The sequence below is a fragment of the Melospiza melodia genome, chromosome 6 (genome assembly GCF_035770615.1).
Source record: "Melospiza melodia melodia isolate bMelMel2 chromosome 6, bMelMel2.pri, whole genome shotgun sequence".
NCBI lineage: Eukaryota > Metazoa > Chordata > Aves > Passeriformes > Passerellidae > Melospiza > Melospiza melodia.
In genome coordinates this window covers 23,954,133-24,026,221 of record NC_086199.1, presented here as the reverse complement: position 1 = coordinate 24,026,221, position 72,089 = coordinate 23,954,133, and the positions used below count along the sequence as shown (strand labels likewise).

The following is a 72,089-nucleotide window of genomic DNA, read 5'->3' as shown; positions in this document are numbered from 1 at the left end:
GATTTGTTGTTTATTGCTTGCAAAACTCCTGTGGGAAGACAAATCCCATGTCGCCCTGTGCAAGCAGTTCCCTGTGACTGTACATGGTGGTTTGTGATAGCTCCGGATTCAGAGCTATCGTTCTGACTAGTCAAAAGCAGATCAAGCACTCAGGAAAATAAGGACACGGCCATAGGCATAAGGGGCATACTGAGGCCTAATGCTTAGAGGATATACTCAGGGAAGAGAGAAAAGTAATTTCACCTGATCTGCTTTACTGCTTTACTAAAAGACATTCCCATGAACACCACGGGAACCTTTATGGGCAGGAAAGGTTAATTAAATTTCTTTTTCCTTTCAGACCATTCCTCATGAGAGTTCCCTTCCACAAAGCAAATCCTTCTTTTGACCTTAAAAGAAGGATCATATTTGCAGTCAATCAGGAAAGCATGTTTTCTTGCTGTCTGTTCTCCTAGGCAATGGCCTGCAGGTACAGAAAGCTCCAACAGCATAATTCTTTGCCCCTGTTTTGAAGACACCAATATCCAGATCAAGAATAAACACAGCAGGACTAGTAATAAAGGCAATCATTGCACAAGTGGCCCTTCCCTTGTGGAAGCATCCATCACATAACACCAAGAACTCCTTTCTTCATACATAGACTGCTGCTACAGGTGAAACACAAAATTACGTAGGATTGGGGACCTATGGTCTCTTAGTCTTCTTAAATTTGAAGTATTTATCATCACTACCTGGAACTAAACAGCAATGATTTGAAGGCAACAAAGAACCATGTCCACTCTTATCTCTCTTTCTGTCAATCACTAATTTAGATTAATAACTTGACAATTACAAGTATCTTGTTACAGGCAAGAGCTGTGGGTGTTCATCATTGCTAGGAATGAGGTGACTTTTAATCACCTTTTTATGATCAGTTCAAGATCATAACCTCTGAAATATTTGAGAAAGGAATTCAGTCCAGAATTGTAACACACCTAATGTTTTATGCAGGCAAATCTAAGGGATATGATATCTTACTGCTATACCCATGCAGATGACTTACTAGAACTTGGGAAGAGCTAACACATGGCTAGTAATGACACCAGCAAGAAAGATGTCTGTAGTCCAAAGGACTAAATAAAATCTTGTCTGTCTGGTTAATAAGAGAATTACATGAATATAGGCAGTATACAAATAAAACACTTAAAGATCATCTATATATTCATAGCATGAATGCTTCTAGTCCATAACACTACATACAAAAGGCTGAATATCATTGTATGCTACAAGGAAACAACATCTTGGATTCATGCTGCTGCAGACTGTTGCTGCTATGTGGCCACCACTGTATAGTTGTGACTTTTACTCTCTCCCGTACTCCCTTGAGAGGAGCACAGCTAACAACTGGAATCTGTGCAGTGCTGGTTACTGGAACATAATAGTCAGCGAGAGAAAATCCCAGCAGGAGCCACCTGCAAAAAGGAGCCCTTCATGCTGAGGTGTGGTCAGCATTACGCACCAGCTGCCTCTCCTGCCAGCTGCTGAGCTCTGCTTGGTTGGAGAGAATAAAACCAGACCAGCAGCCTGAAGAATCTCTCAGTAGGGAGACAGGAAAGAATACTCTGCACAAAGTATTTTTCAAATATTTTCAAATGCAGGTCTGTTCCTATAATAGCAGCTGGATTGTGACAAACAGGTCAGGGCTCAACAACATATAATTTTTGCATTTTCTGCAAATTCTTTGGGGTTTCTTAAACTAGTCTAACTTCAACCTGGATATTCTTCATATAGAAACATAGAAAATTTAAAGGAGAGGATGATCAGAATTAAGCTATTTAAATGAATATATACATAAGAAAAAAACCCCAATGATATTGCCTGGGATCCTTTTTCTTAGATTAGACAAAAATATGTAAACCCATATAACAGTTTAATCTTAGCCTGGAAGGATAGTGCCCTCTGGTGATTAAAATGCCCTAATATTTGAAAGTATGACCCTTCTAATCAGCTGCATTAGACTACTCAATTGCCAAAGCTTTGATTTTGAAATACATTTGATTAAGAATCTTTCATCTGTAGCAAATATATCTCCTTCTGTGTGATTGAAAAAATTAAAGTAACATTTTCTTACCTAATACAAACAGCTGCTGACTGATTCTGCTGCTTTGCAATTCTTAGTATTCATTAAGGTTCACAAAAACTTTATGAAATAAGAGGAACATACTTACTGGTTGTGCCTCTTAAGAAGAAACAGAGGTTTAACACTAAGTCACTGAACTGCTCCAGGTCCCTGTAAGTTCATCCAGTCAACTACAGGAAAGAAAATAAGGATGTATTCATATTTTTTCCTATTTACAAAAAAACATTCTACATTCATAATAGGTTCTGCTAAATATCTCACTAATTCATTCAGGTACAAGTAAATATGTAAATTTGAGTGGGAAAAAATAGCAAATAGTCATAAACTGAGAAATCTTGTCTATTTCTGACCAAAGTCAATTGATACAGCATTCTGCTCACCCATGACAAAGGAGTTCAGTGCCAAAAGAAAGAGAACATTAGGGACCTCTGTTTCTTCCTGTAGGGACTCCTGCAATTGCCTGCCATTCCATATATTGCTACATCTAATTTTCAAATTATAGCAATATTACAAATGGGTGGGTGTGCTAAATGAGATATGTTTAATATCTTTGCTAGGTTGCAGGGTTGAAGTCTAGAAGAGTCCTGCTTTTTCCTGGTTCCCTATTATCCTTTTCTACCAAGCTGAGAAGATTTTAGTGGCCAGGTTTGTTTTACTAGCAATCACTATGCTTGCAAATATTGGTAAACCTTATGTAACCTTCTCGTAAGGCTGAATACTAAAACATTAGAAAAAGAAAGAACACACACAAGAGGAAAGAAGCTAATGAAATTCTTCTTACCAAGTTGGTATCTTCAGCCTGTAAAGATATTGGAGGGGGAGACTAATTCATCATATTGAGGCTCCCAGATCCTAGGTGCCAGGGGAGCATCTGCTAGGAAGGCTAGTAAGAAAAATGGCATTTGAAGTCTTTTTATACTAAGAAGCAGCAGCAGTTAAGACAAAATTATATGAACGCTGGTATGAACCTGCCTGTGCTCACAAAGAGGGAAACTGACTGATGGAGAAATCCCATAGTCTCGGCCAGATACATTTCTAATCACTAGCCGTGCCTCATACTGAGTATTTCCAGGCATTCAGGCTGAAATTCCTTAGAGATTATTTTTTAATGTTTTTCCATAGCTGTGTGCCCAGAACAAGAACCTTCCTTGAGGAAGAGATTAAAGTAAGCTAATTCTGCCTTGGAAAAGAGTGGAAGCGTGACAGTGAATAACAGGAAGGCCCTGGAGAGCTGAACCATGCTGCCATGGCAATTGAAGGAAGCATTATCCACCTTCCCACACACTGCACCAACAGTGGCATTTGCCCTTAAACTGCTCAAGGACTACACACTGCCTGCCCCAGAAATTTTTGCTCCACGACATGATCAAGTGACCCAGACAACTCCCTGTGTCTAAACTGTGTCACTATTGCCAGTTCTGTGGCAGCATGTGTCAATGGAACAATGAATAAATTGTGAAGAATGCCCCCGAAGCCAGAATACATTCAAGGTTTTAAGTAGCTCCCCTCACAACAACATTTGGGAAATAAAAGCAACAGCAAATGACCACTGACATGAAAGAAGATTCAGTCTCATTTCCCTTTTCAATACAAGTTTATCCAAATATAGGAGTATCTGTCCTATCACATTTTAAGAGCTCTATACTTTATCAATAGTTTCATTTTGAGAATATGAAGATGGGAATAGTAAGAAAGCCAACTTGATCTAAATCTATGGTAGGGAACAAGTTTAAAGTAGCATTCATGTTCTACTTACAGTTTATACAATTTTAAATCCTTATTATTTAGTTATATGACATCTGTACATTGCCTTTCAAAATTTAAGTAGGGATTATGTGTTGGAAGTACACATGGAATGCAGTTTAGAAGTTAAAAATAAGTTGCCAAAAGAAATTTTTGTATTATCCCCTGAGCAGAAAATCATTTAAGTGAAATCTGCTTCCATTTAATCAGCACTTCTTAGAAGTGGTCTTTGTGAAGTAAGACCCAGTTCCACAAATTAGTCTGCAGAAGTATCTTAGATGTTTGCACTTTTTTCTGACAAAATAATTGAGTAAGTTGCTTACGATGTTGAGCTGTCAGGATCATAATGTTAAAAGCTTTAACTAGGCATTTAAATTGTCCATGAGCATTTGAAATTAGCAAAATTTGTCAATGTTTAAAAAATCAAGTATATTTACTGAATTTCTCATTGAAATAACAGCAAATACAGGGGAAAAAATATTTGAAGTTAAAATCAAATCAGCAACATCATATACTAAGCACCAGAGCTACCATAAAGATTTTTATGTTGTCTACCAGTCATTTTGCTCCAGAGAGAGTTGCTACATACGTGGCACTTCTGAAGATTAGACATTTGCTTACATATACAAGTCTTCATTGGTCGTCATTTTGGAGTAGTTTGGGTATATGGAACAGCCATTGCCAGAATCAAGCTAGCTACTCCTAGGAAAAATAATCATCTTCCCTTCCTCCCCCATTTCAAGCATCAGAAACAAAGCACATTCTGTGTAGCTCATATCCTTGCTCCTCTTCCCACACCGTGAGTACAGATAAGATCAGGCTTCAGCCTTCAGCTTTGATACGTAGTGCTATAAAGTCTTCCACTGACCGTGTTATTCCTAGTGTCCAACTTCCCTTTCCAGTTTCCAGTTAGTCATCAGCCCTAGTATATTCTAAACAATTAATAGTGAAAAGCTATCAACTTAAAAAGAAGAGCAACTCCCCAAAACTAAGACTCAAGAGTGCAAAAGAGAATAAGGCTCATATGCCATGACTTCACAATGTACACAACCTACATAACCAAGAGTTATTAACACTTTAAGTAGCATCATTGCATATTTTATTAAGAAATTCTTTGAAATGAGGCTTTTAAGGGGAGGAAGACCAATAAAGGGTGCTTATAGGGACAAGTTTCCTTCCATGGGATCTAAGCTTCGGCAAGATAGGAATAAAGAGCAGAAAGGTACCATACTTAAAGCAATCCAAGTTTGCTCTGAAAGTGATACATCACTGGCAGGGTTGTTTAAAGTTATTGTTTTACTTTTTACATCATCATCATCATTATTTGTGGTGGAATCACCATTCCTGGAAGTGTTTAAAAAAGCTTGGGAATGGGGCACTTGCAGACATGGTTTAGTGGTGAACATGGTAGCTCTGGGTTAATGGTTGGGCACAATGATCTCAGAGGTTTTTTCCAAACCTAGCAATTTTATGGTTATTATTCCACTCAATATAACATTTGAATACATCCCAATTCTTTGGTAATCCAAATGCACAGAAATAATGGGGATAGTTGTCTCTGATTTCAACCATCAAAAGAAAAATCAGACACTTTAGGATTTGCTAAAGTACTAAGTTTCCAACTGACAAGGTAGAATAAAATGAAAAGGCATTTCATGTGAATGGGTTGATTGTCAACTAAAACGTGCAACTTCTAAAAGAGAGGGGTAAATATAATAGCAGGTTGAAATGCTTAGAAGACTGCATTATATGCTCAGTTCTTAAATATTTTATTATCACTGCTCCTACAAAATATATGGATGAAGGACATACTGATTTTTTTTCCCTCCCATTAAAATCCACTTACAGAACAGCTCCATTTTTTTCGTATTTGCTGCCCTATTTAATAATCTTAATTTAACCCCTATGGTTTACCCTTTCTCAGCATATCAAAGATTTCAACAATATGGGACACATTCATTTGGACATGAATAAGATTCCTGGAAAAACTGAAGGCTGGGAATGATCACAGAAATATAGTCTGTCTGATGTGTTCCTTTAAAAATCTCTATGAACTGCTACATAGCATAACTCAATAGCATAGGAGATCAAGGAAGAACTTCCTTCTTCAAAAGTTTTGTGGATTTGGAAGTGGAGGATGGGGAAGGAACTACAGTTAAATTGCAGACTACTCTGGTGTAGTCTCCAAGGGTGTCACAAGATACTAATAATAATTCTGGAAGTTCAAGAAGTTTTGAAATGTTTATAAGCTCTACTTTTGAAAGCTTAGCTGTTGCCTCAGATTTTAGCACCTGTCAACTCAAGCACATTAGAGCAGAAGGCGGCCCTGGTGTAAAAGCAGTGGGGAGTGTGAGCCTCTGGAATATCACAGAGGAGAACCAACTGAAGAAGGTTTCTTTCCCAAACAGGAACTGAACATGTGAAGAGGACACTTAGACATTTATACTGAAATAAAAATAGTGAACAAGTTATGTCTCCACAAGCATAATTGAGTGTGACTAATTTTTAGGTGCTCTCTGAATATTTTGTTAATTTGTGTGTGCTTTGTTTGAATTTACAAATTCTGTTTGTTTTGCCTTTAGGGAGAACGAGCATTGCAGGAAGCAGCACTGCAAAGTCTCCAGACTGGTCCAAGAGCACCCCAGGCTGCTGGCCCAGAAGGAAAACATGACACAGGATGGAGGAGAGAAATGGAGGAATTATAAGAGAAAAAAATTGTAAGGATGATCAACAGCTCAGGACAGAAATGGACAGCATGATGTGGGAGCAGCAAAAGAAGGATGAAAAAGAGGAAAGGAGGAGAAAAATATTTTTTAATTATAACTAATTACTAATGCAACTAGATTTTTTTTCCCCAAAAATGGAAATTTTTGGAGAATTCTTGGAACTGCAAGACTGGTTCTCTCTTTTAAGTGTCTGGCATACAACTCACTTTAGTTCTCTGAATTAATTTTTAAATCCGTATAATCTATCACAATAATTGTTAAAAGACTTTTAGATAGCAAGTATTAATTCAGTATGTTCCACCTGCACATTACCACCAACAGGCTGTCTGTCCACTGTCTTACTACCTTGCACTGCACTCAGAAGAATATTTTTTACCTAGATCACAGTTAGTACACGCCACAATCATCATTCTAGTCTGGAGGTTTTTCATGCCATGGTTAAGTAACCATACTTGAGGTTAAGGTTGTTGAGGTTTTATTAAATTTCACTTTGTTTAGTTTACCTGGCATCAACATTAAGTTGCCTATATCTGTGATGGTTTAAATACCACTAGAGATTTCCAGATCATTTTATTGGATATCAATTTTTTGGATAATTTTACTTAGTTTACCTAGAGGGCTGTGCAGTTTGCATGTTCTTGTTGCAGTTTACTACAACCATTACTACAACAGCAATCAACATGTATTTTAATTCTACTGTTTAAGGGACATCACATAAGCAAAACTAACTAATATTTCCTTTACAGTAATATGTGAACTTTATCTCAAACAAAGCAAAAAATATTAAACACACATTTAAAGGGTAAATCTGCTCCAAGAAATTCTGCAGAAACTATTATTATTAATAATTTAAATTAAAAAATAGTATTTAATTATTTCTGACAGAAAACAGCAAGAAACTTGTGCCAAACTGGTTTTCTTCCACACGACTGCTTCATGATAGACTACTAATATTTACAAATTCTCTTGTCATAAAAAGAGCATATGAGCACTGATTTAATTGCTGAGAGACAGTATGTTCACATATGCTCTGGACCAAAACTGAGCTGTTTTTCAACAGGAGACTGTCACATCAGTTTTCTGTAGCATACACACACACAAAATGCCAAAGTCTACTCTTCTTAATACGAGGCCAGTGGGAAGTTTTAAGATTATTTGTACTTTGCACTGCAACTTTCAATAATCAAAAGAAATCATAAATATATTTTTTAGGCGCTTACTTCTCTTTATGGCACTACTTGAGAGTATATGTATAGAACCAGCCTAGAAAAGCAGATTAATTTTATTTTAAAAGCATGTTATATCCTTGCAAATATCGAAACTCTCCCTGCATAAATGAATCTCAGCAAGTCTATGCAAAAAGACACAGATTGCCAAGAAATCTTCAGAAAGGGTCACTCTGCATGGAGATGTACAAAGTCATTGCTCATCTCCTGCATCCAGAGCTGCTCAGCAGATGCCTAGCAGGAGGCACTAGGCTGCTATTCTTCAGCTGTAGGAAGCACATGAAGAGAGGACCTGCAACTGATAAAAAGTCAAAAAGACTTTTTAGACCTAGCCACACTAGTTCTTCCTAGCAACATGTATCTGCTTATTCCAAACCTGTCCCTCCCTCTTGCTATCCTTTGTGCAGTTTCCTTCCTTCTGTCTCGTACCCCTCCCTTTCTCCACTGCCCCTCAGTCTTTGGCATAGCAGATCACTTACACACTTGGTGAGTAACCAGGGGTTTATTGTGTTTTTTAAGTGAGCAAACACACTCTCTCCACATTCAGGAAATTAATTTGATAATTTGATATGACAGGCTTTATGTCACAGCCTTCCTCTTGCTCTGTCATTTCAGGATGCTCAGACCTCAGCAGCAGTATCTGGCTATTTCCAGCATCCAGGGGAAGCAAGGAAGGAATGGATATTGTCTAGCCCTAGCAGCAGCTATTCCTTGCCTCAGTGACAGCAAAGGTACCTTCTGTATTTGCCAAGTCCTGATTCAAAAACCCAGACTGCTGAAGCTGTCACAAGTATTAGAGAGCAGGGAAATAGTTTTTCCTCCTTCCTGATCCCAAAATCCATTTTCCACCTCTTCCCAACAGCCTGGACCTATAAAAACAGCAAGCAGTATAATCCAGTGGTTTGGGTACCCTTTTTCTGGCAAAAGGTGTTTCCCCATCTGTTCTCTAAAGAAAGAAGTGATGGATGGCTCAAGCCATCTGCACTGCAGGTCTGGGTGCAACAGTTCCAAGCTGAAGGAACCTCAAGGTTCTTCTCTCTCACCCACATACTTTCCTGAAATACAAATTTCTCCATTCTGGTTTTGGGCTCAGAGAATAGGGTCCTCATGTAAATTTGGAGCTCTAAGCACAAAAGGTAAAAATTCACTAGCACACAGCTGAACTTTTCAGGAAGCCTTTGAATGATGCACACAGAAAGGTACATGCAGATAACAGGCTTTACATACATTCTAAGGAATTTCTACTCTTTCCCTATAGGAGAAAGCATACAAGAATGCAGCCAGTTAGGAAATAAACTACCTGGCTATAACATCCACACACTGTTTGCCTTAACCTGGAAGACACAATTGTATCTGTAACAGCAGTGTTTAGACAAAATTTCCTTCTATCACTGGATCTATAAGCTAGGACAGGGTGGAGTTTGGGGGCTCTTTCAAACATTTTCCTTAATTTTCTTTCACTTCAGTTCATAAAGTGGGGACTTATTGAATCACCAAAAGTCATCCCTTGGTCCTAGGAGCAAGGGTCTGTAAGAATATAGTAAGTTTAGTGATATCATTTTTGTTCTCAAGCCAGACACTTTAGCATTGTATTTAATAGAATTTGAGAAATATTTCTGGAGTCCTGTGGAAAATCTTGATGAGATTTGCAAAACTATGCAAAAATTCTGCATTTCTGTTATTTAGTGAAATCTCCTGTTGGAGAACCCTTATACTCAACAGTGGATGATTATTGTACTTACATCTTCAAAGCATTCTGATTTTTTATCCCTTTCATGTGTCTGCCTCCTCTCTCTTCAACACAGAAGACCTCCATACTGTTTAAACTTTTCTTATGAGAAGAGGGGACTCAAATCATATGATGGAACAGACACATTTTAGAAAAAGACATAATGGTAACCTCGGATTTTCTGTTTGCTTCTTTCCTACTATTCCCTAGTACTTCACAGTACAAAAAGCAGCGATGATAAGATCTTTACTGGGTAGTAATAGATGGCAGAAAGCTCCTGACCCATACACAGAAAGTGATAACACAAAAGCTGAGACTTTTTGACAGTCACCTTTCATCTGATTGCTTTGAAAATCTAGTGTCATAGCTAAGTTTTGCCACATCATTACTCAGCTCCCAGGATTATGTATGAGTAGAATGAAATTATTATGTACATGCACAGATCTTTCCTACACACTACTTCCATTCTCCTCTTGTTAAAAATGTCTCTGTCTCTCCCTTTTCCTCCCTATTTGTTAATTTGTTCTTCAAAGCTCTTAGATGATCTAAAGACACTATAGGACAAAAAGGCAAGTTTTCTCACAGATCAGGAGTTGACTAAAAATCAGGCGCAGAAGGACTGGAATAAATGGATGGAGCTTTTTGGTACAAGTAGTTGCATGTCCTCTGAGTAGCGGAAATTTTCTTGCTTGGTTCTAGCTCTTGCCTCAAAAGAATGACCGAACACTTTAAGCCAACAAAACCTTCTGCTGTGCTTCCTTTTTTTTTTCTGTAAGCCCTCTTTAACAGCCTCTTCTGTTAATTTGTCTGATTTTTGTACTCCTTGCTGATGACCTGATGGTATTTTTCTAGTCCTTTGTCTTCCCCCACCTCCCCAGCCTCAACCCAAAAATGAAAAAAACTTATTTCCTTTGTGTTTCTATTACTAATCACAATGGAATAATCATCAAAACTAAATTATCTCTTTTGTCCTGCCTGATGAGTATGCACTTGAACCATTGCTAGTCAGGGGAAGTGTATTCATAGTACAGCAATTTTCTTAGCAACAGCTATATGAAAACAACAACATTCACAGGAGTAGAATTTCCTTATACTTTTACATTTTTTAAATTGTTTACTTCTACCTAACCCTATTATGTCATTTTCTATCACTGACTTTTTAGGAATCACTGAAGTATAATAAGTAATTTGGAGTATCTGTTCAACCCACAATTGAAAATCCTAAAACAGACAATGAAAGAAAGTTGCCTTCTGTAGCACACCAACATTGAATTTCTGCTTCAAAGCCAAGAGGAGTATAACAAAAGGATTATTTGTAGCAGTCAACACTATTAAAGCAGAACATATCAAGATACATAAAGGTCTCAGAAAGCCTTGAAGTTATTTGTTAATGATACAATTTCCACAGTTTGGAACAGAATAACTATATTTTATTGGCAATATTATTCTTAGATTTGCAATGCATGGGACTCTAAACACCTTAACTGACACCACACAATTCTATTCTTGTGTGTTTTTTCCCATCTGGGTATTGCAGGATGGCAACTTCTGGAAAAACCTGCCTCAGGGTTTCCAACTGAAGGTCTCATTTTCAATGCTGATAAGCTTCCTGAATTCTATGAGCCTGGACTAAAATTTCCTGTGCCAGCAGTGTGCCTTGGAACACAAGGAAGAACTTCTTTTCCGTGTGAAGGAATGCACACTGGAGCAGACTGCCCAAAGAGGTTGTGAATTTTCCTCACTGAAAATATTCAAGAACTGTGTGGATACAACCCTGTGTGCCATTTGTTCTGGGATGACCCTGCTTGAGCAGGGAGGTTGAACCTGATGACCCACTGTGGTCCTTCCCACCTTACCCATCCTGTGATTCTGTGAGTTAGTTCTGTGATTTTCCATTATACAACTGGCTTTTTGGGAAAGTGAAAAAAAAAAAAAAAAACAAAAACAAACCACCAGCCAAAAAAAAAATCTAACACTATAACACTATAGGATAACTAGTGTTTCACAATTAAGTTTCCATTAATGTCAACAATGTTATGCTCTTCAAATTACACATTGCTGTCTTTGCCTAATCTGACTAATGCTGTACACACACACAACAATAAACTGGTTTTAATAAACACACATCCACGTGTTTTGTCTCCCACATGATAAAATAGCACTGTCAGTTGCTATGATAAAAAGTCTTTTTCCTTGTTATATTAACTTTTTTCATGTGTGCCTCATTATTTCTTCATGTTGATTACTCAGTGGAAGAGTTGAATTCTATTTAAGGCTATGGAAAAGGTCATGGACAAAAGGGAACTCGAGTGTCTGTTTGCCATTTAAAAAGAAAACTACCACACTTGTGTTAATATTTGCTTTCACTTACAGCAGGTATACTTAGGCTATCTGAATAGCAAATCATGTTGGGCAGTGTGAATGAAAAAGTACTGAAGTTATTGATCTCAGGAGAAAGATGTAGACTTGTAACAACTGATTCTTTTCCAACAGAAATCTCTGAAAATACTTGGGATATTCCTGTTATGATTAAAAGCTGTTCAGCTACCCAAACTTATCAGCTAACCACTGCAGAGAAGAGAAATGGCATTACTTGTATCTGATATCCAGAGAAGTAGAATAAGTAATCAGAACATGCAAGTTAAAAGAAAAGTCTATTAAGATAAATGAAACTGAATGCAAAGTAAAAGTTGCTACCAAAAAAATTATTTCAAAAAAATTAAAGTTACTTGAGCACAGGACATGAATGACTTCTGGGTCTGGTCAGCTGATTGATTACTTTTGGTGGGGGGAATAAAAACATTGTGAGAAGAATTTTGGTTGCAATTCCAGTCTTAATTCACCAGACAGACAGACCTTTTTAAATGCAAATATTACCACTGCTTTCAAGGAATGGCGTCAAACCAGGTTTTCTAAGAGATAATAAAGGTCGGGATTTGAGGTTTCCTGCCTGGATCCATCAATGACATTCCAAAAAACATCATATTTTATATTGTGAAAAATTACTTATTGAGAGGCAATATTTCATAACTTGCAGAAGTGTTTGATTGCTACTTGTGAGAGTTTGCACAGGCTGTAAAAAGGGTTCAGTCAGGTCAGGATCTTCCAAAATAGGCCCTGACAGATACAAGCAATACTTACCTTGCCTGCTCTGCCTTGATATCTGCCTTGGTTGTCAGAAGTAACTAATGCAATATATCCCTCCCAGCATGATATTATCTCTTTCCTCAAAATCATTCATCCTTTTGCCATCTTGCCCTTCTTGTAAGTGGGAGCAAAGAGAGAAATTAAGCACAAGAAGATCAAGTTTGTCCCTGCTTCCAATTAGGAGAAAGGCTGTAAGCAAAATGGAAAGTGCACTGAAGGAATATGCAAAAGACTATACTAAAAATGCAATTATGCTCCAGGTAGAAGAAAAATGGCAGGAAATTGCATCTTGGAAAAGTCGATACAGAATGGTATTTCCTCCCACACAGCTTTGGTAACAATATGCTAATGCTGCATATTTGACAGTAGTCTGCTCTAGCTTCTGAATCTGTGACAGCCAAGGCATGAAACAGCATTTAAAATAGCATTTGCTTATTATTTTTAAAGTATTATCTAAGTTCATAGCTACTATGGTATTAAAAAATGACTCAGATAATCACTAGTCACTGTTCAATCCAAAATTGCAGTTAAGCTGGAGTTACTTATATGAAAATGGAATCCTAGCACATGTTAATTCTGCCTTTAGACGTGTTGTCTAAACAGACATCCTGGAAACAATACTTCATACATGGCAACACATCAGGAATGCTAAGAAGGGTTGCTGTGTCTGAAGATTGCAAGGTATGGTCTTTTGATGGGATTACTGTCAGTGTTATTTTGCCTTTTTAACACAGATTAACTTCTTTTTTGCTTTTATAAGCTTTTAAATATCTATAAATGACAGCTTGGTTCAGCTATTCACTGTAGATTGATATATTCAGTCTAATTACTTCTTTTCCTATGTTATATGAAAGCATTACTCATAAGTTCAAGTTTACTGGATGACTGATCTAAAAATATACCTGCATCTCCAGTCCATTTTACACACTGAATGAACAGATAAACAACATAATTCATTTTCATCAAGGTATTTTTTTAAGAAAATTGCACAGTTGCGTGCACAGAATTAAAAAATTAAGTTGTACTAAGTGATTAAAAAGCAAGTAGATGGTTTTGAACTCTGCAGAGCTTGAGACTGCAGAAAGCAGTTAACAAAAGTTTCAGACCAGAACCACCAACCAGGGAACAGCATGACATGGGGTGCTAGGGGAAAATTAAGAGTTCAGGATTGTGTCAGAGGCTGCTTCTAGTGACTCATTTGGCAAGAAGAGAATTGTTTCTTTGTATTAATCCTCTGTGCCTCTCAGTTCACCTAGAACAGGGAATGTTTTCTGTAACCTGCCCAGAATGCACTCTATTTCCTTTCCCATGGCCTCTCCCAGAAGCACATAATCAAAATGTACCCTGCCCTTTCAGCAGAGTACCCTGGGGAGCAGGGCATGAGTGAGGAGAAAGTATCCACACCCAAAGAGAGCAAATAAAGTGACGGTCACCATGTCCTCTTCCAGAGGAACTCAGATAAAAGCCAAGTTTCTGTATTGCCTCTTACCTTCTCCATTCCCAATAACTTTTGAATTGGCTGCTTTCACAAGGCATACTTTTCACTATACTTATATCCACACAGGCAAAATGTGCAGGCCAAAACCACAGAGAGGGAGAAACATCTTCATACATTAGTCAGTACCTTCTCTTAGTTGACCAATATAACAATGAAGGAGTTTCTGTCGAACATCAGTGGTTTGAAATATTTCAGGATTAAAAATAAGCTATTTCCAAGATTCACTGCACAATACTTTATACAATTCTGCTTCTTTTAATACCTCACAGCTTTTATCATCTGACATTTTTCTTCTTTCCAAAACAAATTTCAGCTTCCTTAGTGTATTGCTGCTTATTTTATTGCTTTCATTTCCATTTTCTCCCTTGCACTAAGATTCCACCACAGAGGTTACATGGCCATTCATATGTTCAGCAGGACTAAATACTTACTGGACAAATCACAAACCATCTTACTGCCCGGGGGTCGAGAAAAGGAGTTTTCACATGTCTGCAAAACCATTCTGGATTGGAATTATTGACCCTGAGAAAGTTCATATCATCATCTTTTCCTGCTTGCTAATTGCACTGCTCATTTCCAATCAGCATGTTTCATCTTGAAATAATTGCACTCAAGAGATGACTTCTACAGTCATGTATTCAATCACAGAAACTTCAATTACTTGCACTCATCACAAACAACTTTGGCCCATTTTTTATGTCACTGAAAAAAAATTCTTAGAACTTTCAGAAGCAAAACACAGAAAAACAGAAAAAACGACCTTTTTGTACTGCAGTACCAAAGCACTGTCACTGTACCACCCTAGGAAGGGAATAGTGTGGCAAGTGTACAATAAAAAATTTAAGTTTCTTTCTTCTTCACCCTAAAATGATTGCTTGCCTCACATATTTAAAAAACAAAGTATATAAATTGCAGTTAGGACTGTGATTTCCCAAGCACAAATCCCAGAGTTTGACAGAGTCCCTCTTTCATATTACAGGTTGCAGGAAGCTCAGATTTACAGCCCTGGGACCACTTCTATTTGTGAAGTTTAAAAGAGAAACCAGCTCTTTCCACCCTCAGCTCTGAGCTTGCCCTCCAAGAACAGTGAATTCCTAGATGGGTTCCTGTTCCTAGAAACAGGAAGAGTTTCAATTGTGAACACTGCCTGACTCAAGAAGAATTTTGAACATTTACAGTGTTACCAACACCCTTCCTTTCTCAACCAATTCTATTTTCATAGAATCATGGAATCATTTAGGTTGGCAAAGACCTTTAAGATCATCAAATCCAACCCTTAACCTGGCACTGCCAAGGCCAACCACTGAACCATATCCATAAGTACCAAAACTGCAGGAGATGGTGACTCCACCACTTACCTGGACAACCTGTTCCAAAGGTTGAAGAATCTTTCAGGGAAGAAATTTTTCCTAATATCCAGCCTAAACTTCCCTTGGTTCAGATATTGAAGGGAGAATGGTAATGTGACACAGCTAGTAATGGTAGATTTACAAAGTTGTAAAAAAATTAAACTTATTAAAAACAAACTTAAAGAAGCACTGAGCTGATATTTTGACTGTCTGATGATGTGCAGACATAGGAAAAAATACATCACCTTTTGAAACTGAGTCTTCACCTCTAGATTTATTAACAATTTCTTTTAAAAGCATCCTACAGAGTATATTATTTATAAACTAGCATCAATATAAAGAAGAGATTGTTTAGGAGATGTAAAAGTAAAGTTACTATTCATTGTAAAAGTAGTAACCAACAATCATCACATTCTTTCAAAGACTGCTGAAAGGTCTGAATGCAAAGAAAATCTTTTCACAACCCTTGTAAAATGGCCACAGAATTCCAAAAATTATTCTTTCAACAGAGATAGAATGTTGTATCTGCGCAAGCCCATGGATACCTGAGGACAGAACCGTTCAGCCTGGTACCTGCATTGCAAGTCAGACTTCCAACCCTTTCTATGGCCTTCAGCTTTCAATACAGTCAATGCACTTAAACATTCAATCTGCTGTTGCAGTGTAATTTTTACGTGTTGACTTTCTTGTTCTCTGTGACATTTACTTTTCCCTTCCTTTATATATTCTTCCTCTGTCAGTCTAAGGCCTCCTTCACATGGCTACCTCTTTCACTATGCCATTAAACCCCCTTTTCCTGTGATTCATTGATTTTAATTCTTTTCAGCTAGTAACTGCATATTTCTATTTTATATGAGCAACTGTCCACAAAACAGATTCCTGATTACATTTTCTGCTGAAAAACAAAGCAGATTCTCCTTTATTCTAATCCATCTTTTCTTTTAATGGAACTGAAAATTGGGCCCTATATTCATATTTTCCCCTGAGATAATACATCCACATCAATATTTCACTATATAGTTGACTTGAATTTCGGGGATTCTTTGTTTAGGTTGGCCACAGTAGATACCAGTGTTCATAATATTTTCAGAGATAGAAGTGGCTGCTAGAAATCAAAATGGTTTCTTTCAATGTCTTGCCAAACAACAAGGGGGCACATTGAAATGGCAGGACAAATGCAAGCAAAGATCTTTTCTGAGGAAATATCCACAATTACTGTAACTTGCCTGATCCAAACAGACCAAAGTAACAAAGATATATGGGTTGATTTTACTGAAGATAAGTCATAATGAAATCTGGTATCTTTGTTTAGAAGGAACACACAAAATCCTATTTCTTCAGAGTATGAGAGAACTCAAAAGGAAACAAAAAGTCTTTTCTGAAATCTTCAGCTTTTTTCCATTGGTCAGTATCTAAGCCTCAACACTGAAATCCAGCATTTCTCTCAGAGGTTCTGTGTTCTGTACAATTCTGTACAAAAATTTTAAGTTTTCTACTTTTCTTTGTCATTCCCCACTTTTTTCACCTATACAGCAAGATTCCTCTGCCTATACAGTCCTACTTTCTGAAGGGTCTGACCATACCACAGCTAAGCAGTGACACATGCAATTTAAGATGGAACTTGCTTCTATTTAAGGAAAAATAGATTTTTCCCATCACAACTGGCAAAAGATAGCATTTGCACATGCTGACTTTAACATCTCTTGCTCAAAACAAAAAATCTCCAGTAACTATTTGGAATTACCATGTTAGATTTGTAAGTGAGGACAACAAAGCTTTTTAGACTTAGTATGAAACAGTGCAAGTAGGGGAGATAAAAAGTTCAGCTGCCTCCTCTACCATTTACTCCAGTAACAAATTCATGACTTAGCTATTATTATTACCTCAGAATGGGACAGCTAACCATAAGTCTTACTGCTTGCACTGCAATAGGAGCATGGACTTTTTGTTGCCACTATGAAGCAATGGGAACATCACTGTTGCACTGTATGTTCTGATTCAAGGATGACAAGATTGATATTTAGAAGTACATGTTAGCCTAGAGACAACCCAGCTCTTCTGGAAAATGTGCATTCCATGTTTGGTACAGCAAAGTTTCTTGCAGTTGTAAGCTATTAAAAATTTGTGTAAAAGCTTCTTTTTAGCAAAATGCATTGAAGTCACTTGAAAAATGCCTGTGGTTTCTGGTAATTATTGCAACCATTAGTAAAACAGATACAAATCCCCACTTATCAGCTCTACAGCAATAGTGGCTGTTTTAGTCATTAAACTGCAAGTCAAATATTTGTCAATTGTTAAGCTACAGATCCTTGACATTTGCCAGGGCCATCCAGGACTCTCTAGTCTTCTTCTACCATCCCTTAGGTTCTAGGAACACTTAAGTTTTTTCAATGTATGTTCTTGGATATAGGGAAGGCAGTCTAACCCTTAAGCTTTCTCAGTTGAGATCATTGGCAAGCACTCTTTCCACCACAAAATGGCCAGATATAATTAATTTTTAAAGCAGCATTCTATTTAAGAAAAAATGGTACACATGCAGTCTGAGTAGGTTATGAAGTTATCAGTTCAAACCAATATCAAGCCAAAACATCCTGTGCCAATGGTAAAATGTTCCATTCATTTCTCCTCCCAGACCTACAGATATCAATCTTTAAGAAGAAAAAGTCAATTTCAGGGAGATATGAAAAGATAATTATTTTTAATTATTATTAATTAAATTAAGTACATATTATTATATCCTGTAGATGTTCAACCTTGTAAACTAGTTTTTCTCTGAGAAGAAGTCAGAATGACAAACTTACCATAACACAGCTAAACTCTTTGACAGATGAGTCACCATGTCATAAAAATTAAGAAATTCAAGTCATGCATTTACTAATCTTTCCAGAATTAAAGAAGCAACAAGAGTGTGAAATAAAAAACTAAAGGTAAATTAATAAATCCAAACTCTTCTAGAATATTTGTTCCCTAATACCAAATACTATCACAGATATGATGCAATTTCAGAAGTTCTGTTGCTTTCAGTTATTATTACAATTTCAGGGGGGTTTTTTAGCTCTTTGGCTTAGAACATGATTTTCACCATGGGTAACATTCTAAACTTTGGAAATATGCAATCTCATAGTTAGAAATCATCAAGTTTTGTTCCCTCTTTAATATCTATACAAGTTTAGTTTTATTTAAAAAAATATATATCTTCCCCAAGTGAAAGAAAATTGGTTTAAGACACAGACACTTAAGAAAAAAAGGTGTTGCAAGGAATCTAGACTAGAGAAAAAATTATTTCCTAGTTTCATGGTTTCTAACTTATTCAGCAGGATTTTCAAGCTTCTCACAGATCCCTGGGCAACGGAAGCTTATGTTATGAATTTGAGGCATGATCTTACACACTACTTACTCACATATTAGAGAAATTAATCTGGCCACACACAAAAACCCAACCACGGCTACAAGCACTAACCAAAAGAAAAAAGATAGGAGATCCAAGCGGGATAGAGATCAGTTGTAAGTGGACATAAATAGTTTTTGGAAATTCAGGTTAGAGAATTGACACCTTCCCATCATGTTTTTAGAACACTTTACCTCAGATAGAAAATGCAATATGTTCACTACCTATTTGGATTTCTACCTAGGAAACATTGGCAGTGAATTCAGAACCCTCTTGATCCCAGGAAGGTCATAGGAGAGCTAGCTGCCTGCTTATGAGACATTCTTGTACCAATAAATTCATTTAACATCTGGTGTAAGCTGAAACCCTCATGGTGCCTCATTGAGCTTCTTCTGCTTCACTGCACTTTTGTTTATAATATTAGGCTATATTTTCAAGTTGCAGCTGTGTCTAGAAACTCCACACAAACTAAAAGGAAACCTAGAAATATAGAATATTGATTTTTATCCCTTTTTTGCCTTTTTTTTTTCTAAAGCTACCAGATTTTATGGGGAAATTATTTAGAAGAAAAACACTGCAATTTCATAGATGTCCTAGAAAAGATGAACAACATGATTTAAAGACATTTCCGCTATAGAGCATGATATATATATTTTGTAGTATTTGTGACTGAATTTCTACAGACCAAAAACATCTTGTCATACCTGTGAAAAGATGACCCTTCCATTTTCCCTTTCTCAACCAGTTGATATCAACTGATATTTTACCAGAACCCTTTAAGGTATGGCAAATGTTCATTTCCATAAAGAAATACATACAAGCAGCAGTCCCAAAAACTGATCAAAGCTTATATTTCTCAACACAGGCTGCCAACAGTGTTTTTCCAACAACCACTGATTTTTCTTTCTGTTTGACTCAGAAGTTTTTATTTTTTTGTTGTTTGCTACTTGTGTTTCATAGCTTTATTGTAAAATTTTGGTTATTATCTGTTGAAGATTTATTTTCACTAAATTGAAGCATTGCTATATTATGGCACAGCAACTTAATGCTGTGAAAACTCAATTTTTGAAAGAGATATGATTCACGTTTGACAACAGTCACAAGTTATTGTTCAAAAAACTCTGGTCAATTTTAAGGCCTTAATTTAAAACCTTTGTTCATATCAATACTTTTATCTACGGTTTTCGTGAGATTTCGTACACTCTCTGTGCTTCTACTTCTTAATTGTCTTGTTTGAATGACAAAAACTTCCTGGACTGTTTTGTTCATCATTCGCTGAACACAACAGAGTATACAAGGTGCCACTATCAATATTAGTATTAGAACACCTAATACGTAAAGACCTATTTTGCAAAGTTGCTTTAGCTAAGGTGCAAAACTCTAATTTTGAAACAATGGAACTTCTGCACCATTACACAGCTGCTTGATACATCCCAGCTGATATAAATGCCTCCACATCTATGGACCTTTTCCAAAGGACTGATGTCCTTGCAGAGACGTTCTCAAGTCTGTTTCAGAAGCAGAGTTATGGAGTTCTGAAGAAATGCACAGGACAAGCTCTTCTACAGGACTGCAGCTTGCTGTCAGCCTGGCACTATTCTGGCATATTGAAGCTGGTGTGTTCCAGCAAAACGCACAAACACATCTCAGAGCTGACACATCAATGCCAAGATCCACTCCCAGCTGGCAGTGTGGACAGGTTGCTCTAGGTTTGGCTTCCTCCCATCCTCTGAGACTATCCCAGACAGCTTCACACCCTAAAGCACACTTGCATGTTCTTGTGCCAAATTCCAGGTTTTCATGCTGCAAAGACATGTCATTTCACAGGTTCTAAATTCATCAGTTCTACCCTGGATTATGGCTGAGTGGGACTGAGGCTCTGCATGAGGCTTGCAAGAGATTTATGGCAACTACTACAAGTAAGCTGTGGTACTTGGCCTCGGCTCCCTAACACACTTCCTGGCTCCATTTCACCTGGAACAGACAGAGGCTCAGATTTCTTCAGCCTTGTAACAAAATGGTAAGAAAATCAACAATATGTCCTACTCTTTCAGAGATGCTCCCCTCATTCCCCACACCAGCTTTCACCTACACCCTCAACATTCATGAAGGACAATAGACTTCATGTTTTGCTGTCCTTTGTATTCCCTCCTTCTTCATCTGTGTTGTGAACTTATCAGCTCTCAGGTAAACCGTTGTGGTTTTGCACTGACCAGTGCAATCCCCTTTACTGCAGTCATCAGCTCAGCTATTCATTCCCTAAAGGAACAAAGATATACTTTTTTTTTGTCCTTTTCTCCATTGATTGGGTTTTTAGCTGTTGAAGCACTCCTAAAGCCACATATAACAAACTGAATTAATTCACCAAAGCCCTTAAGGCACAACCTCAGCATACAAAAGAAACCTGCTCATAAGAAAACAGATTCACCACCTACAAAACAGGCAACAACAAAACAAAAGAATCTATTGTACCAAATAAAAAAACATAGAAAACTCCAGTTACATCCTTCTACTGAGATTAAGTACAGCCACTGGCAAACCAATATTTATAATGCCAGCATGAAAAGTTCATAAAATGTTAGAGTACTCCTTTTACTATGTGGTTTTAAGAGAAAAGTTATCCTTTTCTTTTCACCAGTATCTGGTGTCCCAAAACAAAGGGGGATAAAACCCAAACACTCATGGAAAACAAAACATGCTATCCATCTTAAAAAAAAAAATAAAAGTCATAATAATAAAGCTTGCAATTCAGAGAAAAATATGTTTGGGCAACATGTATTTAGATGAAAACACCTTCAGTGTTAGCCTAGAACAGAAGTCTGAGAAGGTCTCCTCCACCCAGCACCAGCTAACAATGTAAGATTTCCTGGACTCCAGACAAATATCTCTGATTGGTCACAGGGGAAGTGGGGAAGATGTAATCACTCCACCACTCCCAGCACAGCTGACTGAACCTGGCACAGCAGCATTACCGGGGCACTGACTAATTGAAACAAATTAATATTGATTTTATTCCATTTTTCACAGCTCCACTCAAGGTCTTGTTTCCCTAGCTTCTGCAAGTACACAGCTCTGCTTTCTAAATTAATCAGTTTTATAACACTATCCCATATAATACAGGTTCTTAACACTGGTCCCTGTAAAAGACAGAAAGAATAATCACAGAATTGTGTAGATTGGAAAAGATGTCTCAGATCATTGAGCCCAACTTCTTGATGGCACTAAGTGCCACATCCAGTCATTTCTTGAGCACCTCTGGGGATGGTGATTCCACCACCTACCTGGCCAGTCCATTCCAATATGTAACAATTCTTTCCAGGTTGGAATTCCTCCTGATTCCAAACTGTACCTCCCCTGCAACAGCTCGAGGCTAAGTCCTCTCTTCCTGCCCCTAACATGCAACTAAATGCCAGGAGAGGATTAGGGATGGCCAGACAACCAAAACCAGTCTATTTTACTGGCAGGTCAGAGAACGAGTGCTAAAGGACACAAATGGCAATTATATCTAATACCCCAGAAACTTGAACCACAGAGCTCCCCAGCAGCAGCACAGGCACATCATTGCTGAGCAGGCAGAGCAGATAAGCCTACATGCTTGTTCCTACATGGTGCAAGTGAGTGTGCAGTTACCTTTCTACTGGTGCTTTGACAGGAGACCTACCCTCGTCTGACACGAACTGCAGAGCACACAGCCACTGCCAAATGCTTACACAACATTATCAGCCTAGTTACGAACAAAAAGGTCGTTTCTGTTTAACAAAGATAAAACCAAAGCTGTCTTTTAAGCATAAGTGAAGGGGGAAGATGAAACAAATGCACCTTTTCTCTTCATGAAACCAGGAAAATAAAAGACATTTGTAACAACATGATTTATAGATCACTTTTCCTTGCTTTTCTCAGGGGAAGATCAGAAATAGCCATCAATAGACTTATAGGCAGACTAACCCATTTAAATGTTAAATTGCAATCCAATCTGGCATGAGCTAGAACATTAGTGCCTGGCTTTCCTATCTATTGACACCCCACACAGCAAAATCCTCCAATTAAAATGAAATTGCTTTTCTGCTGGTGATGCAGAAGGGAGTTTGGCTGGGGTTGTTTTTTATAACTTGACGCTAACTTTTTCCATTGGCCTGGCCATCCCTGAGGAATTAACTTTTCAGTGATCTGCTTCTTCCCTTTCCATGAAGAGTTTTGTTACAATTGCTGCAGAGGCTTGGAGGAGCAGGTTTCATAATTGCCTTGCATTGCTCAGGTGTCAGATTCCAGTTCAGAAAATCTCAAGGACTTAAGGGTAGGTGTGCCCAATCCAGACACCATTTCAGGGAACGGCAGACTGTTCAACAGGTCTGCCTCTTTTGTGTATTGTTCACAACACCTCATAATGCTTCTCTTCCAGGTACTTTGTACCCTCAGTCACTTGTATGGGTTAAACCTTTCAAGCAGGAGCAGTCTCCTGTAATGCACCGGAGCACGAGGTGCTGCACAGTGACAGAGCTCAAGGCCCATCGCTCCTCGGGAGAGCACAGATCAGTAAAGAGCACAGGGACACATGTTACCCCTCCATGGAAATACGTTGGGATTTTGTGTTGTTAACCACTGCATTGCACCTATCCAAAGCTGGCAGTTCAATTAAATGTATAATTTCAGGTATTCCAGAGAGAAACCTAAATATTTCAGCATAAGTGTCAATGATGCAAAATTGCTTTAGAGATCATCCCTGTACTAATTTTAGAAATTCCTTGCTAGCTAGTGGAGGTCAGGGGGGATAGATTGGATGTGTTTATCAAAGAGGCTGTAGCTTTCAGCACGAGCTTCCTTAGTAATCTATGCTGAAGCCTCAAATCTAACATTTAATAGTGTCTGTAATATTTAGACGACAAGTCATGAATCCTGGCAATGACATACGCAGATAAAAATTAGAAAATATAATAAATAATGACTACAGCATGTGAGCAAAAATCCTGTCACTATGAAGCCAAGAACCTCAGCACATTCCTTAATAGTTTGCTTAAACAGTTTTATCAAATGATCTTTTCTGCTCCCAAGGGCTGTACTAACTCAGCAATAAGTGTGTGTGCATGTTGATGTGATGAAAAACCTACTAGTAAGCCCTAAAAATATGCTCCAGTTTCTTCCCAACACCATCTGTATTGACATGGGATTAGTAGTTTTTTAAACATATTCCAGCCCACATTTTTTCATCAGTTCTCTTAGTTTTTCATATTAAACTTTCCTCCTCCTGCTCTCAGTTTAAGCATCCCCCTACTATCCTTCTGCTTGCTATTTTTCCTGGTGTCACCAGTCTATTAGAGGAAATCTCTCACTTGTGGAAATTCTTCTGTTATCAACTTCCATACTGGTACTTCTCTTCCACCAAAAAACACAATAAATATGGCTATGTTGCATAAATACTTTCCAGCTATGTTGGAAAATCATCTTTAAAGAGAGGCTATGCTAAAAATAAAAATAAATTAAAAAATAAAAATTAATTAAAATTAATTAAAATTAAAATATAAGTAATGTAATTTCAACATTTTTATATTAATAGACAGAAAAAATAAACACTTCCATTTATTTTCCTTCAGTTCAAGAGATTCGTCTCTTCTTGTGTTGGTTGCATTACTTTGAAGTTTTACTTGCACACAGAGATTATTTCTACTCTCTTTCCACTTCCCCCTTGGTATTTTGGCTCCCAAAAATATTAATAAAACTTTGTATAGATAAATGCAAACACCTCTGGCAGGAAACAGGATGTGTAAATGTCCTGAAAGTTAATAAGCTAAAAATAAGACCTTGACACTTTGTCTGGTTATGTGAATGAAATAAACATAGCATTCCATTTTCCATCTCAAAATGGCAAAACAGACACCTACAGAATAAGGGCTACCTGGTTTTTATTGCCCTTAAATGAATCTGCACAGTGGTAAACATTTGGGGGTAGAGATGTGCTTCAAGTGACTTATCCCAAGTTACTATGAAAACAGTGACTATTTTATTGCTGTGCAGATATATTTACTGCAACTACATATGAAAGTTACTGAGAGGGTTAATTCTAATAGAAGAAGGAAAGGTAAGAATTAAAAGGTCATTTTTCTTCTTAAGAGGAAGTACTGAAACTGGGGGCTGGAGTTAGGGGACAAGCAGGGAGAAACCAGTCATGCAGATAAGCAGGGCCAACTGGCTTCCTTTGATGAGGTGGGTGAGGAAGTACTAATTTAAAAACTCAAGGTGAATGACAAAACATCTACAAATAAGTTCAAGATGATGGAGGTGCCAAGTGTGACCTCACCATCTGGAAGTCTTCCAACATCTGAATCAGTGCATGGGGGCCTGTTCAGAACCCTCCTAAAGAGCATTCAACCATCAGAACACACAGATAGCAGCTATATCATGAATACCATGGCTGCAAGACTTGTTCCTTAGAAAGGAGTGTAATACTCTGTGTGTGCATACATTGAAAACCAATGGGAAAACAATGGGCCTTTTTGATTATTTAACTTGACACTGCACTCCATTATATCTGAACCTCATTTATTAAAACAGAAGTCAATGGAATATTTATAAGAATAAAAAGTGTTTCTATTTCATTCCTTGTCAATGCGCTTAACTAGCGCCAGACAAAACATACCATTGTGTTAGCCAAAATGAAACTAATTGGAGAATTAAAATCCTTCCTGTTACTGGAATAGAATTCATTCTAATATACATTATTTGTAAATTAATCAGCATGGATAAGCCATCATTAAAACACCAATCTACTTGACAAAATGACTTTGTAGTTCTCGGCCTGTCACTGAGCCATCTCCCAACTACTGCAATTAGCTCCCAGTAAAACATACTGGCTTCCATTCAACGGCAAAGTTTGGAAATGTCTGACTGTTTACTTTGTGACTGAAAGCACGTTCCCACTTCTAAGGACACAAAGAAGGGCTGATAGAAAGAGGAAAAAGAGTGAAAAGAACATTATCAAAGCAGGTCAGTCAATATAGTACACTTAAAACCTAACCAATTAAATCTCAGTCTGATCAGCACACAGGGAAGATTGCTGTCCTTTTTTCCTGTGGGAACTTGTACATGGGCAACTGCTATAGAAGAGGTATCTTGTAGGTCTTTTCTGGTAATGTTGTTTTACTGACAACATCTAAGAAATGGGATTTTCCCATATAACCCATGTGAGAGAATCAGTTAAAGCTACCAAAATGGTCAGAAATCTGTCCTGTGTGAGGCATCTGAAAGGTAAAAAGCAAACAGTAACTTCTTCAGGGACTTGGCTGAAAAGTGTAAGAGTTACAAGGGCAGAAATAATAACTTACTTTTTTTATTGTAGAAAGATCATCCTAGGTGTAGATGCATTTTTAAAATGGAAGCTGCATAATACTGCATTTACATGACAATTTTACATGGTCATGAATATTTCCTATCTTTGTCAGTTTTTCATAGGATTAGCTAATAAAAAGTCTGCTTCACCCACTAAAGCTTCAGACTGAAAATTCCACAGAACAACTTATATAGCACAGATGAGGTCATGAAACAGTCACTGTTGCTATTATAAGCAGTTTCAGAACTTACTTGAATGTTTTAAGTCATAGTCAAAAATTTGGTGTAAGATTTGGGAGTCATGCACAGATATCTATCCATATCTCTTTCACTGAAAACCCTTTGTGGATATTGAGCAGTAATAAAAATGTTAGATAACAAATCAGATAAGCCCGGGTAGGAAAATAATTGAGTCTAGCGAGTTTAAGAAAAGTGGGCTACATTAGAACCCAATTACAGCTCTTCATTTTATCAGCATTAGTGAAAATCTTGCATACTACACCAAGAATAAGACTTTGGGAACATGGCAGCAGGAGAATGGTCCTGGAGGAACTATTGGTATGAATGATAACACAGCTCACTTTATCTTATATTTGAGAGCTAGTGAAAGGGAAAGCTCAGGCTGAATCACAGAATCAGTCAGGCTGGTATGGACCACCTGGTCCAGCCTCCCTACTCAAGGAATCCCTGCACAATTAAATCTCAGCATTATTGGAGCTAGCACCTCTAGGTGGCATTCCAAGTCACTGTGTGTTGCTCCACTGAGTACAGCAACACACATGAACTCCCACCCTCACTCAGCAGAGGTCATCTGGAAAGCTGAAATTCATGTGCCGAAGATTGAAAGATACTTGCATAGAAAATCTGTTACTCTTAGAGGTAAGATTTAACTTAAATCCCTATATATTTGAAAGACCATTTCACATCTGCTGTTGTACAGCTGTATTTGTAATGAATGGTTTTAAAGAAACTATTTTGTTTCTTTTGTTATTTTGTTGGTGTGTTTTGAACACCAAGTTTTTCTCTTTTATCTGTTTTCTGTTCAAGGTAATATGCTTCTCCAAGCATACAAAAAAATCCCACCATAATGACTGAGCTGTTAAAAACTTTTTTTTTTTTTTCTGTAACAGGAATGCCTATACAGGTATGACACAATATTTTCAAGATCATGACCAGTGCTATATATAGCACATATCCAGTGCTATTTCAGTTTATACATGGATAAGAACCATTAAATCTGAACAATCATTTCATAACAAAACTTGTGAACCAGTTCACTGAAACAGGCCAGAAAACACTGGGTAAGCAACACGCACACTCTGAGATTTTGCTACTGAAGTTGAGGCAGTGGTCACCTCATCATAAACAAAAGCAAATCAAAATTTCCTCAAAACAATTTTAGCAATACAGCTGAAAATTAGAAAAGCAAAAAAGGAGCCAAAAATAAATTTAAATCTTAAGGCCTGATTTGACTAAATTATTATCACAAAAACTATTACCACAACACTATTTATGGCCTAGGCAAAAGCTACAGACCCATTTTGAGAACAACACTATTTATGGCCTAGGCAAAAGCTACAGACCCATTTTGGGAACAGACAAGTTAACCCTTTATACCTTTACTCAGTTTTTAATCAGTACAGTGACACGATCTGAGGTAGATCCCTAAATGTAATGGATGTACTCTAGACTACCACTTCAAGAAGAAATAGAATTTAGTCCACTGTCCAAAAAGCATCAGAAGGCAACCTTAGTTACTACGGGTCTGAGGGGAGTTGTGTAATAATCATATGATAGCACTGAATTTAGACAGGAAGCTCTACAGGGAATGACAATCAGTTTTGGTTTTGTGCATTTGAAGATCATTGCTACATTGACATATGTTTCAGGCCAGAATACTGAGGTGTCACACTTTCCCCTTAAGAAGTTGGGGAGCATTCTCTTGGGATAAGATTACCTTCCTCTTGACGTTAAAACTTGAGTGTTGTGGAAAAAGCAGTTTACCAGTTCAGTTTGGCTTTCCTTCTACATGATACCCCATTAAGATACCCAAAGACTGATAAAGATTTCGTTCCTCTTGTCAAGTCAAGCAGAAAGACCATGCAGTCATGCCAGAAATGCCTCAAGGAAAATTATTTCCTAGCACTAAGTGGCAGCTGCTCCAATTTGTTCCTGGCCTGTATCCACACACCATCCTTCGTTGAGTCAGGAAATATCTACAGTGGCACAGACAAAACTCTCCCTGCAGCCCACCACATCATACCATGCCCAGAGGAATTTCTTAACAACTGGTCTGCACAACCAAGCTGGAGGCAACTTGTACAAAACACATGTGGTGGATTTCTAACCACAGCTGAGAGAGTGGACTCTTCATTTTATATGAAAGATTATCATATGGTGGTGGTACATTTCCTTAATGGAAAAAGTTACATTATATTTCATTACGCAATTTTTGTTTCTACTGTCATCAGCAGCATCTACCACTTGTTATTCCACTTTTTTAGCTGATATGTAATATTGGTTCCCTTCCACACCACATAATTTTTTTTTTACTTGAAGACTTTTCAAGATAGGTAAGGGCTGTTTAAATTGCTTAAATCTTGCTTGAAGAGGATTTCAACTAGGATAAAAATCCCCAGAAACTTTGAAACAGAGAAGGGCTGGGGCAAAGAACAAATAGGAATGGGAATTGTGCAGGATGGCAAGAATTTCCCTAAACACCAAAATTCAGATTTGCAGCTGGACCACCAGAGGCTTATCATGACATTTCAGTCTGTTCTCTTGGAGGTTTGCTCTAAGTGCAACAAGGCTGAAAACATTCAGCACTGCTAATTGCAGGCTGTATACTGACATGAGCAAAGAAAACGTCTAAGGAGTTTCATGTCCACAGGATCATCTGTGCCTCTTTCAGTGTCAGAGTGGTCACAATATTTCATTCACCCCACGTGGTGAGTTAAATTTGGACTATTTTCTGGACTCACGTGCTATCAGCAAACTCAAGAACTGAAGAGCCACTCTAACTCAGGGTACCTAAAACACATTTAAACAATGGCCCTTTTTGCCATTAAGGAGCCGTAGACTTCAGAGAGCAGTAAAAGCTGAGATGTTTCAACAAGTCAGAAAATTTCTGACATTCAAGAAATTTTAAGCCAGCCTCTGTTCTCTTACTCCATTTTCAAACTCTGTTGCTAATAGAGCATCATCCATCTTCCATTCTGCAAACATTAAGTTATTAAACAGAAAGGCATCTAAGACAATTAGTTGCTAATGTTAAAATAAAGAGTTTCCCAATTCTAAACACTGAGGCTGTTTAAACTGACAATGCTCCCAGCTTCCCTGGGTAGATGAAATTATTTGAATCATATTTCCCATATGTTCATGTATATTTCACTAGGCCCACAGATATTTTGTTCTCTAGCTCCCTCAGTCTCATTCCTTGTTCTTGAAGTACTTCAGCTGTGAACCTGAAGATTTTGTTTTACTCTTTGATGGCAGAGGAGAAAAAATTCATTGTATTCAAATTCTGCGGAGCCTTATGATTTTTTTTTCACTTCCCTCCATGTCTACAATATACATTAGACTAATAGTCACAGGATTTCTGTTACATTCAGGTAGCATTAAACTAAATAATGAGAAAACAGATTTGTTTTCCAGCATTGATAGTAAAAGTTAGCATTGGTTTATTTTGCAACTCAAGGAAAAAGGGTTATCAAAAGTTTAGGACTCCTGTCACTACATCTGCTGTGAAAAGCATTATGAAAACAGGTTACTACATAGAGGATAAAAGGAATTCCAAGTGTCATGGCCTACATAGGAGGAACACCCAGGATGTGACTTGCCACTCAAAACTCAGGCATACTTGTGTCTTCAGCTATGTGTGCGTCCTGACAGTCTGAAGTAAAAAAGCAATCCTTTTCCACATTGAAGTATACATAGTCTTCAACCAGAGATGCATGCACAGTTAGAGCAACCAGGACTTTGCCACATCAGTCTCAGAGCTGAAGCTCATTCTGAGACATTCTTAATACTCATCAGCATCAAGAGTGGCAGACCTTACAGGGCTGGGCGAATTCTAAATAATTGTGTTCACTGTTGCATTCTTTAATCCTGCAAGAACTTCATTGGTCTCCTATGGAACCACAGAGAAAGTAGCAGCACAGATTTTGGGGGAGAATTTCTAGGTCATGCTGTATTCCAAAAGCCATGTACTGAATACACAAGGAAGTAGATGGGTTTGATTTTAATCAGCACTGCACTTCAAGCAGGCTCTCATCTAATCCCGTTTGAGGATGCAGTCACACTGAATAAGGGAGCTGCACTGAAGGAAGAACAATGCTGCACAAAAATCTGCTGTACAGATCAGGCCACAGTTGTGAGGTATTTCACAGCAGTACAAAAACTACAAAGAAGTTCAGCCACTGGTACTTTAGAAAGGAAGAAATTCTCTCCAAATTATTTCCTTTCTTCCTTCTCGGGTTGCACTATAATGTAGAAAACTGCCCTTATTTCCAGCAAATAGCAAAATGAGCATTCTTTTCTGTAATGAAAAAAATCACTGTAAAGAGTAGATTTGGGTTCTGTCTGGTGCTCAGATGAATAACGGTGGCATCAATATAAGAGTGGCACCATATGCAGGCCTTGCAGACCTGCTCTCTAAGCTACCCCTCACTATAAAGTCATGAGGCAACTTAAATAAATCCCTCTCAGGTCCTGCTGACACATTGAAGGGAGTCACCAGGACTGTACAGACACCAGCATTTCCTCACACAGCTGACATTCACCATGTCACCATCATGAGGCACCTGGGGCTTGGTCAGACTGCCTGGTGACCACACTCCAGGGAGAAAACAGCTGTGCCAGCCCCTTGCCAGCATGGAGCCCTGTGCCTGGAGATGTGCTCCTGGAGTGCACAGGGGAGCACGTTTGGCCCTTGTCACAGCACCCCAGCAGCTTTCCAGCAAGGAGCTTGTTTTTGTGCTTGAGGCGTCCACAGCAACAGGAGCCCAGGACTCACCTCACAGCAGGAGTGAACCCACCGCTGGGTCTGCTGCAGAAATGGGAGCTCCTGCACTTCCTTGGAGACTGAAGAAACCAAATACCTGTTTCTGACAGGATGCCCTGACAAATGCTCCTTCCATCTGAAACCCAAGCTAGAGCAGGAGACTGAAGGTAGAGCAGGCAGGCTGTGCTGCCCTCACAGGAGGGAGGAGGGCAAGAGGCAAGGACAAGGCCGGGCTGGCAGCAGGGCAGGCGCCTGATCCAACACAGTAAATCAAATGCTTTAGTGACTGTTCACAGAGCTCTGTGGGTTCACAGGTCACTCCCTCCAACAGATATTTCATCTGTAAGTCAAGCCTGAGCCTTTACATCTGCAGCCGCAGTTCAAGAAATCAGCTAATTCAATCACACATTGAGAACTGCTGCCTCACGGTGCAGCAGCTCCTGTCTGCAGCCCAACCTTTGCATACAACAGCTGCTTGGCAAGTGAAATCAAATCCTGCCCTTACCAAAGTCATCATTGGATGATCCTTTAGTAGAAGGTGATTTTACATTGCCTGGTTCTGAGTAGTTTTTTTATTATATCATTTTCTCTGTTTTGAATGAAAATAATAATTTTTTAAAGCTATATATTCAAGCTATTTCCCAAAACACAAGGTCAATATATTCTTACTACTAGTAATGAATCTGAAAATTCATTCCGTGATCACAAGTTACCACTATCACCTTGTTCCTATGGGTTTTTCTTCTTCTAGAGGCAAAATCACCTTTTTTCATTGCTGAGCCCACTCTGCCTACTACTCATGGTATGGAACAGGCCTTGACTTCACACTACTGGATATGCTGACCTTCAACAACACCTCTTTTTTCCCACAGAAAAATCTTCAGTTCTGTTTGACATGGGAAGAACTTAATAAGGTCTCCATAGTCCTCACATACATAAAAACCTTCTATCAAAATTGAGTTCTTGTGACCTAAGCCTTCCAAGCCAACAATAGAGACTCTGATATTTGTGGAACAAAGATTTTCTTCTCCCAATTTGTGTACCTTGAGTGTTGTGTCCAAAGATAAAAGCATTGTTTTATCAAAAGCTGAGTCCACCAAAAGCCATGGCCTTATGCAATATGCATTTACAATAAACACATTCTGTGGTGTATGACATTAAAGACTTGGAAATATTGAAGTATGCATTAGCAATCTGAATAAGATAGGTCAGCTGGATCTGAGCTACATCTGCATCTTGCAAAGGTTACAAGTGAATGTCACCTTAACTACGTCTGCATTGCATTAAAGTAAAAACTCCCAATTACTGAACGAAGAAACAGAAGGGAATCATTCAGATTTAAATGGCTCCTGCAGGGCAGGATTGTCATAAAAACTGGGTCACAAGATCTGTGAGTTGGCCAATGGCAGAATTTAGTCTAAAAATAATAAATGGATAAATGTACCAAAAAAAAAAAACTTTGAATTCTAATTAAAGACTAATTTTGTATACTACCAAAAACTTTGGCAAAAGGCCCAACTGACAAAGCAAGGAGCAGTTAATGAATTTTTAAAAAATCCAAAAAGCAGAAACAAGGACAGGCAGTAAAGTATTGCTTTGGTGGTCAGGGATGGTGTCAGTAAAGACAGAGCCCAGTTGAAGCTCAAGCTGCCCAGGGACATAAAAGGTAAAAGGAAGAGAATCCTGTAAGCAGCCTAGTAGCAAACTGAGGTTCAAAGGAAATGTGAAACTGTTGTTTAACAGGGAAATAAGGTTTTTTTACCTCAGTCTTCAAAACATTTCCAGTCCTCCATACCCACCTGCAGTTTGAGGAATGAGGAAACACACAAGTGAGAGAGTTAAGGACTGTTTGGAGACATTGGGTATATTCATGGCTACAGAGATGGATGGGACACATGGAAGGATGATTAAAACCTGGGGGATATGATTGTGAAGCACATCATTATATGCACATTTGGTGATCCAGGGAAGTCCATGGAAAGGGGCTAAATAGTGCAGCCATCTTTAAGAAAGCTGCAGAGGATCTGAGGAACTAAATGCTGGCCAGCTTCAACTCAGTCTCTAGAAAGACCATGCAGCACAACTCTTGAGGATCCATTTCCAAACAACTGAAGGACAAGCAGGTAGTGAGAAAAATGTGGATTTACAAAGAGCAGATCAGAGTTGATAATCTGCTTTTTCTAATTAAATTACTTGCTATGCGGACACGGAGGCAGCAGTGAATAGGACATGCACACCACAGGGACTCCATGCATCAAAGCCACCAGTTTTATCACTGTAAGAACTTCTCCCACAATGTCTACAAGTCACAAGTACCATACCTCAGCTGCAAAAACACCTGTGGCTGCTCCAGCCCTCCACAATCATTTGCTTCTCTTTCCTGACCCTTTGAACCACCTGCTGCAGGTTTGCCTGTTGTCACAGAATGATAAAGTGGATGAGATTGGAAGGGAACACAGTGGGTCATCCAGTTCCATCTTCCTGGTTAAGCAGGGTTATCCTAGAGCACATGGCACTGGATTTGTGCCCACAGGGTTCTTGAATATCTCTAGTGAGGGAGGCTCCACATCCTTTCTGGGCAACCTGTTACAGTGCTCACCCACCCACACAGTAAAGGGGTTCTTCCTTATGTTCAAGTGGAACTTCCTGTGCTCTACATTCTGCCCATTGCCTCCTGTACTATTGCTCAGCACCACAAAGAGCCCAAACCCAACCTCTTGACACTCTCCCAGGGGTATCAGCTGCTCCCAACCTTGTGTCCTCAGTGATCTTGCTGAGAAGGCAAAGTTAAACAGTACAGGGCCCACCATTGAACCTTTTGGGATGCCAAGGTTAGTGACAGGGCTCCAACTAGTCTAATTTTGCCTCTTCCATGCCATAGGACAGCCCCCAGATGAGTATTCTGTAGAGATGCTTAACTGTACAAGACATAGGACAGTGATTATGTGTGATGGTCCTCTTGTTCTATGAACTAATGATTCTTTATGTATTCCATGGGGTTTTGTTGCCAAAAATGAACCTGGAGTTATCAGACGCATTCAATCAATCCTAAAAATCCTAACTTAAGAAGTCTTCTTCAGGTCATTTTACACCTTCTAATTTTCTTCTTATACTCATTTCAGTTGAGTAAGCATTTTGGGCAAGACTGTGACCAGCCCCTAGACACCACACATCTCATTTCCTTTAGTGAAGCAGAGCCTGTTTTCCTCTTTCCACAGATACAAAAACCAAAAATATGCACACAAATCAGTGTCTGTGTATTCAGTTTCTTCTCATTTTGTATATGTGTTAGAAGATGAGGATGAAAAAACAGGATCATTGTGCTGAATTCCTTCTCTTGTGTTTATTTGTGCACATCTCAAAAGTTTGCCTTTTTAAAAGAATATGCTATGTTATACCTAGGGGAATTTCAGTTTTACATCAGTTTTTAGTAACTCTTTTTATATTATTTCTTAATATTATGCCAAAAATCTTTATGACAGGCTGTTTCCTTTAAAGTGTTGTCATCTTCATCATAAAAGTTCAAACTTAAAAAAGAAAGAAAGAAAGAAAGAAAATATTCCTGTGTTTTTTTAAGTGAATGTGAAATCAAGTGAAATTCTACACTGATTGGGTCCACGCTTTTATGGATGTGTCCTGGTTTCAGATGGGATAAAGTTATATTTCTTCTTAGTAGCTGGTACAATGTTGTGTTCTGCATTTAGTATGAGAATAATGTTTGATAGCACACTGATGTTTTAGATGCTGCTAAGTAGTGCTAAGCCAAAGTCATGGGCATTTCCTAGTGCACAAGAAGCCAGGAGGGAGCCCAGCCAGCACAGCTGATTGAACTGGCCAAAGTGATATTCCATACCATAGAATGTCATGTCCCCAGTATATAAACTGGGGGAAACTGGCCAGGAGCTGCCAATTGGTGCTCAGGGATGGACTGGACATCAGTCAGCAGGAGGTGAACAATTGCATTGTGCATCACTTATTGTTCTTGGGTTTTATTCCTTTCTCTCCTTCTCCTCTTCATGACTATTATCGTTGTTGTTAGTGGTTAAAGGAAGATGTTGCACTGTGAGGCAAGTACCAGCACTTAATGCTAAATAAAGATAGATAAGCCCTCTCATTTGCATTCTGTGTTTTTGTAGGACTACAGGAGCAGGGCAACTTTCATTTAGTTTCTTTTCAATTGTTAAACTCTTCTTAGCTCAAACCATGGGTTCTACCTTTTTCCAGTTCTCCCTCCTATCATGCCAGAGGCAGGGTGGGCAGTGAGCAAGCTGCTGAGTGGTACTCAGTTGCTGACTGGAGTCAAACCACAGCAGGATGCAAAAGAGGAGCAATCTAAAACACTCGATTACACCAGTAAGTAACTGGAACAAGAATCAGACCAGAAGCTTCACGTATCTACTGCCATCTGGAAGTTTGCTCAAGGTAATGCAGTGATGGAAATACTCCCACACACTGGGAAGCTGCAAATCCATATTACTATTTTCTCTGCAGTTGGTCTGCTACTGCAATCCTACAAAAGATGGAATAGCAGCCAGAGTGTGGTGGAAAGGCTTAGCTGTCAGCATTAAATACTGACACTCATCTCAGAGGAGAACGTCTTCTTTTAACCACAGCTCTGATTCTGCAGGAGATTAGCACAAACATTTGATCTGCACACAGAGCAAAGCAACCACTTATTCCATTGGGATCAAAGCTGCAAAATCAAATTATTCCATTCCTTTGTGAAACTGGAGGCAGAAGCTGTAAAAGTATTCTCTGCTTCTTGCAGGGACATGGGAACTGTCAATTGCAATGGGCAACAGTATTTCAAGTATGACATCTTTCTGAAATATAGTTCTATCAGCAAATGAAATGGTTGCATCTAAGATTAAGAAGTTGCAGAAACCTGACTAAAACAGATGTCCTATTTGTTCTGTCCAACTTAATTCCAAGTTATTTCAAGCTCTGCTTTGAATGGCATTATATCACACATTACCAAATATAGCAATTCAAAAAATAAATCCAGACTTATTTATATATGTTACTTAACTAGGACAAAGTATAATTTTTCATACTGATGCAATTGGTCTACTCTGAAGACCAGTCACTTCAAGTATTTAAGATACTCACACATAGGGAACAATTTAGTTTTTTGTTTAATCTGCTTTAAGTCTACTTATTAAGATGGATTAAGTCTTTGAAAGAATCCTGCACATGTGTTTTCTTTTCAGTTAAAATCATCTCTCAAAAATACTCCCTGTGTGTTTATACACGTAGTTTTGCACCATGCCAAAAAGAGCACAGGAAGCAGAGAGATTTTGGTCCACCTCCTGGAGTTTATGGGACTATTTCCATTTCAGCTACAATTATGCTGGATAACAGTTGCCTGTGCCATGACTTGTCTTTAAGTTTGTACATTTTCAACTCCTTTTCAAGTCAAAAAGAGCCCCCTACACAAGATCCTGGATGACCAGCTGCAGGTGAGCCAGCTTGAACAGGCTGGTCAAGAAGGTCCTTTACAGAGGTCCTTTCCAATCTTCACCTTCTTGTGATTCTGTGAAAAGTAGCACATACACTAAAAGGATACTCTACCCTGCAGCAGTTCACATCTAATTACCAAATCCATCCATTTTCTACAGTTACCTATCAGGGTTGTATTCTCCCTTTCCCAAGGAAAATTCTTTCATATTCCTTAGCCAGAAAGAGAATATGAGGTTGGAGGCTGCAGGCATTAGTTTGTGCACCTGTGATCAAAAATATCCTGTCAACACATGACTAACACATAAGTGCAAAGTAAATCAATTTCAGGTATTCACAAAGGAAAGAAAGTAACAGCAGAACATTTATGCACTAAAATTTCAGCATAACCATCTAGTTTATTGTAGTCAGCCAAATTATAAAAATAGCAATCACAGTGTACTTGGCTCAAGTTGCTTTTGATGGGCCAAAAATCAGAAAACAGAATTAAGAATTTTTTGCCATGAACATACTGTATAACCTATTCTGCAAGGGCTGCAGTAGTCTGCTCCACCACCCATTCACAGCACAGCTGTGCTTCTGGGGCCCTTTTGCCTTCCTTGGAAACAGCCACTAACAACTGCTTGCTCTAGGATGCCAAACTGGTTCTCATAATCAAATGAAAGCTCCAGGGTGTCTTGCTAGCATTTCACATTAAATTAGCTTCCTGATTGGAACATAGCAAGGATTTTTCTGCTCTGGTTAGATTGGCAGGGACCTCCAAGGTACTTCATTTCACATGGCTAGCTTGTTCCATCACCTGGGCATTTCACTTAAAATTCTTTGCTGTTGCAGAGAATCCCAGACACTGTCACATGCTTTCAATCTCAGCTGCTTTTTCTGCCACATCACAGAGCAAATTTTATCTTACATTTTTGTGAGAGAAGTTAGATTTTTCAATAGATGGTAAAAATCTTTTGTGGCTGACATCTCATTCACAGAAGAAACAGCAAAACACTGACCCACCTGAGCAAAGTCTCTGTTAGGCAAGTACAGCTGTGGGGACTAAGCTGATGGCTGTTTCCAGCCCCATCTGCACTCCAGTGAGAAAATGCTGGATGCTTTGCAAATGGTTTTAACTCCAAGGAAACTGTGATAAAACTCTCAGTTTCTAAATGACAAAATATACATTCTTCAGAGTTCTGCAGGAAGTTAGCTTTGTCATTTCTGCTTTTACAGGGCCAAAACCAGAGAACATTGTCTGGTTCAATGCCATCATTTAAAGGGTGCCACCACCATTTACCTCCTCCCCTAGCAGATGAGTGGGAGCAAGTCTGAAATGAGAAGTTATATCCCCTCATGCTCAAGCACTGCTCACACCACATCTGGGCTATTTTCCCCCTCAGTGCAGTGTGTAAACCTAGAGTGGAAGGAAACATCACAGCAACTTGTATGGGAGGGTCACATTTCAGTCCTAAGTAGACTGGCAGCATTGCCTGAAACCATGAGCAACAACAGCCCCAGCCTGGTCCTTAAGAGCCAGCTTGGCCAGCTGTTAGTACCTCTCCTTGCAGTTTGTCTCTCACATCTGCTCTTGGACAAACAAGTGTCAGCAGCTGGCTTCCATGCAGACAGCAACTGTGATAGCAAGGAGAGATCTGAGGGTTGTTCACTGCTCTTTTGGCCATTTCACAGCACGCCAGAAAAACACAGCAAGTAGTGTTCTGCCCACCTTCAAACTTCCTGTGAGTTTTCTAGAAAGGTTTGGGTCCTTTGCAAAACAGAGCTAACAAAAGTACACCCAAGGATGAATAAAGACCAGCAGTGCCATAAACTCCTTATAAAAATACTTCATTAGCCAGGTGTGATTTGTTTGCAGATTAGGATAGCTCAGTTTAAACTGTTCATGTTTCAACTAGTAATGCAAGCTACCCTTGATATGCTGACATATCTAGCAAGGAAGAAGCACAATAAAAAAAAAGAAAAAACAATCTCTCTCCCATGGAAGCATTTGCTTCAGGTCACGGAGGATAGGGCCTTAAAACATTCACAATTCAGAGCCAAGACTCAAACATATCTGTGCTGCTACAGCAAACAGCAAAATCCACACCAGCTCATGGTGTGCAGCTGAAAAGGAGCTCACACTTGAATGCTAAAAACATAAAATCCTCTTCTTTGGTACTTATTAAATGCAAGGGCTACTTCGTACCAATCTAGTGCCACCTAAGCTTTTCTGGATCTCTGCCTCACTTCAGCTTTTCACACATGGCTTTGCTCCCTTGCTAAGCTTTTACTAACAACCCTATAAAAGCAATGCAGTTCCATCAGCTATCTGTAGACTATGAACTCTGGTACATGAGTCACTGGCATGTCTCCTGAGGTTGAAAGGTTGGTAACCACAAAGAGGTGAGTTCTAACCCAGAAGGAAGTGCACATTCAGGGAGTTCAGAGGCTGTCCCAATTTTATTTTGGCCCCACTTCAACAACCATTGTGGTTCCAAGTTATCCTGATCACATAATTTATACATTTGCTTTGAAAGTGGTAAATCCCTTGAGCAGTTGTCTGTTCCCAGTATTCAGGAAGTGAAACTATGACAGGGCTGCCATGCCTGGACTTTGTAAGACACAGGTTCCTTTTCTAGTAAGGTATATTGGTCTTTGGCCATTCTCTAGCCAAAAAAACATTCCCTAAATGTGAACAGTTCTAATACATTGAGCTGACTTCAAATCATGAAACAACATACACATTTCTCTTCAAGAAAGCTTGCTCCGCACACATTAGCCAGCAAGCAAAGTCTTACCCTGCTTCATGGCAACTGTACCACACAGCTGGATATCTCCAGGCAGTCATAGAAAAGGATGGAAGGATACACAAAATGGACAATCTGTAGGAACTGGGGACAGCCTCCCTTATTAAAGTATGTGGGGATTATTTTGCTTAATTTTTTCTAAAATCAATTTATGGAGGTTGATTAAATTGTTTATCTTTTAGCATTGCAGTTCTTCATTCAGACAAAAGCTTACAATATTAGGAACAATCTGCTATTTTAAACAAGATTTTAGATTAAATTCAGAGCAGAGCAACAGCTTCATTAATTTTTCCATCTGTTCTGTTCAGGCTTGTTGGCTTTCATGTAACATTTAACTTTTGTATGAACACAAAATGCCAAAAGCTAAACTGAGCTCAATTCTATTGTGCTCCACAATCTGACAGAAGGTAATCTAGTAATTTGCCTCAGATTTGGCTGAATAGGATAGGCTTCTCATCACTGTTCACCAACTATTCTATTTAAGCAAGGAAAAGAGGGAACATTGAGAAATGCAACTTCCCTAACACTGATGGCAGCCATAAGACCACTCATTGATATTGCAGTTCCACACCCCAAGATGTGAAGTTCTAGGTATTTAACAGTATTTGTATTTCTAGGCAACTCCACATGCCTTTAAGCAACTAAACTTCAACTTTTGGCTGACCTTGTTAAATCTGTGTCTAAACCTGGGAGTTATCCCATCCAAGCAAGAGAAGACAGTCCACACTTAACAATCCAGTACTTTTTCCTCAGGAAGAAGAAAGCAAATTGATTAAAGAAAGCAGTTGATTTAAAAAAAAAAAAAAAAAAAAAAAAAAAACAAACCAGAAAATACAAAACTGAGAGTAGCTAAAAAAAAAAAAAAAAAACAAACCCAGACTCTCCAGAAAAAAGAGAGATCTCAAAGATGTATGGCAACAGATTAAGTTACTGTCAAGTATTTCCAGAGGTTCTTAAGACACGACTGCACCAGCCCCAGCCCTGTGAAGCAGGAGCAGCCAAGAGGCCAAGCCAGGGCATTTATCACAACAGCTCAGAGTCAGCAAGAAACCAAAGAGCTGGGACTTGATGTCTTGCTACTGAAAGAACAGAGCACTGTCAAAGATTCTTTCCAGCATACTTAAATATCTATGTGGATGGCAACAATTCTAGTTTTGAGGTCCAGTCAGAAATACTGCAGAGTTTAATACATATTAAACTATCATCCACATTTTAGATTATGGCTTCTATTGCTCTAAATGGCTTGTTTCAAAATAATTAACCACCATTTCTCTTCCTGAACAAAGGGTAGCTCTCACACTTACAAGGTCCAGAAAACTTTTACCTAATCTTTAAGACACAGACAATAGGAGCTTTGTGTTGTGGGATGATTTAAACACATTAATGGCATATACATATTATATATATATACACACACACACATATATATATACATACATATATATATATATATATATATATATATATATATATATATGCCATAGTCCATAATAAATGGACTCGAGTTCAAGACTTAAGGCACTGGAAAGAGAAGAAAAATTTAGATGGTTGTGTAGCATGCACAACCTGTAAAGGTGTGCAGAGAAACAGGCAGCAGGCTAGAACTAAGCACCTTATAGACCAGGCACTCTCAATCACAATGTGCTTTTCTATATGTCCTAACAGCAGACACAAAAACAATAAAAAACAGGAACAGCTGCTATATCGCTGTGAGCTCCACCTGATTTTATGATCCGGGCAAAATTTTAACTTCAGAATCTCCCATGTTGCTCTCTGAGACAAATGTATTTCCTAGATGGCAATGTTTCAGTTTTACACATATTGAGCGAGGAACTTCAGACCAAGAACAGATCTTGTACTGTTCTCAAACCCACAGCCTGCCCAACAACATGAAGAAAGCAGCACCTAGCTGCTTGTTCCCCCACCTCTGATTTGCCATGGATTATTTTCAGTCTTTAACTTGCCAGTCCTTTACAGAACAGTCAGCATTGTTTTATCCCTTGTTCTGCAGGTTAGCTCTTCCAAGTCTTTCTTTCAAAAACATTTGACCAACTCTTTATCTGATTTCCAATCTGCTTCCAGCCAAAATCAAATGTTCAAAGGAATCACAAATAGATCAACTTTGAGCATCATGAATATTGCAGATTGGTAGAAACTCTTCACCAAGAAACCCAGTAATACAGACACTTGCAAGGGCTTCAAATTGTAGCAATTTATCTTTTTTAAACCACTTTCTCCCACAGCACAACCCTAAAAACACATTAATTTAAAATGTTAATCAATTCTCAGTGAACAAATGGCTTCTTTTCCCTAATGTAGCGCACCTGACCTATGCCAACGTGCAAGAGGTATTGGATCAAGTAGATGAAGGAGATGTTACAAATCACCAGGACTGGATGGACCATCACAGACAGATGACTGACAGACCACTGCCCATGTCACTCTCATCCACTAAAAGGGCTGTTGAAGGAATCCTGCAACTTAAAGACTGATGAGTCTGATCTCAATGCCTGGTAAAATTGCAGAGCCTGTAATAAGAGTTATGAGCCTATGGATATATATGGACATTTTGGAAAGAATTTACATGCTGCTTCAGAAGGAAAATCCTCTCTCACTAACCACTTCCAGTCTCTGGAAGAGCTGAATAAGCAGAAGAAAAAAGGTGATAGTTCAGACATACCTGGATCTAAAAAAAGTATTTGGCAATGTTAAATACTTGATAAGCTAATGTTGCTAAGAAATTGGATTAAAAAGAACTATTAAAAGGTGGAACCTGGTTAAAGGGTGTTGTCGACTTACTTCAAAAGTTCCATGACTTCTCAGTGATTCCTCATGTGCTGCTCCTCAGAGCACTTACTCCATCTTCACAGCACAGCCAACAAACTCCAACTCTCTCTTCGCCCAGCTAACCCACTCTTCTGTAGCACTCTTCTTCTTATTGGACTCAGCTGTGGCCTATTAAGGGCAGGCCTGTTCCTAATCTTTGGTGATTAGTACAGCTGCAACTCCTCAGGTGTGAGACTACCTTCTGCACTATCTTTATTTTCTTACATTCTATCCCTCCACAAAAGGGTAGGAAGGAAACCACAAAAAACGCATTCATTATCATGACCTTATGATGAATTTATTTATAAGGCAAACTATCTAACTATCAACTAAACTGGACATATTTAGTGTTACAAAAAAAGTAGTTAGAGTACTTTAATTTAAATTAGTTTAAATTAAAGTACTCTAACTTATTAAATTAAATTAATTTAAATTAACTAATTTAAATTAGTTTAAATTGATTAACTAGTTAAAATTAGTTAACTAATTTAACTACTGGAAGTTAAATTAGTTTGATACTAATTATTAAAAGAACAAAAAAAAAAAAAAGAAGTTATTCTAAATTTTATCACTACTACCTTTATTTCCACAGTTGATTTCAAGAACTGACAGAAACCAGCCCAATAAATACAAAAAGTGAGAGAAAAACATGTATTTTATTTGTTTTGAGGCAAAAGGAGCTCATCTCATTTAGATCAAAGAAATGGAGAGCAAATGATTGAATCAAATTTTTAAGAATTTACAGAAAACAGAAAAACCATCTTCATGTTTATCAGACCAATAAACAACTGAATTTCCTATGAACTCTCTATTCCTTTACACTTGGCACATTTTTTTATTGCCCACTACCACACTTCACATCTTTGTTTGTCAAAATGTCACATTACCTATGTAAACATCTGTTTTATGTGTAAACTTCAACAAGTAAATGGGAAAGCCTACTAATTTATCCACCGCCCCAAAAAAGCAAGTATGAACTAAAGATCAAATTAATTACATCATATTCTATGTAATACTGTTTCAACAAGAACTAAAGCCTGTTGAATTCATAACAAAAAAGATGCAGAAACAAAAAGCAGATGTGCAGTGTCATGCATTAGTGTAATAACATTATAAGGCAATAATAAAAAGGGTAAGTTTTATTTTTAACTATACTCACCAAGACAAAAATCAAGCCTGTTCTCTTAGTTCATTTTGGTAGTGTAGGCCTTCTTCTTTGCTCAAGTTGAAAGTGTTAACTTTTAGCATATTCACCTGTTACTGTGTTTGATAAGAGATACTTTGGTCAAAACAGATGTGGATTTAAATTTTGTGCAACAGTGGAGTTTATATGTTTTTAGTTCAAAATCTTTACATTGAAATAAAGAAAAACTCTGTTCCCAAAGAATCAAATTGGGTAAATGGGAAGAAATACTTGAAATTAAATACCCCTAAGCAATATCTCTGCAGGAAATAGAAGTTCATCAGTCTAAATCAAAAGACTGAGTTAATAATCTTCTTATAGGCTTTTTGTTGTTGCTTTGTTCATTCAGGCTCAGATTGAGTGAACAAAAGTAATCACATGGCAGTCTGGAAAGCCAGACATCACCAAAGATTTCCTTTATTGTTCAATGGGTCTTTGTACTGCAGAGCATAATCAACCCCAACCCTTTCAAACAAGAAACTGAAATCACATCTCAAAGTTGTTGCAAATGATCTCAAAGTAATTATAGTATCACAGTAATCAAAATGACTGTTCTTTTTCCTCTGCTTATAACTTAAATCTAGTACCTCTAATTTTTACAAACTGCAGTTCACATTAAAACATTTGCTGATAACAAAGCTTTTCTTTCAAAACAACACTGCTTTACATCTAGTCAGGCAGCTTGTGCATATCAGAGCACTCTGTCAAGAGAGACATGGAAAAGGGTAAAGGAGAAAAAAGCTGAAATATGGCTGCAGTTTATCTGTGCTTCTAATGCACTGCAGAATTTCAGGCAGCACTTGAGACAGCGAGTTTCTTCAGATGATCCATAAATACTTGTAAGCTGACATCATCAGTAAGAATGGGTGCTCCAGACTCCTATGAAATAAGGGAAAAAAAGAGAACTGATTATACACATTGTGAAGAAAAAGCATTTTAAGACACAATATGTTCCACTGAATAAACATTTTATAAATTTAGCAAGATCCTAGAAGCGTATCATTGCTGAAATTCTGACAAAAAAACCCATCAGACTGTACATTTACATAAATTTTCATACATTTACATGAATTCAAGCATAAACCACAACTACATTCTCTTCCATTAACACACAGAGCAATGACTTGCTGTATAGCAAGATCTTTACACCAGCCATACAAAACTCGAGAACTGCCAAGTATTAATTTACAAACTTCTACATGTAAATAAAATTTCCACAGCACAGTTCCTGCATCCTTCCTGCCTCAGTAGAGCAAAAAGGAGAGAAACAGTAATATGCAAATGACACAACCAACAAATCAGTATATGTCAGTGAAGCTCAGACGTATCAAAATGGTGAAAGAAGGAAACAAATCCCCTAAGGGTCTGATTTGACACCAAGCAAAGGTCATCCGGCTTTCCCAAAGAGAGGTGGGCCTATTCTTTCCTGTGGCTCTCCACCACCTCAGAGAAAGGCCAAAAGCAGCTGAAACTCACGGGCAATCAAATCACAAAACAACCAAAAAAAAACCTTTTGCGTGGATTCTTGCAATTTCACAAATCCAAGAAGTTCAAAACTGTCATGTTTTAATTACTATTTCTAAACAAATTTACCAAATTTAACAAAGTCAAAATAAACAAGCAGTTGGCAACTCTGCAAATATTACACAATAACTCCCTTAAGTCTTTTGAGACCAGTCTACCACTATTTCCATTTACAGATACAGGAAGAATTCCTGTACAGCTCAACAATTCAACCTTTTCAAAGGTACAAAGCATCCATATTTCCAAATAAATCCAGAGCTGTCAGAACTCTTGGAAAATCTTCCAAAACACAGACACAAAAGTCCTAATGAGGATGCTCAAAACTCAAAAGTCCTAATGAGATGCTGTTTTCTGAGACCTGGCCAGAAACAGTTGTCTGTGAATGACCAAGAGACAAATCCAAGTGCAGCAAGATTTCTTGGATCACTAGAATATACAGCCACTCTCAGGGAAGGCACACTAAATTAGCTACCATCTGATAGCAGCAAGATGAGATTAAAGGATACTCTACTTCCAAGCCTGTCAAATGCTAAGTCTGAGCTCTCTTATATAAGAATCATAGAATCATTTAGGTAGAAAAGACCTCTAAGGTCAGTGAGTCCAACCATTAACCCAGCACTGCCAAACCCACTGCTAAACCATGTCCCTAAGTGCCACATCTACACAACTCCTAAACACCTCCAGAGACAGTGACTCTATCACTTCCCTGGGCCTCTCATTCCAAAGCTTGACAACCCTTCCTATGAAGAAATTTTTCCTAATATTCACTTTAAATGTCCTCTGGCATATTGAGGCAATTTTTTCTTTTTGTATTGCTTGTTACCTGTGACAAGAGCCCAACTCCTACCTGGCTCCCGTCAGGTAGCTGTGCAGAGTGATACAGTCTCCCCTGAACCTCCTCTTTTCCAGACTAAGCACCCCCAGCTCCCTCAGCCACTCCTCACAGAACTTGTGCTCCAGAGCCCTCACCAGCTCCATTTCCCTTTCCTGGACACAGTCCAGCAGCTCAATGTCCTCCTTGCAGTGAGGGGGCCTAAACTGTACACAGGACTCAAGGTGTGGCCTCACCAGTGGTGAGCACAGGAGGACAATCCCTTCCCTTGGTCCTGTTGGACACAATATTCTTGATCCAAGCCAGAGTGCCATTGACCTTCTCTGTCACCTGGGCACATACAGGCTCATGTTCAGCAGCTGTCAATCAGCACTCACAGGTCCTTTCTGAAAATTCAACTGCATCTTCAAACACCAACCACATAATGAAGATACACAAAAAGTTTATCATTATTTTCTGAAAATGCTTTCTATACTGTTAAGGCACCTGCCTGCTAAAGGTTAAAGAAAATCTTTACTTAGAATATTAAAAACCAACCAGGCAATTTATCACCTCCTGAATGTTTTCAGTGGTGTGTGGGTGCCCTCTTCTGGTCAGTGTGGACTTTTAGTTGTGCACAAAATAAAACATGAAACAATCCAGGAATGTCATGGAAAAAAAAAGAGCAAGATGCCAATCAGTTTTAAATTTCTCCCAGATATAACATTTCTCATTTCATAATTAGTACTTGATTCAACTTTTTTTCACAAAAAAACCTGCAAATGTTACCATATCAAGTACTAGCATATTACCTTGAGCACACATAGTGCAGTGCCCCTGGGGAGGTTAATACATCATTTCTTATGTTACCTAGAACTGAATTCTTTCAGCATTAAAATGGACAGCTATCTTTTGCAAGAGGTATCAGTCTCACCTGTCCAGCATGAAACATTATACTACAGATCAGCTGAAGATTTCTTTTTTGTATTTACATTTGGAATACTGTTTCATTTGCTTATTAATTAAACAGAAAACAGTTGTCCTGTACTGCTGGAAATGTGGAAACTTCAAAAAATTCCAGGTAATGTTTAAATTTAAAATAAGACCTTCTAAACTACAGCATTTGTGTGTATGTTGAGGGGAAACAAGATGAAGAGAAGCGCTAATGAACTGCTGGTTATATTACCAACTTTGGAAACAAAAGAATTTGGGATTTGTGTTCAAATTGTGCTGGACCTGACTCAGTACAAAATTTTCAAGTTTTTTCACTCTGGACCTCAGTGATGTTCACTGCCAGAAGCTTCATTAGATCCAATTCATCCCTATGAAAATGCAGCCTGATAAAACTTATTTGACAAAGTAACTGCCATAAAATTGCTATAGAGCTTTCTCACTCATGACTTCAATAGTGTACACCATTTAGCAAAATACTCTAACAGCACAGTTAATATGTAGCTTCAAATGTCTGATGCCATTAGATTTGCATGAGAAGATGACACTGCACTAGCACTTACTCACTACAGAAGATAAATGTAGAAGGAGATCACAGAACCATTCAATGCACCATTCAATAATACAAGCTGCTACAGAGTGTTTAACTTCTGAATAAAACTTTCTGCCTAAAGAGAAGATTTGAAAACTGATTTCTGGTCACAGAAATTCTGGAAATTCTGGAAAACGTCAGTACACTGGCACTGGTGTATTTGCCAGTTCTTACAACTACCTTCAACGTTTATCTCCCCTACTGCAAAAAAGTCCCTTAGACTTCACGTGTGGAAAGCACCCTCATTTCCAGTATTTTAAGGTATGGATAGCAATGAGATCTAAAGCTCTGTGATACAGGTGGACAGGAAGATACCAATACAAGGCTGCAACATGCTGACTTAAAGAGAGGGCCACCAGGCAAAGGTCAAGCAGCCTTTCTCACGGCTCAGCCAGGCGGAAGAAGCAATACTGAAGTGTTACTGTTCTGTTCTGCCCTTGAGCAATTTTCATCCACAAGACAGCTCAGCCTGACCAAAGCTACCTAAACCCTCATTGTCACTCATTTATATATGAAAAAACACACCCACCAATATGAAAATATGATAAAGTGGCTGCCCTTCTTACATCTCTCACAGCAGCAACGGGGAACATCCTATTTGACTACACCAGGTATAAAATTATTCTAATTCCAACATGGTGCAGACAAGAATATGATTCTACCTTTCAGGCTGATGGCTTTGCTCCTCTCTCCCTCAAAAGCAGAAACACTGTTTGGTAAGATCTGCATCTCTGCTACTAAGCAGAATTAAACGAAACTTAATTACTGGTAAAGTTAAGCTTAATGAATTGTAAATGGTATACTTAGCTTAAATCAATCATTGTCTAGCCTCAAAATATTTAGTACTAAGGCAGTAAGTGCTCTTATCAGTGACTATTCCAAATCTTTTTATCTGTTGCCTCAACAAAATATCTGCTTTTAACTTTGCAAAACTGTTTCAGTCAAAGTCCTTTGAGGGGCTCTGTCAGGCAAACATCAAACCCATAGTCTTAAGACAACACCATCTAAGAAAGTAGGCTAGACATGAAAGCAGCCTGACAGAAGCTTAAAATAGTAAACCAGATCATTTCTGTCTGAAGAAATAAAGACCATTTTTCTTAACTTTTGTAATTTTGGTCACATCAGACCAAAACTGCATTTCTTTTTCAGTTTCAAAAACTTCACATTATTACTGATATGTACCTTATGTGCCACTTCACTTCCCTTCTGAAATAAGGGGAAAAAAATCATGTATATAAGCTTTGTCAGCAGATTCATACTCACCTGTCCCCACGCATACATGTTGTTATGAGTCTGAGAGGGATTTACTTTTGAAAGCAGGAATCGAGCCTTTAAAAAATAAAGACAAGAAATTGATCTTCTCAAACAGAATTTTCCTGCACTCAGAAAAAAACTGCATATGTATTAAATATGTCATTTCTACTATCCAGAGATACAGACACTGCAAACAGCACCTCTGCAAATAAAGCCACTCACTGATTCCACAGCTCTAATGAAGAACTGCTAAAAACTTTCTGATGCAGCTGAAGGTAAGCTTTTGTGTTTTTCGAGCACTAGCAAAGCATATGTGAATATCAACAAGACATTAATTAATAATTTTTTTTAAAAAGACACAAATAGTAATTCTGGTATTGATTCAAAGACGCCGACTGTCTTTTCTGCCCTACACAGTTTACAATAGAATCTGAGACCAAGACAGTATGATTAAAACAATAATACATAGTAGGATTCACAAATGAGGGAGAAAGCTACTCCTAAATATCTTGTCCTGTAAAAGCTTTAAGAGTCAGAACATTGGTTTGCAATTACGTATATTTTAGCAGAGAAATTGATGTTTACTACCAAAGATATCTCACAAAATTACTAACATATCATTTCCAAGATTATATAACATACACTTCACCATACCTGGCTTCCTCCATGCTCTGTATCAATGTATCTGGGCATTGGAAATCTGGAATGGAGAATTTCTTGGGCATCGTCTACTGGAGCTTGTAGCAAGTGGTGGAAATTTTCATATTCTGGCATATCTTGATACCCCGACTTACGCCACTGTGCTATGGTCTGGGGACAGGGAAACAAAGAAGTTTAGAACTGATTCACCAAACTTTCTTAGAGGATACACAGGTCTTTTCAGAGGAGAATGTGCCATTGCTGGCCTCTTTTCTATCACTCATCCCTTTCTGTCCTATAGTACAGAAGTTATTTTTTAAATGCCAAGATGTGCAGGTAACATGCTACTAGATTTTTTTTTCAAACTCTTAACAATTTGTGGTCCATCTGTACTTCCTCTTTTTTGGTCATCTTTTACAAGTCAAGTATTTTGTTTGGAGGAGGTCAAAGATATTATTTACACTTCTCTAATATGCATGTCTATGACACATAAGAAATAAGTATTTATACTGATACCTTTCAGAGTCTGTAGCACAAGCTCCCCACCCTCTGGGAGAGAGGCTGGCTGCTCCAGGTCAGCTCACTGACACAGGCAGCTGCTGGGAAAGCCCTGGAGGGACCCCCAGCAGGGGCTCCTCCCTCCTCTGCTTGGCAGCTCTTTTAAACTGAGGGTCTCATTCCTGGCTCCTGCCTGAGCTACAGGCCTGGACCAGGCCATGCACCTACTGATCCGGACTCCCACTCAGGGACTGGACTTCGTGGCCAGAACTTGGAGCTGCCTCATCCCCATCAACTTGTCTGGTGATCTGGACTGAAGGCTGAGTCTGGCTACAGCCCACGGCTGCTCTGCTTGCCTTGCTCAGGTACACTGGGGACAGGTCCTCAGTGACAAGACCCTGCCTGCCTTGCAGGCAGAGATGCTCAGCCCCTGTTCCCCTTCCCTCAGGGAGCAGCCCACCACTGCTGCTTGCTGACAGCACCTTACAACAATAAGATAATATTCTGCTACTTAAGAAGTGTTGAAGTTTAGTAAATATTTTTATCAGTGTAGCTACAAGGACACGATCCAGAATAGTATTTTTCAAATTCTCAGCTATGAACCATTTACACTTGCAAAGAAGTAAAAAGCAGCAGCTCAGTTCCTCCAGGGAGGCAGAGCAGTAACAATTCACAAGCACTTTATTACTAAGAAATGTCTATCTACCAAACTGCCAGGAGCAGTTCCATTCATCCAGGACAGTACAGACAAAGGGTAACTATAAACTTGGTGTTCTGACTACCCATCCCTGAAGAACCAATTTAAAGGTTTAAAATAAATGAGTGAAAAGCAGGGAGGAGGGAGAGGAAGAGTATAACACTCTCTAAAGTAGGAAAAATATTGATCTAAAAAAATACTCTGCATATTGAAGCTCATTCATCTCAAACTCTTCATAAGAAACAGGACCAAGATGTCACGTCATGTCAGGTATGTGCATATAGACACGTTAAACTACCAAACCAAAAACACAAACTAGGCTTCTGCTGTCAGCCATGCAAATAAGAGAGTCAAGCACTGGAGGTGCATGAGAATGGAGCCTGACTTCCAGTGATTTCCATAATATATCACTCCTACAGAAAAAAAGTATTTATGTAAGAAATTACAATCTTACCTCTCCATGATAAATAAGGATTTGGAAAAAGGTGTCCATAAGGAGAATGCGATCTGGTAAAATGCTGCTGCTATCCAGAAGAACAGGCTAAGATTTAAAAATAAATTTAAGAATTATCAACTGAGGCAGAATTGACCAATCAAATGGCATTGCCAGATTTTTTAATCAGTAACTTAGGAACTTTTTCAGTCACTTACTAAAGCTCCATATTTGCTCCTTTTCATGTTATACATCTGCAACCCACACAATTTCATTCTGAAGTTATCCTGCCTGATTCTATGCCTGATACTTCAGGAAAGTAATAAAAAATGTATTCAAGAGCTGAAACCCCTTTCATTATTATGCACTTTACTAGTCTTTCATGCACCTCTGTATTTACCCACACAATGCCATTAATTTGAATTGTATTTCAATGCATAAAGATTCAGCAGTTCAAGTGTAAGGTTTTGTTTGGGGATTTTTTATATCTTGTTTTCACAGCATATTAGTACTATGCATATATATCCCCCATACTGTATATAGTAAATACTCATGGTTAATGAAATCTAATATTTAAGGTTTTCAGTCACCTTTTTAAGGGTAGTGACACGGTTATCAGTGCTACATGATTTAACTGAATCAAAATTACTAGAGATAAGAAAAATGTTAACTATTCCAAGAATCAAGAAAAAAATGTTATTCATTCTACACTGAGACATGAGCTCCTGTTTAATCATATTTATCCTTCAATCACCAATGGAACTATTTGTTTTTCATACATGGGAGACTTGCAAGCTGCTCTTCACAAACCACCTTATTATTTTTATTTGAGCTCCACTTCTGAAAGTCTTTTTTTTATATCCTCGTGAATAATCTAAAAGAAAAAAATCCTAAAAAAGTTAGAAATACAATCTGCCAAGATCCTCAACTACTATGTTTGTTTTCACTGCCTCGCTCTCTTTTATGTAACAGACTACTTTTGTTATCTGCTGACACAAACAAGTGCCTGACACTTTTTTCAGAAGCTTCTTGGAATACTAGCTTTTTATTTTAAGCTTATACAGAATGTGCCATGACAAGGTCAGCTGGAAGGTTCTGTACTAAATCTACACATAATGGGAACCATGTCAACATTAGAAACTTTGGATTAAGGCACTAAAATTGAGGAAAATTTTTTACATTAAAAAAAACCTCAACTTTTCTTTCAGGTAACAGTGAAAGTACATTTTTAAATAAAATTATTTTTGTTTATATTTACATTCTGGCTCCACAAAGCCAAACAAAGCTCTCAAAAACTAACAAAAAAGTACCATCCTTAAGTTTAAAAAATAATCTCTTTACAAAGTGACTTTTATTCTCAAGACTGCTACATCAAAATTCAGAGATATGCCTTGTTCATAGCTGCTTTAAATCAAATGAATGTTATTTCTCATACAATAAATTTTAAACCAATACATTTTATAAAATGTAACAGTGAAGACCGCAATCAGCTCTTTCTCAACAAAGCACCTTTTAACCCACAATGGAGTTATTTTACTGATACCTCTGGAGGTCCATTGAAAGAGTAGGCATAAAGAATTGGCTGAACCATGATAAGTGACTGGGTTAGATCTTGACGCATAAAATGATGACGATAGTAGGAGCTCTCGTCCGGACTGTTGTTAAAAACTTGTAAGAAAGGAGATCTTCTCAAGTGAAACATGAACTGCAAAACAAGAACCACTGTTTTGAACTCTGACAGATCAAAAGGATAGTTGAACAAGGAGAGAAATATTTTCCACAAACTGCATGAGACCAATGCCACAAGAAAACTGAATCCCAGCTCCTTTAACATTTTGAATCTCTATAGGCACCTTTGCTAGTTTTTACACACTCCCATGACAGTAAGAGAGGTATCAGAATGGGTAAACCTACAAAGCAGCTTTGAAATGCTCCCTTCACTATAAGTTCCACCATTCCTATGAGGGAGGTTGCTTTTCTACACCTAAGTAAGTTACAGCACATAAACAGAAAAAGGAACATTAACCACAGCAAAGTCAAACTTTGCTAGTAAAAGCATATGCTTTCACTGCTGAAACAAATTCTCCACCTGCTGATTCAATCTCTACACAACACTTAACACCTACAGACAGATTAGTGCATAACTGAAACAGAAATATCATGGCAGTGCGTGAAGTGTCCAAAAGTAAAGTATCTGGAGCTATCAGAAGGGAGAAATTTATCAGAACAGATTATTCACAAAGAAACTGTTTGAAGTTCAATATAGTCAAGGTCAAGTTCACAGAGAAGTGTCTGTTTTCTGGTCAGTATCATAAATCATATGGGAGAGAAACAATAAAGCAAATCCATTTATCCTCCTCATGTTTTCTGAATTTCTTATTAGAGCAGCCCTTTTAGAAGTGTCATTATATGAATTACAAATTCAGGTGAGATAAGGATTTCATTGTAGGAGAAACAAAAAATATACATAGTTAGACATTTAACTGTAAGGGCAGAGGACAAAAAAGGACACAGGAGCACAGACAACAGAAATTATTTTCTTAATGCCACATGCCAGACAGTAGTAAGGGGCAAGGAGTCTGTTCATCCTGTTATGCCTTATTGTACTCAGTGCTACAAGGACTCCTTCTTCACTGAGCATTCTCTTCCATCTCTATAGACAAACCTTCCTATAGACAAACTCACCTGTGGATAAAGTGAAAATGTTTCTGAAAATCTGAAAGAGCTTGGATCATCCTTGTGATATTCTCCAAATTTCTGACACTGGAGTAAACAAGAAAGAAAATCTATATTAAGAAATATACTTGTATGGTCATGCCATTACTGTAAGTTTGGTTTTAACAGGCACGTGACTTGAGGTGTTTGCAACTTTGAAAACAAACAGAAACCTAGCAAAAACACTGACACAAGTTCTCTTTTTAACAAGCAGTGATTTGCTTATATAAGAGGCTTTAAGAACTTTGTGTGTTGGTTGTTTTTCCCTCTAAAATCACTAAGCAGACCTGGACAATTAAACCAACCAGAAGAAAATTAATTACTTAAAAATCAAAATTAAAATACATTTTTAAAAACAAACAGAAAATGGAACTTTAAAAAAATCCATATAGTTTTCTAGATACTTTGCCTTTTTTTTGCTAAAAATATTTACTCTACAATATCATGACAGACAACAGAAAGTAGAGAAAACTTTAATTTCTGCTAATCATATGCCAAAATTTTTCTTAATTTTTGGCAATTATAATATGTTGACAAAACATAAATAAATGAAAATACATGAAAAATAAACTGAAAATACACCTGCTCTTTTTAAAATTTTAAATAGAAAATCTTAGTTAATTCTGTATAACCTCATGTGGAAATTAAGCATTCAGCTCATTTTTTACTTTTATTTTCAAGTAAACTACCACTGAACAGTATGTGCCTGCAAGAAACCCATCTGAGTCATTCAGTACAGCTCGTTTTACCAGTCGTATAAGCTGTCTGTCCAGCCACCTCAGCACGTCAGGGCCCTCCTCTGTCTCTGCCCTGTACACTGCCAATCTGGCCATGAGAATTGCAGCAGCTTCCTGATCAAAAGATGCAGCAATGTTTTGAATCTGGGTCTGTGCATCTGCCCAGCTGGAAAATAAAAAGACAAGGATTTGCATCACAGTGAAAGGAAAAAGCCAACCCCAAAACATCCCTTCAAAATTAAGGCAAAGAAACCTTAACAGTTAGCAGTTCAACAAACTCATGCTGAAGCTTCAAAAAATTTACCAGGCAGATAGAATGAGCAGCCTCCCAGTTAACATTCTTTAGTTAGAAATGTTCCTTATTTGTACAGATACCATGCAACCAGTGAAATAAAATATAATGTCACTAATAGAACAGGTACCATATTTTTTTAAAAATTAATGATGAAAGATTGTTACAGAAAACACCATGGACTAATCTAATCACACACTCCCACATAAGCAATTTCCTTGTGCATTTTACCAGTTCTTTTTAATTTACAGAGTAAACTACTAATTAGACCTTTCATCAGCCACCAGAATTCTACAAATACAACTAATTAAGTTAACAACATAGTCTTTTCAACAATTAGGGCAATGCTTTTTTCAATAAGCTGAATTTTCCATCGAATTAACCAAGTAATGATCTCCTTCAGCTTAGAGTAAATAAATGTCACTGGACACTGAAAAATGTATCCAAAATACTAAACATCATTTCCTAAAATTGTGAAGTATATTGATTCAAGGATACTGTAGGTAAAGGTTATACATGGAATACCAGGTATTTACAGCCCTCTGAACTGCAGTTAGCATTCTCCAGCTAAGTTATGAAGTGATTTTTACCATTCTCTAACCCCAAACATATCCTTAGTTTAGGCCACAGAATTTCATTCACATCTTCCCCTTTGTCTAAAATCACTTGGCTTTCCTCAGAGCACTCCTACAATAACATTATACAGCCACTGTAACCTCTCAGAGAAAAAACAGTCCACAGGACAAGAGAGGAAACTGTCTCCAACAAGAGACTGCTGAAAAAATCTACAAAGTAAAAGGCATATACATAGATATACACCCTGACTTTTCAAAAATTATTCACCACAAGTAAAACATACTTTCTGGCAACTGTGGTCACTCTGATACGTCTCTGTCCACTGGAATGCTGGTACTGAGTCACAAACTGGATTGCACCACGTCCTCCTTGAGGAATGGGAGCATTGTGCTAAGTACAAAAGGAAAAGAAAATAAAAGAGAATCTCAAGATTTTACAGTATGATTTGAAAATGTATAACTAATTACTAGAAATTCTTTCCAATAGACAGCCCAAGTTATATTAATGCATCATCTGGTGCTTTTGTTACATTGAGTGCCTTTACTACATACAGATCATCAACTTGGAGATTTTTTTAGGGATGTTAGAAGCAGTTGCTGGCTTCACCAGATATCCTAAAAGCAACCAATGCTCTCTCCTTACATATGCCCTTACAGAGATAATGTTCTCCAAGGGGTATTACAATTCCTGGTTTCACCACATTCTATTTGAACACCATATGACTCACTGGAATTACAGGATAGAAAACTGATACTAATCTAAAATGTTGATCAGTGGATCTCCAACAGCACTGTCAAAACAAAGATTGGAATCCAGGTGTAGACTGAAATTTCAAAACTCTGCTCAGTGAAAATACAGGCTAACATTCTATATAAACAGTTCAAAAGAGAAGGAGAGTTGAAATCAACTACTACACTAAATAATTAGGCCAGTTTTAGAGCTACCAATAAAATGAGCCCAACATAAACATACAAGAAGTAAAATCAAAGCCTGGCTAATATAAGTTCAAGTTCTCAAACCTTTGCAAAAATAACAAGCTATGAAATACAGCATACTAAATATATAAAAACTACAGTCGGCTCAGTTCCTAAGCTGCTTCTTGGAATAAGAAATGGTGTGAGAATGACTACCACACTTGCTCCTCATATTTTCATCCTCTTTTTTCCTCAGGGAAACAGGAAATCAGACTATTTGTCCTTCATGCATTTCAATGAAACCAATCTTTGCTTGCAAATACTGAGCAATAAATTAAAATGTAACAGGATGTAGTAATTACCTTGCAACTAAAACATCAGAGAAATACTGAAAAGCACTTTTAAATACACAGATTACAGCATTTCTACATAAGGCAATTAAAATACATTCAATAAGTAAAACACTGAAAGAAAAAATTTGAGTTAGATTATGAATTCTAATCAAAATTTGTAGAGTTCTTTAGTGCTCATTATCACAAACACAAAGATTAGCTCGTCATTAGGCAGTTATTGTCCACCTCTAAACTTCAACAACACAAAATGGCAACATCATTTTTATCCCTGCTACTGTGCTTGGGGGAATCACATAAAAATATTTTATATGACTGTCAAATCTTGTAAGATTACTGTGTTTGGTAGACAAGTATACAAATATTTATTACCTGGTTTACCACCTCAAAGTACAGTGCAAGTGTTGTAGTAGGATTAAGACCACAAATCTTCCATTGACAAGTGCCTCCTGTTCCAATCTCCTGCAGAAAGATTTTGTAATACTTTTATAAACCAGAAGTATTTCCTGGTTTGTGAAATACAGCATCTAGCCATTACAGGGAACTGTTCGCAACTACTCTCACAAGCTTTCTCCCTGCTCACTCTGTCACCCTCTCAAATAAACACTCCTGCAAAGCAACTGCAGTGCTGGATATAATTAAATTGGAATAATTTTAGAAAAAAGAGATTGTAGATATTTTTTTAAGTAATTAATACATTAGAAAGATCAGAAGCTGGCATTAGAAAAAGACTGAAAAAGCAAGTTAGAAACAGGAAAATACCAGACTTTGCTTAAGCAGAGGTAAAAAGCACATGCAAGTGGAATGATTATTCTAAGGCACAGTAGTAAAACTTTAAGTAATAGCTTACACACTGTATTTTACTTAGTTACACAGTCTCCAGTAACTAACAACGTAGTCCAACTGACAATTGATAGCAACGTATTTCAACTGACAATTCCTTTTTGGCATCAAAGCAACATAAATATCCAGCAAAACCAATTAAAGTAATCCATCATCCATAATGGACACAGGGAAACCAAATAAAAGTTCTAAGGAAAGCTATGCTGGCAATATTGTTATTGTGCCTGTACTCACTTGAAAGCATTTTGGCTAGAGGACTTGTCCAGTTACCACTGAAATGAGCTGCAGGCACTCATTTTTTCATATTCAAATTTGAATTCAGATAATTTCAACCAAAATGGGGTTTGGAATAAAAATTAATCATTATATAACTGCAAAGCCAACAGACAATCTCACAAGTGAATCTCTACTACCTCCTATGAAGTAGATATGTGACTTAAATAAGGATATGTACCTTTATTTTATTTTTTAATTTTTTCATTCTATTGCAATATATTCAATGAAATGAAAAAAATCTGTACCAGATCACCAAGAAAAAAACTGTTGGTTATATTGAATTTTTTACATTCACAAAGCTGCGGCTATAAATACAAGGAAAATTTAAGGAATAAAAGTGCTTGATTAAAGGCCATTTGTGAGCATTTTCATAGTGGGAAGTGCTCTACTATGCAGATTCTTAGGAACAAAAGTGAAACTTCTGAAATGTAAGACATTTTGGTCACTTGCAGAAACTGTTTTTTTATTGGTAATCAAAAGTTAGTAATATTAAATTATAAGAAAATACATTAACATTTAAGTCTAATATAATTTAAAAGTTTTACTTCAGGAGCCTGCAATAGCTGGATCTTTCAATCAATTAATTAAATGTGCATTTGGTGAAACAGCTAAAGAAATGGTAAGACAGAGTTCAGATAAAAGTGTTGTGTTCAGATAAAAGAGTTCAGTCTTGTGTCCTCCTGTTCTGTCATTTCCTTCTAAAAAACGTATTTTTATGGTTCACTATGGATAAAAGCACACAGCTCTGATTTTAACAATAAAGCATGCTAACTCATTTTCTACTTGGTTTCTGCTACATCATCATATAACTTTTGTATAATAATTTTAAAGTAACTAAATCTAAACAATCTAAACAAGTGGACAAATCTAAACAAGTAACAAGGGATCTGCAAGGTCTAGTACAATTGAATCTGACCTACTAATGAATGTAAGCTTGCATGTATTTAATTTAAAATTGGTCAAAAGTGACCATTTTGTTCCATTTATGGAAGTTTCAGCCTCTCTTCAAATCCTCTCTTCAAATCTTAAATCCTGTGTTTCCATAAAAGGACATTACCTTTATTTTCAGCAAAGTTTACTTACATTTTCTGAGACACAAGGTCCTTTAGAGTTGAGAGAGACACAGGGTCCAATTGCTCCAGAAATCTTTACTTCTCTTGAAGTCTTCAAATTTCAAATAGAAATATACATTAACATGCTATGCTAAAGAATTCAGTCTCATTTTATTGTTAGATAATTAAAACCTCAAGGCATACTGCATTACTGATACCTTTGGGAAAGGTTATAATAATGCTTGATACATCTGGAGACACTTTTCACATGCTCAGTTTCTACACTTAATTATGTTTATTTGCTATACTAATTAGTATATCTTAACAGCATGAACATAAATTAAAACATGGATAAAAGCTGCTTGATTTATAAACACAGGAGCCTAGAAAGTATACAGGGTAATGCCTCCTTCCTAATGAAAGGATTAAAATATTCAAAGGTAAGATTTAAACTGAATACTTTGTACTGTAAGATAAGCCTACACACACCTGTTAAAGAATTTCTACTCTATGTCCTAAACATATTTAGCTAAATTAGTTATTTATGTTCTTCCAATGTCACTTTCCTCTTGGAAGTAATCTGTATATCCCTCTAGAATTGGGGCTTCCTTTTTACATTTTCTGGAATCTTTCAACAAAATTCACATCAATAAGTGTACAAAAAAAAAGAGGGTTCAAGTATTTGTCCTATTACTAAAAATTTAAACAGAATTTTACCAAAAATTAAAATAGTCTCATGTTCTACAATATGAGACTGGAACATTTTTCAAGAAACATCAAGGAAGGCAGTGCTTGAACCTACAGGATATTCAGCTCTAAGCTTATCACAATGGTGAAGGCAAAAAACGTTGTTAAAATGCAGAATGGATTCTGGTAAGGATGGAAAGTGAAAGAAAATTTGTCCTGGAGTACACAGAGAAACTGACTTACCTAAAACCAAGAAACCACTGATATCAAAATCTATACATTCACATTGAATGCAAGGTGAGAAGAACTACCATTATACCTAACTCACATTAACAGAATCCCAGAACTACAAAAATATAGCTAGGACTATGGACAGCTATGTACAGCCCACACTTAATAGATCTGTTTAGCATGCTTCTAAAAATTCCTTAAAAAGGCAGATTCCAGTTTGTAGCCATCCTATTGCATTTTTTCACTAACAGACTGCATTTTGGTATGCTTACCTTTATTTCTAATGTGCCACCAAATCCCATCTTAAATTGTCCTTGCATGTCTTTAGTGAACACTCTCTGAAAAGTTTGTTTGAATAATGATGTATTGAAAGAGTCTCCCATTACCATGTAGCCTCTAGACAACATAACAAACAAACAAAACCCATGAGTTAAATTAGATTATTTACATAGTTCATTTTTATTAAAGAAACTAAAGACAATTCACTGTGAGACATTTTTACCTTCTTAAAATAGGCTGATGTTAAATTAGTATTTTGCTACAATGTTAAAGATGAAAGTTTGAAGTGAGCTCCTTGCCCTATGCATCTTAAGGTCATTATAATATGTAACAAAATCTTTCACTGGAAAAACACTGCAGTGGACTTTCAAAACTAAGGATGCCTCAAGATCCTGACATACCAAGTCTTTACTCCTGATAGTTATTATTCCATACTATAGCATTTTGTGTAGTTCATTCATTACTTCAGGGTTAAAACTATGCTCAAGAAGCATGAGTGATTTTTATGCTTCGCCACATTCTGTGGATGTAACTGCAACAGTTACCACTTGTCATGAAATATACTCTGCCATTAGGAAATATTAATGGGAGATATTTTCAGTCATCAAAAAATGTTAATTAAAACATTTTAGTAAAATACGTCAATAGGTCAAACATTACACTCAAAAGAAGTTTCCAGGTGGATACTAAAAAATAGAAGAAAACAGACATAGATAGAATCAGAAATTCCTCCTGTATGTGGGATGTTGCCAAAACCAAAATAGAAGAGTTGTAGGAGAAATAAACAAACTACAGATTAAGGCTACAAAAATAGGGTGAGTCAGAAGAGCAGACAGAAAGAGCAAAACAGTATAAACAAAAACACAACTCGAGTTTGTTTGATGCAGAAAAGGAACAGGAGTCAAATATGCAGGTAAAATCAAATTTAAACATAAATATCCTGAACAGTGAAAGCTCCCAAGCTAAGGCTATACACACAGCTCCAAAGAGAAGGAGTGATTAGCATGGCCAAGCTGGCCTGAAACTCAGGAGCTGTACCTGACAGCCATCTAAACCACTAGCTGAATCTATATATACAATACATATATAGATTATATATATACAATATATAAAAGAATGGCATAAGTAAGACAGAAAGAATAATAGAAGGTTTTATACCACCCCGAAGAATAAGAAAAATAAGGACACGTCCTTATCTTTACCGGAACCTTCCACTTACACAGATACACACAGAAAAACAGAAACACAGATATGTTTTAAACACGTGTATCTGATAAAATGTTTGTTTAAAAGATATCCATATTATTCAAGCCTCAAAAAGATCACATTAAAAGAAAACAGCAAACCTGCTTCTGATTAAACCAAAAATTGTGGCGAAAAATCTGCCAGAGCCCAAGATATTCTAAAATTCCAGTACAAACGTAGCCAACAGAGTTTGTCTGTTTACACTTTTTTAAATAGCAGAATTGTTTGCAAGCGCTTCCTGTTCAACAATTTTAAACTGCATCTTTATATCCTACCAAAAAAACCAAACAGACACATACCCAGTGTAGTTGGGACAACACTTCATCTCCAGTAGACCAGTCTGATCCAATGCACATGCATAGATGTCAATAACATGACCATTTGTTGCAGCTCGATTAGCCAGGGCTTCAAAATGCTAAATACAAGATGAAAATACAGTTCATAGCAATTTACAATGTGAACTCTCCTCATCTTCACATTAAATCCTAAAGTCCCAAAATTTTTCTAAAACATTATCAGATTCTATTCACATAAAAGCATATTTTTCCTAAAGTTAGTAAGACTGGAATTTTCAATACTTTGGGTTTTTTTCCTGATCAGCTGAGAGCTTGACTACCACTAAAGACAAAAATGGTTGCTATTTAAACTAGAAAATTTGATCATCTTCCTTTAAACACTGTGTTTAGTGCTAGATCCAGCACAGAACTGAATTTACTATTCTAATCTCAAGTGTCTACAATGAGAGATGCCTGCAACTGAGCTAATTGTTTAAGCTCCCATTATAATCAGTCAAGATGACTTCAACAAGTTTTGGATGCAGTTCACCAACCCAAATGTACATTTTAAATTAACTTAGATATGACTAAACTCTACAGCCTAATCCTTCCCCAACTCTTATAGGTAACTTCAAGAGACAGTTTTGAGTACCTGTCTTAGAAGCACCAGCCTTACAACACTAGATACACCATTTGGTCACATAATTTTTTTAATTAAACCAGAGAAACATTCCAAAGAACTTTAATGTGAGCTAAACAAGTCCTAACTCAATATCCTAATATTTCTGAAGAAATTCTTGAGACATACCACTGTTCAGAGCCCAGTGAACAAAACCATACAATTTCCACCTCTTTATACACTTGCTATTACTAATAGCATTTTGCAGTGCCCACCAATTTAAATGTTTACTTTATAGGAATATGTATGAGATCCCATGACCATCTCTTACCTTAGTACCCTTTTTAACATATTTTGCATTGTCTTTCTCGATGTCATGCCATGATCTTATAGGTAACTTCAATTCATCCCCTACAACCATGCCAGGTCCCTGCGTCGCTGGTCCTCCAATGAACATCATTATGCGTGCACCAGTATTAGGGAAAGTGCACTGCAGGAAATAAAAGACAAAGAAAACCTTTGGGTTCTGCTACAAACTGAACAAAAGAATTAGATACGTGGATATTTATCACACTGATAAGATTGTAACAATAACAGCATTTTTCCCTCCCAGAAGTTAAATCTGCCAGTAATTCAAAGTCTCATTTTTGCCTTATTAAAAATATGTAAATGTCTATGAAATTATAAGCATGTAAAGGATGAGATTCACCAGAATCATCCTACAAAACTCATACACATCAATTAGAAATGTTTTTACATATTGATTGTGGAAGCTTTTCTGCAAGAAAATTATCTAGCTGTAGTTTAGCCTAGCTGCAGCTAAAGCTTTTACCTCCAGGAGCCCAACAGCTATAGACAAGGCCACTCCAGAGGAACGCAGGGGCCGCTTTCCTTGTGGAACAGGCCAAGGATCCCGCTGCAGCTCACCCAAAAGATCAGTAAGATTCATGTCAATCTTCTGCACTGGTTGCAAAAATCTGGAAACAAGTACATGGAAGTAGTTTAGATTTAAGTTATTAAATAAAAATTTTATCAATTGCTCACTAGCAATATATTAGACATATATTTGCGATGTCTAATTCTAGATTCTGGTCTGAATTCAGATCAGTGTCTCAGCTTCATCAAAATAAAGCAGTTTGGAATTACTACATACACACTCAGTTTAAGAAGTTGAGCAAAGAGTTTGCAAAACTGAAACTTGCAGACTTACAGATACCACCATTATCCAGAAAGAATCTTAACTAGTCAAAAGAACAGAACAGACGATGACCAATGAATTCCAAAAAGAAACATGTTTCCCTGCTTCAGCAACAATTAAAGTTCAGAAGAAAAATTAACACCGTAAGATCTCTTTCATGCTGCTGCAAGTAGTTTACATATGCAGCTAATTTTTAGAGGGCAGAGACAGCAAAACTGTCTTTCATAAAGTTCTTCTGCCACAGTGAAATACAAAGGAAAATCAAACACCAGCCTGCAATTTCCAAATGAGAGACCAAATGGGAGGGAAGAAGAATAGAAGAGGGAGAAAAAAGGAAGGCACAACTGGCTATCTGCATAAGGGGCACTAAAGCATCTATTAACACTTTCCAGCACACCAGTCAACAGAAGAATCATTATTATTATTTATGTATCTATAACGTGCCTCTCAGAGCACTTCCAAAAATCACCCAGATAATATATTACTATTACCCATTGAGTCAATACTTCCCAGTACAAACTGTAGGAAAGAACAGTCTACTAGTAAATTTGTGCCTGACCAAGAAGTTTGGCTGTCAGTTTATTGTTTTATTGATCATAAAACCTACGTTTTCCAGTATGTCAGTGGGGTCAAGGTATGTGTTTTAAGATGTTTAAAGTAGATTACCTGTTAGAAGGTGGTGGCTGCTGCACCTGAGGACCCCGACCGACTTGTGCAACAGCTACTTTTGTAAGCCCCAGCATTTCCTGTCACCAAATAAATAAGATTTTATTACAAAATTTGTTTGTGGACTATTTCACCATTAGCACCTTAATGATTTCTTTTTGCTTGCTTCTGTTCATTACCTGAAGCTGTTTTGCAGAGAGGTCCTTTGTTCCTCTGAAGACATAACTTTTGGAAATTCCTTCACAGCCAAGCTCATGAACTTGCACCATTCGGCCAAAGGTAATGAGACCTACTAATGCTGTGGGTGGCAGGAGACTCAGGGACATTTGCATGGATTCCTTCAGAGCTTGCAAGTCTTCATCTTCCATGCATGTATCCACAACATAAAGAAATATCAATGGCATCTGAGGACCACGCTTTGAGAAACAAAATTAGAACCATATGAAAAACAAGTCTTGCAATATTTAAAGGATCAAAAATGAACAAGTAAGGCAAATCTTACAAATGTTGTAATTTTAGTCATACTAGTAATGTCAATGTTTCATCTAACTTAACTCTCAATTGGTAATCAGGATCCAGAACAAAACCCCCACCAAAGTGAATTCTGTACAAAAAGGAAATGCTTACAACAGAAGAAAAGAAAAAATCATTTCAGGATATCAAGTAATTTTGAAGCATGAGCCAATTATATACATCTTTTAAAATACAATGACCTTTTACTGCTCCAAGTAAACATAACAGTCATAAAACTATTCACAACTATAAAAGATTCTAGCCTGATGACAGTCCGTGGCATTTCACCACCTGATTTTATTCTAGAGATCATCAGTACTTTCTATTCTATCTAAAATAATTTTGCTGTAGTATGAGCAAACATTCAATTTACTTTGCATTACAGCAGTCAGCAAAAACTACAGATTCTGCTCAGTATTCACCCTTCCTTTCATTAAAATTTGTCACACTTCAGTGAGGATTCAGATTATGATTTGCTTCACTGAGATCTTACAAATTTTAATCCTCAAAAATTAATTTAGAGGTTGAAAATTTGAAATCACAAATGTTTGCAATTTAGAGGTTTAGGCCCATTTTTTAGTTCTATTCAAGTAACCTCTATCCTGAAAAAGGATCAATTTTAAAATTCAAACACCTGAATTGAGTATGTATTAGCTGTTGTCTCTAAACCAGACAGCACTAGAATTAACTACTCATCATTCAAATACAAACTTAAATTCAAATGGTTAATGAGAGGTAATGAACAGTAAAATCTGAATTGAAATGACTTCAGCAAGCAACAGAGGTAAGCAGCCTCCTGACACAAATTAAATTCATTGTAAAGAAACAGACCTAATAGAAGTATCAACTTTAGAGAAGAACTCTCTTTTTCTTTTGAAACCAATCTTATAAGCCACCCTAGGGCTCTTATAAAGTCTTTTCCAACTGATGGCATCAGTGTTCAATAAGCACATAAATACAGTCACTAAAATAGAGTGAAGAAGCAAAATGGAAAATTATTCTTTTTGTATATTGCAAGGTGCTGGATGTTCAATATTCTATTTAATGGTTTTACCTGTACTACATATTCAATGCTGGAGAATTGAGGCAAAAGTTCAGCTGGCTGATTCATTTCAGATATGCCAGCGTAAGTAGGAGGAAACTGCAAATAAAAACACAGAAATTAAATGTAAATAAAAGGTTGTAATTTCTACAAAGGAAAAAAACCAAACATTTTTCAACAGATATTCACTATTGCTATTATGGAAAAAATCTCAATGCAATGTCTGAAGATAAAATTGCACACTCCTGCTCTTGCTGTCAATTTCAGTTTGCAACTGTAATTTGAAAAATCAAGGTTTTCATTTCACCTCATAAAAAAATTTTCTATATATTGCATTTTTTATTTTTCTTACCTGGTTTCTCTGGTAACAAAAGTTGCAAGCCCAGAGTTTCGCTCGATAATCCACTTGGCTATAAAAATACAACAGGGAAAGTTTATATAGCATGAACAACTCATTTTCCTCCACTGGCCCTAGAATACATGTCTTTAAAACTTGAAAAACACATTGACTTTTAAAAAGGTTCTTTCAAATATACTTTCTCCTAAATACCCACATTACAAACAGAAAGTTAAGTGGGGCCTTACACAGATGCATCAGGCAAAGTATCGTGTTTAGGGAGAAAGAATGGTCTTCAGGAAAAAATGCAAATAAGAAATTTAAAAATACAGACTCAGCACCTATATTAGAGCCTTTGTCCATGGTTTTCACATATCTTCTAAACTCTCCCTACCTTTGAATTTTTCATCTTTTTCTGCCTCTATCTAATAGCTGTCAGAGTGTGGGACTAGCCTGAATATACATTATGCCCTAAAAAAAGCAGGTTCCAACATGACAGCTATCTCTGAAACAAAAACAACGTTGCTTTCAAATGATGAGTCTACTTCTTTTGTCTACATTTTTATTAGTATTCAGAAAGATAAAAAAATGCAAATTTTATCTTCACACCACAGATAGATGTTTTAAAGTCCTAATCACATCTCAAGGGAAAATCACCTTAGTAGTTCTCAATGTACACTTTTTGCTATTACATTTTCTCCTGCCTACAAGAGCAAAAACATTTTTAAAATATCATTGAATCTTCAGGTAAGTCCCAGCATGCTCTACACAAAACACAGATCTATTGCTATCTAATTGTCTTTATAGAGGCTGCAAATTACCTAGCCCAAAGTGCCACACAGGCTTCTAAAGTCTCCTCAGACTGAGCCTCTAACCACCCTTTCAGGGGAAAAGAAATCCAGTCATTACTAGCACATACAACACAGGAAAAATGTACACAGTTCACTGTAATATTGGCATCTGACTCTATAACTTTGTCTTTTCATTGTTTTTCTTCCAGCCCTCAATAAAAGATAATGCTTCTGAAAAAGTTAACTTCAACTAAGTCTGACTCCCAGCATAACCAGCCGCTGAGGCCATTTAATACTGAAACACAATTTTACATCTGCTTTGAAGCTGTCTTTTCTCCCAAGCAGGGACAAGTCATTCATAACATTAAATTTATTCTACAGGTTCTCTGACATCATGTCTAACCTCTATCAATCAGGGCCCTTGCCTATCAAACTCCAACCTTGAAATCATTCTGCTTCTTTTCCATACTTCTATGACAGGAATGACATATGAAACACCTCCTCTGCTTGCAACCCAACCTTACCCATGACTGGTCCACAATCATTTGAGCTCATGCCAACATCACCCTGCAGCTTAAACAGCTTTCTCCCCTTTTTCATGCCTACTTCTGACATTAACTAAAACGGATAACCTGCTTTGGTCCTCAGATGAACTAATGTCAGTAACAAACATAGTTTATTTCACTTGGAAATTAAACTATACCAGGATCCAACAGTTCAAAAGATACAGTATTGTAACATTTTACCCAAGTCATTTTCCAGAGGCAAGATGCAAGAGTATACTAAGATGTATAGTTGCAGAAAAATAACATACCTAATCAATACTAAGTACATTGAAATGACTCATTAAATGAAAGCTATGCTTTCAGTAAATATGTTACATATGCAAATCTATATGCAGAAAGTCTGCACGGTACAATGATGTGAGGAGTACTTGAACTTCCATGCACCAGATCTTGCACACAGTTCAGCTAGCACTGTTCCCAAGATTCTAAAGCAAAGAACTGGAACAACAATATGCTTTAAGTTTACCATAAGGGATTGAGAACAGCTCGGCACGTGGTCCTACTGCACAGCACCGGCTCATACTGAATGGGAGGCAAGTCTGGCCGCTCCTTCAGGGGCGTGAAGAGGGCAGCCACAGGGACCACCATCCTTGTAGCTTCCAGACGGCTTGAAGGCCAAACATTCCAGCTGAATCTAACTCCATCTCTGTCCTCATTCTGCTGGATAAATTCCAGGAAGGTTGTCATGGTCAACTTCTCTCTAACACGAAAAGAAAAAGATAACTGTCAACAGAATGTTGAGATGCAAAGACTTTTAAGTACTAAATGCTGAATGCAGGTAGTAACAATCACACATTCAAATACTGTAACTGAGTTACAGTCAATAAAACAAAGTAGAGCTTCTTAAATCCTAAAAGCAACATGCAGAATTCTAAGGGGAAAGAAAATACTGCTGTATAAAACTTTTTAAGAGTTTCTAACCATATTTTTGGTATCTCATGATGCAGCCTACATGCAAACATAAAGGGATGACAACATGACATTCCACAAGAGTACATTCCTACAGCAATGCCAGGAAGTAACTTTGTAAGAAATACAAGTGCCATATTCCAATATATTATGTACCAAGAAGCACTTTTCGACAATTCTTTGAATTCAAATTTACCATTTTGGCCATTGACTTAAGGCTTTCAAAATGTTCTGCTCTGATTACTCAGAAGCTGGAGAACTGGGGAGCACAGACACATCTGGAAAGCTCAACAGGTACCTCTGAACATCTGGTAAAGTCAGCAAGGAGCACTCCCTGCCTCCCTCCCTCCAATCCCAAACTCCTCAGCTATACACACACTGTTCCAGAATATCTGCTGCATGCTACACAGTACCTTTTATAAAACATATAGCACAGGCTTTCCCAGGTACTAGGATATCTAAACTCACACTCCTTAATAATTAAGGATTTACAGTAAAAGCCTACATGAACCACCTAAAAGGAAATCGAAATACTCCTAAGTCTCAATTTATACTGTAACAAGTTAATGAAGCGCTATTATAAATGCTGAAACCCTCCTGAATTAGAATTTAAATCAGGAATTCTCCCAAGCACACTGGCATTCTTAGTTCTGACCTTACATACATAAAGGAGACTCACAGAAACTCTCAATTTATCAAAACCTATTTCTATCTATCAAAATTATAATAGCATTGCACCTTTAGCTTCTATAACAGCTAAAAACTTTTCAAGTTATTTTAAATAATAGTCTAACTTTACACTTTTATTCTAATTGTAACTTTTAAGAAAACAGAATTACAAAATACATAAAGCAAAGGGAAGTGCTGCATTTCACAGTTAATATCCTTAAGAAATAATCAACTGCCAATATTTTAATGGACACATCTTGATATTAGGAGCAAATCTGCTCCTAATGGCAATTACAACACAGGGAGCATGAGGGACTTTGTGCATAAAAGCATTTTCCCCATTGCTTTTATTCAAATTTCTGCAAAGCAGGGGGACAAAACTGAGCAAAAGAGAGAATATCTGGAAGTTGTAATTACTACAGAGAAAACAGACAGAAATTAACTCAGCTAAGAGAGGAAAGAACAGCCTGGCATTTGAAGAGGATATAGATTTTAAGAAATGTCTCTCCTAATAAATCAAAATCCATCAATGTTTGTAAAAACAGTTGAAAAATTGGATATTAATGCAAGAATCTGCACAACACAACTATCTCCACTCTAACCACAAATAACCTCTCAATTTAAAAATTATTTCCTGAGAAGACAGAGAAAATTGCAACTTAAGGCTATTTCAGCCATTCACTGGCAGCAGCTATAGACTCACAAAATCCAGCTCCAAGCACTGCAACATGTCACACTTTCTCTCCTGGACTTCAAAGCATTTCTCCACATTTTGCTCTAGCTCTGTTTGAAATGGCTGTACGTGGATATTACTTTTACCACCCAGTTATTGCTCCTTAAAGGGCAATGTACAAACACCACCGTGCAATGACTAATCACATGCACATAGATACATAAACGACTTGTTGGATTTAGTGTTAAATACTATCATTTTCTATTAAGTATGGATTTCCTATTCAGAAGGCAAAAGTGGCTAATAATCAAGTTCTCCTCCACCTTTTCTTCTATCCTTTTCTTCCTTTTCAAGAGCCAACAATGCTTACCTATTTCATCATTCATCAAATATGGAACTCTTGGTCTGACAAGTTCCATTCAGTGCCATTGCTACAGCTGTGCAGACACATTTTCTGAGATAGGTGTGAAGATGTATTGCATTATACAAGAACAACAAACTCTCCTGGCCTACAGGCTACACACCAAATTTTGGATACCTAAATGCCACAAAATACACACTGGTCACCTCAGAAAACCTCAGAGAAGGGACTTTCAGAGCAGCTGAACAGCAACAGTTCCCACTTTGGGATGTCACTGCTTTACCTTTGCTGCAGATTAGGATATCCAGGAAAAAAACAGAAGCCCTTTCTGGTTTGTTTCCTTCCTCCCACTGCTAGGGCTGAATGTACCTCACAACTGTACACCATGAGAATCTCAACTGTGTGTCGCAAAAGAAGCCACACCTGAATTGCACTGAGAGTCACTGGTTGAATATCATCATATTTAAATGTTTACATAGCAAAGATAAACATGTCCCGATACAGAATAACCCCAAAATAATATCCCCTAATCCCTGCATACATATACTAAATCAAAACATTTTTCTTTACAGCGCTGTAAGAGGTCCAGCATAGATAGAAATACATAAAGCAAAGGGAAGTGCTGCATAGATAGACAGAAATCCCTCACAGTACCATGTATTTAACGACCACTAAGTGAGTACAGCTCCTGCACACTTGTCTTACAACAGACCTATTCTCTCAGTTTATTAGGCACTAACAACCTGGTAAAAGAGATTAATAATAAACCCTTAATTAATTTTTTATGCCCAAATTACATACCAAATACAAATCTATTTCAGTTCCAAGAAGGAACTTAAATACACGAGCAAAATGGTTTAAATAGTTGTCTAAAGCAAATTGCTGACATTTTCACCACTCAAACACAGTCACCCTCCAAATCTGCTCTCCCAGACCTCTCACTGAAAACTCTTCTTTTTACACAACCACGGTATGTAATAACACACCTAAATTGAAAAACCAACACATAATCAAACGCAGCAGGGCCTGTATTTCTTGTAGTTTTACCTACACGGGAAGGCACCCCCGTCAGCGGCACAGCGGCGTTTGTACAGCGGAGCTCCGGGACAGGGGCACCGCAGGCGCTGCCGGAGTGCCGCCCTTTACCCCGGCCGTGGAGAGGCCGTGCCCCGCCGGCCCTACCGAGCGCCGGCACCCCGGCCGAGCTGGGCGCTGCTGGGGGCCGCTCGCCCAGCCCCGGCCCGGCAGGCGCTCCCCGCCGCACCGGAGGCCGCGGGCAGGGCTGAGCAGTGCCCGGCGGTAGCCCCGGACCCTCCGGCCGCCGGGGGCCCCAGAGCAGCTTCGGGCACCCGGAGATCCCCCACGGCCACGGAGGGGACGCGGAGCGCTCCCACCAGCTCGCTCCCGGTCCGGCAGCCGTGCGGGGCCCCGCGGCCCGGGGTGCCCCCCGTGCCTCCCAGCGCGGGGAGAGGGGCTGCCGCCTCTCCCCCCCAAGGCACCGCAGCTCCGCCGGCTCGGGCTCCCCGCGCCCTCCGCTGCCCCCTCAGCGCTGCCCTGCCCGCTCACCCGCGTCCCGGCCGCCGCCACCGCCGCTCCCGCTGTGCTCGCTCTCGCCGCCCGCCCGCTCGCAGCCGCCCCGGCGCTGCCGACGCATCAACATGGCTGATGGGAGAGTCCGCGCCACGTCAAGGGGCAGAGAGCGGGGGCGGGCTGAGCTCCGCCGCTCCCCCGCCCCCGGGGCAGCCCGCCGGCCTCCCCGGCCATCCAGCGGGGCCGGCCTGCGCCGTCCCGTAGCTCTGACGGTGGCTTCGCCGCCTTGACAGCTCCTGCTCGCGTGTGTGTGTTCGCTTTCTGGTCGTCTTTCTTCTGAAGGTCGGTCGTCTGCACCTCGATCCCAAATCCATTCAGGAAAAAAGGCACCCCGACCACCGGGGGCAATTTCGCCGTCTCTCCGCGCCGGCAGCGCTCGGCTCCCCGGTGCTGCGCCCGTGCCCGCGGTACCGGGGCTGCCTGCGGCCCCGGCGGTGGCTGCGCTGCTCTGGCCGCTGCTGCTCTGTCCGGCACGGCATTCCTCGGGATCGAAACAGCCGGGCTTCCGGCAGTCCTTGAGCTCACCCTGCCTGTTCCCATCCTCCACCGTGTGTACTTATGGCAACTTTTTAATCTGGAGTATTGTTTACATGTTTCTTCTGAGTGCCTGGGGGGAAAAAAATATATTGAAATTATATTCCTGAGGGTTTTAGCCAGAAACAATCCTTTATCTTGTTAGTGTGGTCAATTTTTTATCCCCAAACTCAAGTTACAGGGACTCTTCAGTTTCAGGAATTGTTTTTAACAAGCCTGTAATGAAAGGCCAGAACAGTAAGCTCTGT

General features: G+C 38.1%; 1 protein-coding gene across 1 annotated transcript; it reads right to left on the bottom strand.

The window, feature by feature from the left end:
• Positions 1-42,956: 42,956 nt before the first annotated feature.
• SEC23A (SEC23 homolog A, COPII coat complex component) lies at positions 42,957-71,361 on the bottom strand. The gene is made up of 20 exons (XM_063160340.1): positions 71,284-71,361; positions 67,572-67,805; positions 65,764-65,821; positions 65,424-65,510; positions 64,036-64,272; positions 63,857-63,936; positions 62,825-62,969; positions 62,324-62,482; positions 61,398-61,513; positions 59,847-59,970; positions 58,688-58,768; positions 56,858-56,947; positions 55,505-55,611; positions 54,366-54,519; positions 53,587-53,664; positions 52,445-52,606; positions 50,923-51,009; positions 49,289-49,444; positions 48,644-48,709; positions 42,957-44,381 (listed from the first exon to the last, which is right to left on the bottom strand). The coding sequence occupies exons 2-20, from the start codon at positions 67,790-67,792 to the stop codon at positions 44,292-44,294; spliced, it is 2,298 nt and encodes a 765-aa protein (XP_063016410.1). The 5' UTR covers positions 67,793-67,805; positions 71,284-71,361; the 3' UTR covers positions 42,957-44,291.
• Positions 71,362-72,089: the final 728 nt, after the last annotated feature.

What these genes read in the sequence shown, in the direction of transcription:
- SEC23A (XM_063160340.1), bottom strand. Translation starts at nt 67,792, where the DNA reads ATGACAACCTTCCTGGAATTTATCCAGCAGAATGAGGACAGAGATGGA. An exon ending in CAGCCACCACCTTCTAACAG is followed by an intron (nt 62,970 to 63,856) that starts GTAATCTACTTT and finishes ACTTGTTTCCAG; the next exon opens with ATTTTTGCAACCAGTGCAGA. An exon ending in TGTTGTCCCAACTACACTGG is followed by an intron (nt 59,971 to 61,397) that starts GTATGTGTCTGT and finishes TATGTTGTCTAG; the next exon opens with AGGCTACATGGTAATGGGAG.